Source organism: Tasmannia lanceolata, unplaced genomic scaffold (assembly GCF_043159265.1).
Source record: "Tasmannia lanceolata isolate RefF3 unplaced genomic scaffold, GAP_Taslan_0.1 ptg000016l, whole genome shotgun sequence".
In the NCBI taxonomy this organism is placed as follows: domain Eukaryota; kingdom Viridiplantae; phylum Streptophyta; class Magnoliopsida; order Canellales; family Winteraceae; genus Tasmannia; species Tasmannia lanceolata.
In genome coordinates, this window is record NW_027518693.1 from 19,134,898 (window position 1) to 19,206,986 (window position 72,089).

A 72,089-nucleotide genomic window follows, 5' to 3' on the forward strand; every position below is an offset into this window, starting at 1 on the left:
GATAACATGACATTGGATAGGAGTCAATGGAAGAAAACGATCCATGTAGACGCGCGAACCCAACTAAGTATAAGGATTAGACTTAGTCAATTCGAGCCGGATAGATTCTTTCACCTTCTTCATGAAAATGTTCTATAGGACTCATTTAGGGACAAAGGCTTAGTTGAGTTGTGTGGGGCTGGGGGTGGTGGGGCAAATGCCAGAATCAAGAGGAATCGAATAGGATGCTGATTCCAACACTTGATTCCAGCAATCCAATCAACGGGTGCTAGAATCTTTACTATTCCCGTGTATGAGAAAGGGTCCAAATACTATAACCCCAACCAAACAATGGATATGTAGGATGCTTGATTAATCTCCTCTATTCTCACTAGTCACTATATCCCAAAGGAATAAGGATAGCACCTTTCTAGATTGTAACGGAGTATACGTAAGTTTTGAGAGTTATCCACCATAAAATATTACAAAATATAAAATGAAGCGACAAACAAAAACGACATTCTCCCACTACTTAACCAATTTATTCACCACCTTGGAAATAGCCAACTCCCTGCTTTCACACGGAGCTGAACGATTTATTAATCTTCCACAAAACCCTTCTTCCCATTTTTCATGGAATTCTCTTAGTAAACTAACAAATACAGAGAGAAGAGCGGACGAAGATGTTTTTTAGATTCCTTTTATTGCTAATGTTCTTCCACCATTCATGCTCTCAAGGTAAATCTGTTGCCTCTTCAAACATCACTGTGTAATCTCTTTGAAAGATTGCAACTTTAGGTTTGAAATTTGGGTCGGGTCGGATTGAGTTTTTTTGAATTGGAATCAGTCCGAACCCGACCTGATTTTATGGAAAAAGGTCAACCCGAATTCCCAAAAATCGACCTTAGTTGCACCCCTAGTCGCGGCTAAATTTGTCGCCCTAAATCAGCCTTTCACTTTTTTTGTGAAGGGCTGAGATCAATCTTGCTAAAAATTATATTTTTTAATCTGTGCCCTTCACTCAATGTGACCACACCTAGTCGCGACAGAGGTGAAACAATCTCAGATCAAAAGATTTCATTGCATGTCTATGTCCTAGATCAATGTAGTCAGACCCATCGGACCATCCAAGATCATTGACAAACAAATGGGCCATCAAAAAAATTGAATTATTTAAAATATTTTTCATTTATATGGAGTATTTTGTACATATATGGTAGACTTTAGCTGGGTTGCCCACCTAGACATCATGTTATAAGAGCAAGCTTGAGACCTTTCTGATATTTGTTAGACTATGGTATATGCTACATAGGGGAGAGTGGAACACTGAAATTAGTTGAAGATGGGTGCTAGATTCTAAATACTCAAGATGTATTTGCTAGGCAATTTTACAGAAAGCCATTTAGTGGCTCACTTTTTTGGATAGACCAGCCAGAATTAAATGAATATGACAAAATTTACAATGAGGTGGCTGTTCTCTTCTGAAAGAATGAGCCGCGGATTTGCTTTCTGCGAAAAATCGATATTTTAATAACTGTTCTTTCATGACAAAAAATACCCTCCTTTATTATTACGGGAAAAATACAGTTACACCCCCTCAACTTCCTGACATTTCAACTTTAACTCTGACTTTTAAAAGTCACCAACTACACCCTCTCGGGTTTCAATTTGTATAAAGTAGAGCCCCTCTTTTGAAACACTACCAATGCTAATGAAGACCCCATACCCCCTCCAAACCCCATACCCGAATCTAAAACTACAAAAAACACAGTGATTCCACATTTTTTGGATGATCCAAAGCGTTCATTTGATGGGCCCTAATATAGATAGAGTGTGCCCGAAAATTCAGCTCCATAGGATCATCCTAACCCTTCGATCTGTGGACGAACCTGAAGGGGTCTACCTTACACAAATTAAAACCCTAGGGGTGTAGTTGGTGATTTTTAAAAGTCAGGGCTAGAGTTGAAAATGTCTGAAAGTTGACGGGTGTATCTGTATTATTCCTTTTTATTAAATGACAAACATACTCCTCCAATGGTACACATGGCAAAAGTATGTGGGATGTCTCGTACGACCTTGGCACACGAGTGCCTTGATATCATTTTCCTTTCTCAAAACTATATTAGTAGGAAAAACTTGTCAGAAAATCGGTTCTCAAAAACCGAAACAAACAGGCCTGGTCCTGTAAGGCTGCAAAAAATTTCTAGAAAAGTTTGGAAAAGAAAAATATTTTTAAAATTTCTTACCTTTTTTTGCATGCACATGAAAAAAATATAACTCGAACTAACCCTATCATTTCCCTCTAAATTGTGTGAAGAAAATTTTTTCGCAAGAAAAAAGTTCCATCATAAATGTTTTTCTAACAATCCAAATCGGGATGTAAATTTGACTCCAGTAATTAGTTTTGGACTTACTATTGGTTCTAAAAATCCAAAACAAATAAGCCCTTAATAATTGCCAATCAAGTCAGCTGTGCCAAATGGACCGAGTTACAACTAAGAAGCTCATCCAACTCGCGTGTTAAAATGCATGTTAATATTTTTAATCTTCCCTTCTTGGGTTCTAATTTCGTTGAGATTCTACAGATGACTCGTTGAACATCGACTGTGGATCAGAGAGTTCATACTTCGATTCGTCGACCCTTAGGGCCTGTTCAGTTGCGCGCAGGAAACGGAAAGGAAAAGGAAATGACGTGGCAGAAGGAAACGGAAAGGAAACGGAAAGGAAAAGAAACTGCTAAGAAAGCAGTAAGAGTGCGCGTTCAGTTGCCAGGAAACGGAAAAGAAACAGTAAAGAAACAACAGGAATGTGCATTCAGTTGGCAGGGAAACGGAAAAGAAACATCACAGAAGTGGTGAAAATATCATTTTCTATGAAAAATTATATGGAGTTAATTTGTATTTTTTCAGGTAAAAATATGGGCAAGCAAACATTAATAACTAAGAAATGAAGGTACTTATTGGGAACAAAAAGGCCATGTTTGGAAATGTTGAAAAAATATTTTACAAAAAAACACAAGAAATATCAGTATTTTAAAAAATATGCAGAAAATAAACTTGTTTTTTTTATTCTAGTGATTTAACCCTAATTCAACCCAAACCTTTTGTCCAAGTGACTTAACCCTAATTAAACCTGATTTATTCAACCCAACCCGATTTCCAAATCGGTCGGGTTGGAACACCCGATTTCCAATCCTATTCTTATTCCCACGGTGAAGGGAATGTTAATTCTGATTCTAGTGTATGGAAAAGCATTCGAATTAGGAATTGGATTTTCACACAGAAATCTCTTTTTCTGATTCTAGTGTTAATTCTAACTCTAATGTTGATTTGGTCCCACACCTCTATCCTTGGTGTTGGTTTTTCACACGGAAATCTCTTTTCTCTCCTCCCAAACCATCTCTCTCCCTCTCAAAAAAAAGAAAAAAGAAAAAGGAAACTTCAAGGTTTTCTTACACCCTTTCAAGAATATGCTTCACTGGTTCCTTTGAATTTTTTTTTTTTGGTATGAACACCAAAATCAGATTTTAGTGATTGAGCTTTGTAGATAGAAGGTTGGAAACCAAAATGTTCTAACCCAAGAAAATGCCAACCTGACCTGAGCCGAAATCAGGTTGAACCCTTGAGGTTAGGGTTGAGCCCAAGTTGCACCCCTAAAATTGTCAGTCTTCCCTACAGTAAAAGAGTGTTATGGGAAGAACTTCCCATGATGGGTGGAAACTTGACAGTGGAATAGTTTGTTATCAAGGATTTCATTTATTTGATTGAGGGTTATTATCAAGGAATAGTTTGCCAAATATTGCTTGATGAAAGCATTCATTTATTTGATACAAGTTCTGGTTCTCTCTATTAGCCTGAGATTGAAAAGAAGTGGCGAGAGTTCACTGCCAAGCACCTATCCAAAATACAAGAGTGCCTGCAAAACCCAGTTCCAAGTTTCATTTATTAGTGTTTGAATCAACAAGGAATAGTTAAACAGGCAATAATGATGGTAACCATTTAAAACAGTAACATATCAATATACTGAGGGCATAGTTCAATGTACACCAATATCCCTCTCTAACCTATGTAATCCGCCAAGGGCCAATCACTCTGGATTTTGAGAACTGATTGTGAGTCCAAAAATATTTGTTGGACTCAAAATTGAATGAGGCCCTGATTGTTTTGGATTTTGAGAGAAGTGATTGGGACTCCAAAAACTGTTTATTGGACTCAAAACTAAACATTAATTTGAGTCCAATAATCATATATATATGAAAAATGGAATTGTCATATATGAAACTGGTTGATGTACATATATATATACACATGCAACACGCCATCCGCGAAATGCGTTCTGTGGCACACTGGCAAATCCCTTTTTATTGGTTGATGTACTAATCTGATACATTACTAACACTGAATTTTTTACAGGCTTTCATTCATACCACAGATATGGTTCTCGGATAGGCCACAGATCAGTTCCTACCTTTAGGATAGGCCACAGATCAGTTCCTACCACAGATCAGAATATCAAACATTGATTAATCAAACAAAGATTCAAGACAGATTCGATTCTTTAGGATCCTCCCTTTCTTCAAATGGAACAAACAGAGATAGAAATCAGATCGTATTCAGAAATGTCTTTCTTGATATTCGTCAATGTCCCGGATAATCACAGAACGGAATGAATGTAATCACAGACAGTAAGATACCACCCTCCCCTTAAGAAGCAGACTATTGCACAATGATAATCTTCTGTCATAACTTGCAAAAGCTATCTGTGTGGAATCAGACATGAAAAATAGATTATCCAAGCACATCAATTCCTTGTTCCATTTAATAAGCCAGGTGTGGTGTTGGGCATCCAATGCATAAGAAATCTGCATGAAGAAAATCTAGAACTTTCTGGTATTCTTGAAGGTCGAGAGAAGAATGTAAAACAAATTTTCCAGTAGAGGAAATACAGTCCAAAGCTACTCCTTGTTCCTTTGCCTGAGATAGAAAGGACCACTTTGGCTTTTAAAAATGTAGCAGCATAAGTTGGCCTCACTTGAAAGGAAATATGCAATGGCAATATTGAAGCATGTAAAAGGAACAGCTTATATATGCAATCTTTCTCATCATGGCATGTGAAGTATAGTTTATTAAATAACACCAACTCTAGAATTACATAAATGGTTAAATAACACCAACTCTAACAGCTTAGGCTTTTGGAGTAATTGGTTGTTTCACATGATATCAAAGCTATTTAATCATTAATTTTTTGTGAAAAGAAACAGAGCCTTAGGACTGGGTTGCGAACCTCGAAAAAAAAAAAGGAAATTTGGGAAAGTCTAATTGAAAGAAAGGAATTTGGTGTGAATTGTTACAACGGACACAATCCTCCCTTATTTAACAAATTCTGATATGGCATTGCTATGTAACTACTTGTGTGGACTCTTTGTTTTCTTACTAGAAAATGCTGACATGGAAATATAATGTCCTACTTGGTTGCTGAGTCAGCACTCTACTGACTAATTCTCATCAGCTTCTTATTCTCCTTAGCCTTTTCCCTTGCAAGGTGGCAGAGGTTTGCCACATAAACACTGGTTGTGGGCATAAGCTGCTGCAGGAAAGATGTTGAAAGGTCTTCCTTGTGGAATTTGCCCACACAGTCTGTTGGCTCTGAAGTTTACATGGTTGATGTTTTTTAAACCCAAAAAGATATCTGGGATCTTGCCACTGAGTTGGGATTTGCCCTGTGATCTGATTGTTTGACAAATTAAACAGTTTCAAGCCCAAACCTTCCTGAAATTCAGGAAACCCACCTGTAATTTTGTTGTTTGACAGATCTACAACCTCTAAAAAGCTGTTGGTATTATGTAAGAGAGTTGAAATTGACCCATATAGTTGGTTTGAATGTAGGTCAAGGAGGGAATACCATAGGTTTGGCTTTTAAAAATGTAGCAGCAAACTTAAGAAGCAGATTTTAAAAGCAATATAATGGACCCAACAAGAAGGAGGGAAACCCATGGTAACATCCTCTGTGGCACCACCTCTGCCCTTTCATTTCGCAACTCCTCTACCTCCTCAACCCTTTCGCTGCTCCGATACCTGGCTCTCTCCAAATATGCGTCTAGCTGTGACTGAGCTTCCGCCAACGTCCCAAATGAGCGGTAGCATGCTCCGCTAAATTTGTCAACTTGGTCATGGCACTCTGGCCAAGTGTAGTAAATCCCAGGCCTCCTGCCATTAAAGACAGCATAGTACTTCTGCTTCCCCATACTCACCTAACAAAAAGACAAAATATTTTCGATGAAAAGATATCAAAGCATCATCCAAATGTCAAAATAGAAAATATGCACCGTCTACCATTAACCGCCATCCAAATGTCAAAGATCCCAAACAAATAAAAATAACTACCGCCATAACTACTAACATCTAAAATAAAAGCTACCACCATAGCTACGAACATCCAAAATAAATAACCACCAACCAAAATAAAACAAAGATTGTTCATATAACAGTAACTACCACCATAACCACCCTCAATCATCCATCTGTTGCCTAATGAAACGAGCCATCTTCCTTCGGATGTACGACCTCCTCTCATCCTCCTCGTACATGATGAAAAGATGCGCCTGAGATGGATTTATTGTGAGGTACTCCGTGGTCCTCAACAAGATATCCTGCGAAAAACCCCCAACCCCTCTAACAGCTTCGCGAAGCTGTGCAAGGTAAGCAGGGGGACGATCACCTGTGAGAGCATCGGCAACCTTGTCCATGCTTGTTGAGATACGCGACATACTATCCAAATGTGCCCCACCCTGACGAGCCCTCTGTCTTCTGGTACCATCCCGTCTTAAGGGAGATGTCTCACTACCACCATTAGTAGGATCTGCTTCTGGAGATGGTTGGTGGTGAGACATGGGGGTATGGTCTGCAAAGTCATCCCCAATGTCATCAAGACTGACTGGCTGCGAACTTGCTATGCTTGGATTCTCACGCGTCCTAGCCCCGGCCCCTTTTGCGAACTCGTCTCCAAAGATTTTGCACATATCGTCATGCAAAACATGATGAGTAGTGAAGTGTTTCTTATGTTTTGGATGAGCCTGTGAGAAGGAGCATAAAAAATAAGAAGATATTGGATATGATATTACTATAAGAAGATTGTATCTTGAGAGGAAGTGTTTCTTACAGCGACGTAGTCGTCGTAGACCTCTCTCTCGCAGGTCACCATTTTGGTCTCATTGTCCCAACCAAAACCGCTTCTACTCAGGATGATGCAAACACTCTTGTATGTTTCTTTCATAGTCTTGATGCGGTTTTTTATGTGCTCCTTATTGAGTTGGAGGTTGAAAAAGGCATTCATTGCAGTGGCCGCAGCTACATAAGCATGATCCTTAAAACCATTTGGGATTTTGTACCCCTCTGCGATTTGAACTAGAAGGGTATCTACGAGCACCTTGTCCATTTGGTCATTCCAAATGACATTCTTCCCCCTCTTCTGCGAGGTTTGTGGCGCACTTGACATTCTGATTCAATATACACATATATGTTCGTTATGAGTCATACATCCATATAACAACCTGAGATGTATAACAACTTCAATAAATACACATACAACCATCAAAAGACACAGCATACATCATCCAAAACAACTAGCTACTATATTCCTTCAAAATTTTAATCCATCACACTAATAACAACAGAGTTACTTGAATAACACACATACAACCATCATAACATAATAAAGTTACTCGAAACAGTAAAAGAGTCATATAACCAGTAAAAGAGTCATATAACGTCAATGATGTCTACTGAAATCATTCCACATCTGTGTGGTAAGCGTGTTTCTAATTTCCTCTCCTGCTCTTTTGTCATCATCCCTTGATTCAGGAGGATCTCGTGGTATGTCCTCATCTTCCACAGTTTGTAGTAAGAGTTGTCTAGCTAGAAAGTTGTCCACATCTTCTAGTATTGAATCATTAGGCATTAAACGTCGAATATGATTATGGATGCAACAACATGCTAAGAAGATGTCAATCTGCTTCTCGATACTGTACATTGGTTCTTCACTAAGAATATTGAAACGCTTCTTCAAGACGCCAAATGTGCGCTCAATGACATTTCGACAGGACGAGTGTCTATGATTGAACAACTCATTACTAGTCCGTGGACGCCGCCCACTCCACTCACTTAGGTGGTATGCGGTCTTACGATGCGGGGTAATGAAATGTCGTAAGAGAGGGTACCCGCCATCGGCGAGGTAAAACTTTCCTACAAATAAAAAAATTCTATATCAGCAACTAGTAATAAGTGGGAACTTGTTTACTAGAATGCAACTATTTCATATACAATGTACCTGGAATAAGTGGAATCTTGTCAGCCCTTGTTAATGCATCCGCTAACACTCTCGAGTCAGAAGCCGAACCCTCCCATCCGGCTAGGATATACGTGAATTTTAAGTCAAAGTCACAGGCCGCCAAAACATTTTGAGCTATAAAATGCTTACGACAAAAGTAGGCAGGTTTGTCTTCAATACGTACTTTAGCACGTATGTATGTCCCGTCTATTGCACCGATGCAATCCTTGAAATATGGCATCCACCTAGGATTCCCCTCAATCTGCGATGGTGTCTCACCTGTCGGTGGTTTGATGAAGAAATCTTGCATACCCAAAATTGCCTTTAGAACTTTGTTGAAATACGTCGAAACAGTTGCCCCTGAACGTCTAGCACATGCTCTAATAGTCCTAACCCTCTGATTATGTGCCACAATATGCAAGAAGATGGCAACTTGCTCCTCCACCTTACAATGGATTGTATCTTCTAGGGTTCCCGCCCGTTTAAATATTTCAACAAATTGACGAAAGCAGCTGACGTTCATCCGTAGCAAGTTATGACAATGTTCATCTGAATCGATGACAAAAGATATGAACGTACGACGCGTTAAGTAATTGCTTTCATAGGGAGCTCTGAGAAGATACTTTTCATAGTACTCTTTCCAAAGTACTAAGATGGCAGCAGCACCAGCCACTAGTAGTGCGACTGCTTGCCGAACTAACTCATTCCTACGCTTCAACTCAGCTCTTCGCAACACTGTTTTCTTCCTCCTTGTAGGACGACGAGGCATCTTACTCTAAATAAGAAGTCAATGACTCAATAGAAAATACAACACAATAAAAAATAAGGCATCTTAAACACATAAACCATTCATCCAAAAACCATCAATCCAACCATGCATATACCATCCCTCCATAAACCATCCATCCATATACAACCACTCCATAAACCTACCAACCATGAATATACAAATCCCTCCACAAACCATCCATCCATACACAACCACTCCATAAACCTACCAACCATGAATATCCAAATCCCTCCAGAAACCATATATCCATACACAACCACTCCATAAACCATCCATCCATAACATTATTATTTAGGAACCATCCATCCATCCATATCACTTGAATTTGCTTGAACTTCAGTTGATCTTCAGTCTTGATACCGGCTGTTGCCTTCTTATACTGATTCTCTTACCGTGACCAAGTCACCTCTTCAGGGTTTTTAACTTGGCGGACCGCGCTAGCCTTAACTTTTGCCTGAACCACCTTTCTAGGTTTTCGATCCAGCAGGCTATCCCCTTAGCTTTTGCCTAAGCCGCCCTTTCGGGTTTTCAACTTAGCAAGGGAATGATCTTAAATTTTGCCTAGACCGCCCTTTCAGGTTTTCAGTCTAGCAGATCTTCAAACTCCGTTATTTTTCTTATTCATCATCATTTCATTTTTTTATTGTATCTCAGGACCTAGCTCATTAGTTCTGAACACCAGAAGGACTTTTATAGGTAGGATAGGGCTTTTCAAAGAATGGCTTAAGGCTCAACAAAGATTTCGACCGAACCTGTGAACAGGTCGCCTACATATCCCAAGGTAGGAATCAGGTCGTGTGTAGTTCAGGGCGAATGCCCCTAGTTTGAAGATAAATTGTTTGATTTTTTTTTTCCTTTTTTCTTTTCTTTCTGGAACAATTAACTTCTCTTCTTTTGGAACTTGTCCCTCTCTTTTTTTTTTTTGAAAGGATTGAATTTCTTTTCCTTTTTGAATCGACCGAACTCGGTTCAACCGAGTTGCCTACGTACCCCAGTATAGGGATCAGGTCTCGCGTAGTTCGGGGAAATGCCCCTGGTTTGATGGGTTTTCAAGAAAAATTTATTCAGGCTCGAAGGGTTTGCAAACCGGTATTCTTTTGACATTGGTTCTGATTTTGGGATTTATTCGGCCAAAGGGGGCCTTCCGATGTTCAGATTGGCTAGAGTCCGTCTGGTACTGATTATTTTTTTCTTTTTTGTTTTGTTTTGTTTTTTTTTTTTTACGGAGTTTGACGGCATTTCCAGGTAAGAGATAATGGATCTTCTTCTTCCAAGATTCTAAAGTGTGCTTTCGACTTTCATAGAGCGAAACTTGTTCTTTGACATCCTCCATCTATGGATTCGTACTCTCGATATCTGATGATCATTTTTCATTGTTTGCTCTTGAACTTTTCATCTTGAATTTGTTGGCTTTTTGCTATGAATTTGAGAACCAAGGTCATTGATTGGAAATATGAAAGTTGTTTCCACTCTATGCCCCTTGTATAGCATATATCTTCTCACTTTCTTCATTTTCTTTGAGCTTTCCATCTATGTCTTGCCCCTGGTATCGGTTGTAGCTTTTCTAGACAATCTTCTTATTCTTGAAATAATTTTATCAATTCTTCACACTCTTTAGAGGGTAATGTATTTTCAATCGGCATTCACTGAATCAAAGTTTCAGTGCCAGTGTTTATCATTTCAATTTCATCTTTGAAAGGTTGGGATTGGCGCTCCTCCTCTCGTTCAAGTAATTGCTGTGACTCAAGTGGAGTTTCGTCAATTTTGTCCTCATTTGAAGAGGGAGTCTTATTTTAAGATCAGAAGCACACTTAAGAACAGACACAAGTGAACTTTTTGGAACTGACTGAAATTTTATTTAAAGAAAAGCTATTACATCAGACGACCTATCCTGAACATGCTCAGGATTCACAACTCTAAATAAGAAAGGGAAACAGAAGATAACTTGCCTGGACTAGGCATTGACCTTTAACTGTAAGACCGGACTCAACAATTATACTGACCATGATGACTGACTCAACATAAAATAGTAAGTGACTAAAACTTTAACTGCTGCAACTGTTTGGCGTTGAAGGCTCGGCGAAGGCTGGTTCGTTCTGAACATCATCATGGCTGATACTTTCAATTTTGGACAATGATGACTGATTCGCATAGGGAAATGCCCCTAGCTCAAGGATTCTGAGAGTGAACTCTGAAGGACTTAGCAAAATAATCTTGAAAAAGGTAGCCCCTAGAGGAGGAAGAGATCAAGGGTACAGGCAAGATTGGATCATCAAGATTGCACGATCAAATGATTGAGACACAATTTCCGCCAATGAAGACACAATCGAATCCCACAAGAGACGAATGATAGACACATGATCAAAATGTGAGATTGCATAGGATTACTTTCAACGGGTAGATCAAAAATAACTAATCCTATGAGATCTTTGGAAATGATGGGATTTATATCCTAACCCCAAAGGAAAAGTTTTTAGTCTTCGCACATTTTAAACAGTGTTACCTGAAGGCATCAACCTTACTCCTAATCTAGCGGAGTGGAGAGAGGATCTCGACTCATGACTTTGTTCGTGTATCTAAGGACCGGTCGTAGCCATTGGAAAATGGACTACGGCCTAATCTAGACACAAATGGGTAAGATATCCTAAACTAGGCTCACACACGTGATGCACATGTGTTCGTATACTACATGCATGTGTGGGTTAATCTAGGGGTAAGGCCAAGAGTTCCCTTAGCGCGAATCCCTGCTCGATATACTGTACCAGTGTCCGGCGTATCAGTACGTGAACAAGAGATCCGTTTACGTACCATAAAGGTACCAGGCTAAGGGTGGAATGCTTCTCTAGCACAGAGGCACCAGGTGATGAAATCCCAGTCAACCATGCTAGATAACACTCCGGGTTCCTAAAATAGGACGTGTGTGCACGTGAGATGCAAGGGTTTAGATGCAAGTGATGTAATTGTGTGCAATAAGTTCGCGCGATCTATGATGCCTTCAGGTTTTGTTAGATTAAGTTTGAGTAAAATGTGATGAGAAAATAAAACAAGACAAACTAATCTGACAAGTATACAAGAGATAGAGTTCTTATGAGCCGGTTAAATTAAATTCAAATGAATTATCTTTTGGAATTTTAATGAAGTTAGGTGATCCCCAGCAGAGTCGCCAGACTGTGGTACCCGATTCCCGCGAGAGGAATGTGGGGCGCGAGCCGCCGCTCTCTCTCTCTTGGTCTCTCGTATCCACGCGATTGGCGTGTGCATTTTATTATTGATTTGAATTAATCTTTCCTGTGAACTTGGGATCACTAAGGCAATCCGAATTCCACACGAAAGAGACTGACAGAGTCGCCACCTAGATGTGGGATCTAGGACCCGTAATTAACCAGAAATCTAGACTCGCTACCTGGTTACGAGAATGGAAGGTATGGGGAGTTATCCACCACATGCACCATTCTTGCCCGATAATCGGTCTTCGATTCCAAAAGCTAACTCTTTTAAATTTATTTTAAATGGCTCATTCAACTCTATGTTAATGTGCGAACTAAGTGACATGCATCCTATGATCTAATTTCAATGTGAATCCTAAATGTGTATCTTGATTTATTAATTTGTCTGGATTCAATCTAAGTGAAAGTTCTCCTAAAATTCTAATTTCATGGAAAGTCCTAAGTGATTTGATTAAGCATTTACAAGAAAATTAATATACAAAACACCACAATTTGTTTGTGGTGCCGACTCGCGGGTGGTATGCCATCAGACATCCAAGCTGCCTACGTACCCAAGCCTCACTGGGATCAGAGTCGACGTAGTTCGGTGCACCTAAGCTAAGTTACATATGCCTAACTCAACTAAGACACCGACCTAGACGGGATTGACTGTTTCAACAGTTTTAGGAGAAGTTATTTAATTCAAGTTGAAGATTTTATTATCTTAGGATTTCATCTAAGATGCTATATGATTCTCATCTAAATGCAAATGGTCCCTTAGACTAATGCAGGTTTGCCTTACATCCTAGTTTACTAGGCTTGTCCTAGGGAAAGATTGGGTGACTAGTGTAACTAGACCTATGGCACGGTTGCTATACATAGCAAGCGTCCGTGATGAGGCCGGACTCCTAACTCTAGGACTCCCTAAAACCTAAGACTCCCTAAAACTTAGGACACGACACGACACGACACCAGTGTTCCTAAATTGGGCTCTAAGGGTTCCTAAAGGAATTTTGAATCCACCGGCTCTTGGGAATCTCGAATTCTTTTGGGTTTGTGGAAACTTTTAGAGTTTTCTTGAAGCTTTTATTATCTGAAGGTATTTAGTGTGTTTGGTAGCTTTTAAAGTTGTTTATTTAGAAGGTTTTAGTTTCATTTGAAATTTTTAGTGGTCTTTTGGTTAATGGCTTTTAACGGATTTTTATCAGTGGATTTTAAATGGGTGAATTTTAGTTTTGTTAATTTTAGGTTGGATGTACTTTAGATTAATGTCTTTCGATTTTGGTTTGGAAAATGACGTTAACACAACCAAGTTTTGACAATTGCACAAATTCGACAAACCATTGACCATTAAAAGATCTAACAAATGCAGCCCACTAAAATTGTCGTAACTCTTTAACCGCTTGGCCAAATTCAACGTACGAACATGCGTTGGAAAGATCTTTTATAGGGCTACAACTTTGTAGTTCTCCATTGTTTGTAAATCTGTGATTTAGAGGTTCGAATTTGTGTTGCAAACAAAAGGACAGCAACATTAAACTGGAAATGCCTAAAGGTGTGCCGCAACCATTTTGGACTTAACTTTTTAACCGCTCGCTGTCTGATCTAGCACGAATACTCGTTGGAAACGGCACGAAAATATCTACGACTTTGTAGTTAACCATTTCCCACGATTCTGTTGTTTAGAGGTCGAAAAATCTGTTTAAAGTCTAACAGCTAGCACTATGACGGGAATGATATTGGCACCCCCATGTTTTCTTTTGATAGTTCTTATTTTTTTTAGTGATTAAAAGACGGTGAATATGAAAAATGGCTTGAATGGGCCTGAGATTAGATTCAAATGGGATGTTTGAAAAAGGGGTTGTTTTTATCTACTTGGCAAGGTGGGGTATGGATATTGGGTTCTTGAGATTGAGTGGGGGCTGTTGTTATCAAATTGGAGTGGGGGCTGTTGTTATCAATTGAAAGATGGAGGTTTTGTAAGCCAAATTAAATGGGTTTTGATAATTCATGTAAAATTCAAGTTTTCTTTCTTGTAAATGTTCAAAATTTTTAATGAATTATTTTCCCAAAAGAAATCTAAATTCCCTAACAAGCCAATGATTTCAACATCCCATCGCAAATAGGTTCTAATGACCCTAACACATTAATTATATTTAGCATAAGTGAGAACATGACCAAGGCCAAACTAGTACAAAATTAAACATGACATCAACCAAAATATACGCAAAACAACACTCAATCCTACAAATATAGAAAAGAAAATAAAATTCCAAAAGACATACCTTTTTGTAGACGATATTCCATGCAAACTTATGGAGAAGAGGGATTTGGTCTAGAGAGAGGGCTTGAATTTTCTAAGAGAGGGGTTCTCTCCTCTTTTCTTTTTTTCTTTTTTTCCTTTCTTTGGTGAGATGAGAGGGTATTTATAGGAGAATGGGATAGGAGGTTAGGTGAGGTTAGGTGAGGTTAGGTAAGGTTAGGTGAGGTTAGGTGATGTTAGGTGAGGTTAGGTGAGGTTAGGTGAGGTTTGGATGGTTATGATGGGAGGAGAGGTTAGGTGAGGTTAGGTGAGGTTTGAATGGTTAGGATGAGAGGAGAGGTTAGGTGGTTTTGGATGGTTAGACCCAGGTCATGATCTGCCATTGATCTAACGATTTACGGAAATCGGGTCTCGGAATGGAATCAGGGTCCGGGCTATGAAGTGACCCTAGCTTATTTTGTCCCGATTGATGATCCGTAAAGTCAGATCAAGATATTAATGACCTAAAACATATAAATCAATGATAGAGGGGGTTCTCACATGGATTTAACACACTAATTTATTTGTTGATTAAAACAAAACAAAATGGGGTGTCTACAGATGCCCCTCTTTGGTAGAGATGACGTAGTCATTGAATACCAAAGTTAAAAATGACAGAACCATTTTGCGTAGTTTTAATCGACAAAGGACTCTCTAGATACAACGCACCTTAACATAATGCAAAACCTTAGATGAAACCCTAGAACTTGAATAATAATAAAAACTCGATGCGGCGCCGTTCACAAACGGGCAATTAGAGAATGAGATATCATTTTCGAATGGATTCTGAAGGGAAAGGACAAAGATCGCTCTCAAACAGTTTTTAGAAGGAGATGAGACGCCGCTCACAAGCGGGTTCAACGAGGATAAGAAGCATTCCCAAATGGACTTGGATAATGAGGCACCGTTCACAAACGGCCTCAAGGAGGATAGAAAACCATTCACAAATGGACTCGAGAAAAGAGGCACCGTTCACAAACGGGCTCAAGGAGAAGACAAGACCATTCACAAATGGACTCGAGAAATGAGGCACCGTTCACAAACGGGCTCAAGGAGGAAGATACCATTCACAAATGGATTCGAGAAAAGAGGCACCGTTCACAAACAGGCTCAAGGAGAAGACAAGACCATTCACAAATGGACTCGAGAAATGAGGCACCGTTCACAAACGGGCTCAAGGAGGACGATACCATTCACAAATGGATTCGAGAAAAGAGGCACCATTCACAAACGGGCTCAAGGATAAGACAAGACCATTCACAAATGGACTCGAGAAATGAGGCACCATTCACAAACAGGCTCAAGGAGAAGACGAGACCATTCACAAATGGATTCGAGAAATGAGGCACCGTTCACAAACGGGCTCAAGGAGAAGACAAGACCATTCACAAATGGACTCGAGAAATGAGGCACCGTTCACAAACGGGCTCAAAGAGGACACGAGACCATTCACAAATGGACTCAGAAAATGAGGCACCGTTCACAAACGGGCTCAAGGAGAAGATGAGACCATTCACAAATGGACTCAGAGAATGAGACACCTGTTCACAAACGGGTTCGAAGAGAAGACGAGACCATTCACAAATGGACTCGAGAAATGAGGCACCGTTCACAAACGGGCTCGAAGAATTTAGGGATTTTTTTATGAACTTGAATTTGACGTAGGAATGGATTTTTATTTTTATTTTTTAATTAAGGATTTTGGATTTGATAAATTTTTTTATTTTTGGAAAATGAGGTACCGTCCGCAAACGGGCTCAAGGAGAAGATGAGACCATTCACAAATGGCCTCGAGAAAAGAGGCACCGTTCACAAACGGGCTCAAAGAGGACATGAGACCATTCACAAATGGACTCAGAGAATGAGAAACATGTTCACAAACGGGTTCAAGGAGAAGACGAGACCATCCCCAAATGGCCTCGAGAAAAGAGGCACCGTTCACAAACGGGCTCAAAGAGGGCATGAGATTTTTCATGAACTTGAATTTGACGTAAGATTGGATTTGTTTGAATCGGGGATTGGTTTTGATGAATTTTTTATTTTTGGGAAATGAGGTACCGTCCGCAAACGGGCTCAAGGAGAAGACGAGACCATTCACAAATGGGCTCGAGAAATGAGGCACCGTTCACAAACGGGCTCGACGACACAAGATAGCTTTGATTGATGAATTCAACAATGAAAAATTTAGAGATTTTTATGAATTTGAATTTGACGTAGGATTGGATTTTTTGAATTGGGGATTGGATTTGATGAATTTTTGATTTTTGAGAAATGAGGCACCGTCCACAAACGGGCTCAAGGAGGACATGAGACCATTCATAAATGAACTCAGAAAATGAGGCACCGTTCACAAATGGGCTCAAGGAGAAGACGAAACCATTCACAAATGGACTCGAGAGATGAGGCACCGTTCACAAACGGGCTCAAGGAGAAGACGAGGCCATTTGCAAATGGGCTTGAGAAAAGAGGTACCGTTCACAAACGGGCTCGAAGAATTTAGAGATTTTCCATGAACTTGAATTTGACGTAAGATTGGATTTGATGAATTTTTTATTTTTTTGAACTCAATGAAATCGGGGATATTATGGATCGTGCCCGACAAAGATGTTGGAAACTAGGACTTTGACGAATGATGAAACGGCAAACCTTTGGAACGAAGAACCATTACTAGCAAGAATGGATTAGGAACATTTTTATGAAACTTCAACAAGATTTTTCTCAAAGAGACTGCTGGTCTTGTCTTCTGGGGATTTTGATAACTGAAACCTTGAACAAGACATTTGAGATTGGTAATTTAGAACAACGACTCTCTTGGATATTAACATGGAAAAGCGGGATCTGCTTCTTGACAGGTGTTTAGATAAACATTTCTTGACCAGGATAACTAACCGGAAGGGAATTATGAATTTGAATGGTTCATCTTTCTGAGAAATTGGCTCAACCACCATTGCATCTGAGGTTCTTCCAAGCTTAAGGTGCCTTCCTGGGGTATGATCTTTTTACGGAAGCTGGGCTTTCTGATGTTTCTACTTCTGAATTTTTCTGAGCTGATCTTCTTTGAAATGAAGTTGTTTGACTAAATTCTCGAGCTCTTTCAGGTATAATTGCAGGGAGCTGCCTAGGCCTGGCCTCCTTCACCAAGACAGTTACATCATTTGGACATAGGAACGACAATTGACTCTTTCTAAAGAGAAAACTTAGATGAAAGGCACTACTCAAAGGATTGAGCAGCCCTGAAGGAGTGAACTTAGAATAATAAAGATTGACTGACTATACTGACAAACATAGTGATGCTTCTGACTTAGTTAATGTTTTGTTTGGTAAGTCTATCCTTTCAAGGAATAGTTTTTCAATTGGTAAACACCGGACTTCTTCCTCGAAACAGTAATGCCTCAAGAATTTAATTACGACCCCTAAGATTGCTTAGCTTCAATGCCCCCAGTTTTGAGGATATCACTTGAATTTGCTTGAACTTCAGTTGATCTTCAGTCTTGATACCGGCTGTTGCCTTCTTATACTGATTCTCTTACCGTGACCAAGTCACCTCTTCAGGGTTTTTAACTTGGCGGACCGCGCTAGCCTTAACTTTTGCCTGAACCACCTTTCTAGGTTTTCGATCCAGCAGGCTATCCCCTTAGCTTTTGCCTAAGCCGCCCTTTCGGGTTTTCAACTTAGCAAGGGAATGATCTTAAATTTTGCCTAGACCGCCCTTTCAGGTTTTCAGTCTAGCAGATCTTCAAACTCCGTTATTTTTCTTATTCATCATCATTTCATTTTTTTATTGTATCTCAGGACCTAGCTCATTAGTTCTGAACACCAGAAGGACTTTTATAGGTAGGATAGGGCTTTTCAAAGAATGGCTTAAGGCTCAACAAAGATTTCGACCGAACCTGTGAACAGGTCGCCTACATATCCCAAGGTAGGAATCAGGTCGTGTGTAGTTCAGGGCGAATGCCCCTAGTTTGAAGATAAATTGTTTGATTTTTTTTTTCCTTTTTTCTTTTCTTTCTGGAACAATTAACTTCTCTTCTTTTGGAACTTGTCCCTCTCTTTTTTTTTTTTGAAAGGATTGAATTTCTTTTCCTTTTTGAATCGACCGAACTCGGTTCAACCGAGTTGCCTACGTACCCCAGTATAGGGATCAGGTCTCGCGTAGTTCGGGGAAATGCCCCTGGTTTGATGGGTTTTCAAGAAAAATTTATTCAGGCTCGAAGGGTTTGCAAACCGGTATTCTTTTGACATTGGTTCTGATTTTGGGATTTATTCGGCCAAAGGGGGCCTTCCGATGTTCAGATTGGCTAGAGTCCGTCTGGTACTGATTATTTTTTTCTTTTTTGTTTTGTTTTGTTTTTTTTTTTTTACGGAGTTTGACGGCATTTCCAGGTAAGAGATAATGGATCTTCTTCTTCCAAGATTCTAAAGTGTGCTTTCGACTTTCATAGAGCGAAACTTGTTCTTTGACATCCTCCATCTATGGATTCGTACTCTCGATATCTGATGATCATTTTTCATTGTTTGCTCTTGAACTTTTCATCTTGAATTTGTTGGCTTTTTGCTATGAATTTGAGAACCAAGGTCATTGATTGGAAATATGAAAGTTGTTTCCACTCTATGCCCCTTGTATAGCATATATCTTCTCACTTTCTTCATTTTCTTTGAGCTTTCCATCTATGTCTTGCCCCTGGTATCGGTTGTAGCTTTTCTAGACAATCTTCTTATTCTTGAAATAATTTTATCAATTCTTCACACTCTTTAGAGGGTAATGTATTTTCAATCGGCATTCACTGAATCAAAGTTTCAGTGCCAGTGTTTATCATTTCAATTTCATCTTTGAAAGGTTGGGATTGGCGCTCCTCCTCTCGTTCAAGTAATTGCTGTGACTCAAGTGGAGTTTCGTCAATTTTGTCCTCATTTGAAGAGGGAGTCTTATTTTAAGATCAGAAGCACACTTAAGAACAGACACAAGTGAACTTTTTGGAACTGACTGAAATTTTATTTAAAGAAAAGCTATTACATCAGACGACCTATCCTGAACATGCTCAGGATTCACAACTCTAAATAAGAAAGGGAAACAGAAGATAACTTGCCTGGACTAGGCATTGACCTTTAACTGTAAGACCGGACTCAACAATTATACTGACCATGATGACTGACTCAACATAAAATAGTAAGTGACTAAAACTTTAACTGCTGCAACTGTTTGGCGTTGAAGGCTCGGCGAAGGCTGGTTCGTTCTGAACATCATCATGGCTGATACTTTCAATTTTGGACAATGATGACTGATTCGCATAGGGAAATGCCCCTAGCTCAAGGATTCTGAGAGTGAACTCTGAAGGACTTAGCAAAATAATCTTGAAAAAGGTAGCCCCTAGAGGAGGAAGAGATCAAGGGTACAGGCAAGATTGGATCATCAAGATTGCACGATCAAATGATTGAGACACAATTTCCGCCAATGAAGACACAATCGAATCCCACAAGAGACGAATGATAGACACATGATCAAAATGTGAGATTGCATAGGATTACTTTCAACGGGTAGATCAAAAATAACTAATCCTATGAGATCTTTGGAAATGATGGGATTTATATCCTAACCCCAAAGGAAAAGTTTTTAGTCTTCGCACATTTTAAACAGTGTTACCTGAAGGCATCAACCTTACTCCTAATCTAGCGGAGTGGAGAGAGGATCTCGACTCATGACTTTGTTCGTGTATCTAAGGACCGGTCGTAGCCATTGGAAAATGGACTACGGCCTAATCTAGACACAAATGGGTAAGATATCCTAAACTAGGCTCACACACGTGATGCACATGTGTTCGTATACTACATGCATGTGTGGGTTAATCTAGGGGTAAGGCCAAGAGTTCCCTTAGCGCGAATCCCTGCTCGATATACTGTACCAGTGTCCGGCGTATCAGTACGTGAACAAGAGATCCGTTTACGTACCATAAAGGTACCAGGCTAAGGGTGGAATGCTTCTCTAGCACAGAGGCACCAGGTGATGAAATCCCAGTCAACCATGCTAGATAACACTCCGGGTTCCTAAAATAGGACGTGTGTGCACGTGAGATGCAAGGGTTTAGATGCAAGTGATGTAATTGTGTGCAATAAGTTCGCGCGATCTATGATGCCTTCAGGTTTTGTTAGATTAAGTTTGAGTAAAATGTGATGAGAAAATAAAACAAGACAAACTAATCTGACAAGTATACAAGAGATAGAGTTCTTATGAGCCGGTTAAATTAAATTCAAATGAATTATCTTTTGGAATTTTAATGAAGTTAGGTGATCCCCAGCAGAGTCGCCAAACTGTGGTACCCGATTCCCGCGAGAGGAATGTGGGGCGCGAGCCGCCGCTCTCTCTCTCTTGGTCTCTCGTATCCACGCGATTGGCGTGTGCATTTTATTATTGATTTGAATTAATCTTTCCTGTGAACTTGGGATCACTAAGGCAATCCGAATTCCACACGAAAGAGACTGACAGAGTCGCCACCTAGATGTGGGATCTAGGACCCGTAATTAACCAGAAATCTAGACTCGCTACCTGGTTACGAGAATGGAAGGTATGGGGAGTTATCCACCACATGCACCATTCTTGCCCGATAATCGGTCTTCGATTCCAAAAGCTAACTCTTTTAAATTTATTTTAAATGGCTCATTCAACTCTATGTTAATGTGCGAACTAAGTGACATGCATCCTATGATCTAATTTCAATGTGAATCCTAAATGTGTATCTTGATTTATTAATTTGTCTGGATTCAATCTAAGTGAAAGTTCTCCTAAAATTCTAATTTCATGGAAAGTCCTAAGTGATTTGATTAAGCATTTACAAGAAAATTAATATACAAAACACCACAATTTGTTTGTGGTGCCGACTCGCGGGTGGTATGCCATCAGACATCCAAGCTGCCTACGTACCCAAGCCTCACTGGGATCAGAGTCGACGTAGTTCGGTGCACCTAAGCTAAGTTACATATGCCTAACTCAACTAAGACACCGACCTAGACGGGATTGACTGTTTCAACAGTTTTAGGAGAAGTTATTTAATTCAAGTTGAAGATTTTATTATCTTAGGATTTCATCTAAGATGCTATATGATTCTCATCTAAATGCAAATGGTCCCTTAGACTAATGCAGGTTTGCCTTACATCCTAGTTTACTAGGCTTGTCCTAGGGAAAGATTGGGTGACTAGTGTAACTAGACCTATGGCACGGTTGCTATACATAGCAAGCGTCCGTGATGAGGCCGGACTCCTAACTCTAGGACTCCCTAAAACCTAAGACTCCCTAAAACTTAGGACACGACACGACACGACACCAGTGTTCCTAAATTGGGCTCTAAGGGTTCCTAAAGGAATTTTGAATCCACCGGCTCTTGGGAATCTCGAATTCTTTTGGGTTTGTGGAAACTTTTAGAGTTTTCTTGAAGCTTTTATTATCTGAAGGTATTTAGTGTGTTTGGTAGCTTTTAAAGTTGTTTATTTAGAAGGTTTTAGTTTCATTTGAAATTTTTAGTGGTCTTTTGGTTAATGGCTTTTAACGGATTTTTATCAGTGGATTTTAAATGGGTGAATTTTAGTTTTGTTAATTTTAGGTTGGATGTACTTTAGATTAATGTCTTTCGATTTTGGTTTGGAAAATGACGTTAACACAACCAAGTTTTGACAATTGCACAAATTCGACAAACCATTGACCATTAAAAGATCTAACAAATGCAGCCCACTAAAATTGTCGTAACTCTTTAACCGCTTGGCCAAATTCAACGTACGAACATGCGTTGGAAAGATCTTTTATAGGGCTACAACTTTGTAGTTCTCCATTGTTTGTAAATCTGTGATTTAGAGGTTCGAATTTGTGTTGCAAACAAAAGGACAGCAACATTAAACTGGAAATGCCTAAAGGTGTGCCGCAACCATTTTGGACTTAACTTTTTAACCGCTCGCTGTCTGATCTAGCACGAATACTCGTTGGAAACGGCACGAAAATATCTACGACTTTGTAGTTAACCATTTCCCACGATTCTGTTGTTTAGAGGTCGAAAAATCTGTTTAAAGTCTAACAGCTAGCACTATGACGGGAATGATATTGGCACCCCCATGTTTTCTTTTGATAGTTCTTATTTTTTTTAGTGATTAAAAGACGGTGAATATGAAAAATGGCTTGAATGGGCCTGAGATTAGATTCAAATGGGATGTTTGAAAAAGGGGTTGTTTTTATCTACTTGGCAAGGTGGGGTATGGATATTGGGTTCTTGAGATTGAGTGGGGGCTGTTGTTATCAAATTGGAGTGGGGGCTGTTGTTATCAATTGAAAGATGGAGGTTTTGTAAGCCAAATTAAATGGGTTTTGATAATTCATGTAAAATTCAAGTTTTCTTTCTTGTAAATGTTCAAAATTTTTAATGAATTATTTTCCCAAAAGAAATCTAAATTCCCTAACAAGCCAATGATTTCAACATCCCATCGCAAATAGGTTCTAATGACCCTAACACATTAATTATATTTAGCATAAGTGAGAACATGACCAAGGCCAAACTAGTACAAAATTAAACATGACATCAACCAAAATATACGCAAAACAACACTCAATCCTACAAATATAGAAAAGAAAATAAAATTCCAAAAGACATACCTTTTTGTAGACGATATTCCATGCAAACTTATGGAGAAGAGGGATTTGGTCTAGAGAGAGGGCTTGAATTTTCTAAGAGAGGGGTTCTCTCCTCTTTTCTTTTTTTCTTTTTTTCCTTTCTTTGGTGAGATGAGAGGGTATTTATAGGAGAATGGGATAGGAGGTTAGGTGAGGTTAGGTGAGGTTAGGTAAGGTTAGGTGAGGTTAGGTGATGTTAGGTGAGGTTAGGTGAGGTTAGGTGAGGTTTGGATGGTTATGATGGGAGGAGAGGTTAGGTGAGGTTAGGTGAGGTTTGAATGGTTAGGATGAGAGGAGAGGTTAGGTGGTTTTGGATGGTTAGACCCAGGTCATGATCTGCCATTGATCTAACGATTTACGGAAATCGGGTCTCGGAATGGAATCAGGGTCCGGGCTATGAAGTGACCCTAGCTTATTTTGTCCCGATTGATGATCCGTAAAGTCAGATCAAGATATTAATGACCTAAAACATATAAATCAATGATAGAGGGGGTTCTCACATGGATTTAACACACTAATTTATTTGTTGATTAAAACAAAACAAAATGGGGTGTCTACACATACACAACCACTCCATAAACCTACCAACCATGAATATCCAAATCCCTCCAGAAACCATATATCCATACACAACCACTCCATAAACCATCCATCCATAACATTATTACCCCCATAAACACCACCAAATACCACCATTAATACCACAAATACCACCATCCATCCATAACCCACAAATACCACCATTAATACCCCCATCTCAACATTCAAGTAGAATGTCATCCTACAATGCTACTATCACATACAAACAAGATTAAAATCATGAAGCAAACTAATAATGGATCAACAACAAGATAAAGAAAGAGGAACATCATAAATGATTAGAACAACAAGATAAATGTAAAGAAACATTAGATTTATTACCTCGCAAGTTAGGATCTCTTCACAGAATTGAGAATCAGAAATTGGTGTCCCCTGCAAAAAATCAGATCTGATTAACACCACCACCAATATCACAGTTCCAAATCAGGAAAATAATTTTTAGTCCAGAACCCAAAATGGATAAACACAGATAAGCCCAAATAAGTGAAAAAAACAGACATCAGGCCAAAAATGAGGGCTCCAAAGCATAGATTACAGCTAAAAAACGATGGTTTTCAGAAAAAATGCCACAAAAAAGGAAAATACAACAAAGAAAAATTATCCATGAAAAGTTCTAGGGTTTAGAAAGCTTAGACAAAGATGAGAAGAGCAAAAAAATGGGAGAAAAAAACTAAAAAAGGGTTTAGACACGAAAGATCAAAAAAAAATTGCAAGGGTTTATGGCAAACCACAGATTTCGTACTGGGGTTTATAGGCGAAGGAAAAAATTAAAGGGTTTGCAGCAAACCAAAGGGTTTATAAGCCAACGAAAAAATGGAAGGGTTTATAGGAAACCAAAGATCCCATTGCTCCATAGCAAACCAGAGATTTCATACCCAATATCCTAAAAAATGAAAAAAATGGAAGAAAGGGAGGAGGAGGATGCGTACCTGTTCGAGGATTGGAGGCAAGCTTCGGTTGGAGAAGAAAGAGCTCAGCTTCTCCTTTCGATGGTTGGGGTTTTGCTTCTTCCTCTGTTTGGAAAGATAAACTAGGGCAGAGATTTCCTTCAAACCCTTGTTCTGTATTTCTGAGTAAGAAAAATCGTTTTGTCAAGGTGGAAGAGGACACATAGCTTCGGATCTTCAACAGATGGGTAAGAGCTTCGGATCTTCGTGCTTTTCTTGATGGGTTTTCTTCAAACCCTTGTTCTGTAAAAAAGAAAAATCGTTTCTCAAGGTTGAAGACAACAACACAGAGCTTCGAATCTATGGGTAAAAGCTTCGGATCTTCGTGCTTTTCTTGGATTTGAGGTTTGGGTTTTTTTTTTCTCTTTTTACTTCTCTTCTGTTTTTTGGAGAGGAGCAGAGGCGGTGATCGAGGAAAATCCGTGCGAATCCGAGGCTACCGCACGGATTTCATTTCACGGAAACACCCTCTCCACGTCGTTCTATTCGGATTCCACGTCTTCCTTCGGATTTCCCAGCGCTTTCTATTCGTGGCCAACAAAACGACCATACTACTCCCTTTCCACGGAAACGAGGTCTATTTTCCTTTCCGTTTCCGTTTCTTAGGCGCAACTGAACAGGCCCTTATAGAATGGTATCCTGATCACGACTTCATTGACACGGGCTACAATGGGCAAGTTCTTCAAGACGCCCCCTACTGGAGTAAGCAGATGAATTCTCTCCGATTTTTTTCCGATCAAAACAAGAATTGCTATACATTGCCGGCCTCTAGCCAAGAAAAATATCTTGTTCGAGCCGGATTTTACTACGGTAACTATGACGGACGATCAAAGCCGCCCATCTTTGATCTCCAGTTTGATGGTAATTTGTGGGCCACGGTTAATTCTTCGCTTCATAGACCCCTTTTATATGAAGCAATCGTAGTATCAAAACACGATAATATTAGTGTTTGTGTTGCTAGAACGCGGGATGATGAGCTTCCCTTCATCTCTACTCTTGTATTGATCTCGCTTCCGTCCGAAATGTACGGTGAGATGGAGAGTAATCATGCCTTGTTCAATAAATACAGGGTAGATTTTGGAGGATCGGAGGCTAGTGGGTAAGTTTAATCTTGAAACCATTGCTCAAAAACTCAAAACATGACTCGACTGGAAATTTTGTTGACTCAACTCAACTCGATGAAAACTCCAGTATATTTTCCTACAAATATATATATATATATATATATATATATAGAGAGAGAGAGAGAGAGAGAGAGAGAGAGAGAGAGAAATTCACCTGTTTACAACTAGCATGTTATATGTGAGAACTTTGTTTTTCTAGCAAGTCGAGTTTGCTTAAGCGCGTTTTAAAGTTTACTCAACTAGTTTTAGTGCTATGCTTGAAAGAGTAATAGCAAAATTGAATTAAATGAAAACCACCAAAAGCCCTTATTATAGTTCTCAACTAAATATCCCTTTCAAAATTGAGTTTAGGGAAAATTACCAAAAGCCCTTTGATTATCCTTCTCAACTAAGTCTCCCTTTAAAAATTGAGTTGAAGGGAAAATTACCAGAAGCCCTTTGATTATAGTTTCTCAATCAAACATCGCTTTCCTTCTCTATAGTAACCAAAATAACCTCCAAACAATCATGACCGTATAAACTAAATTTGATAAGAAGATGATATTTTCAACCCCCCCTGCATTACTTGCACGCTCTCCTTAAAACGTGATTTGACATAAAGTTGCCCACTTTTCACGTCAAATTAAGTTAAAAGGGGAGCGTGGATGTAATGCCGGGCGGGGTTGACAATATCATCACCCAATTTGATATATTATTTCTTCCAAAAAATTAAAAAAATTTAACCGATCATTTAGATATTTAAAAATTGATTAATATTACATTTTAGTTAGAATATTTATTTTTGCAATGGTGAATGATGTGAACCCTGATACGACTATCGTACGTGTAGCCTGTAAGGATCAACACATAAAATTGGATAAATTATATGGTGGTCGCACATGTATGGTGCGAGTTTATAGATCGAGAACACCTAGTTAGTAATTAATAATTTCTAATATCTTATATAAAATGCAGCCAAGAGCAATATTAATTATTAGAGACCTAACTATATATATGCACATACACCAATGTTTTTTTAGTACATCTTTTGTGGCTTGCAATTGATGGGCCATAGAAAAAATTTCTTGCATTGAACAATTTTGAGTTTAATTTGACACTATAATTTGTGGATATCTTTCTCTTATATTTTGTTTAATTATTTCTTATTTTACGTCATTCATCTCAAAGCCTATATATTATGCTTCTCAATTAAAATATGGCTAATCACGTCCAAAAAATGTAAATTTGTAGGTACCTAATTGATACCTATCGCCGGATTTGGTACCCCATAAACTTGACAAGGTACCCCACAGTTATTGCTGACTATATATCCCCATCAAACTCCTTGGATGATGACCCTCCTTTCACAGTGGTCCAAACAGCTATAGAAGCACCATCACCGTCCGATTCCATTATCCTTACGTTTAATCTTGATCAACCCCAGATCAAACAGTCCAAGTACATCACTCTCTATTTCACTGAAGTGAAAGACCTTGGCTTCGACGAGAACAGAACTTTCTATGTATACATGGATGGAGAAAATTACAATCTCACTGTTTCTCCTCGATACGAGATGTATGATGAGATCTCTGGGAATACAAATCCAAACGTTGGATCTTTCAATCTAACCCTTGCGCCAACTCAGAATTCAACTCTACCTCCAATCATAAGTGCAATGGAGCTATTTACTGTGAGCGAGGATCTGGTTGAAGGAACTATGGATGATGATGGTGAGCTTTCTCTTAAATATGTATCTCATTTATCTTTAATTTCCCTAAGGTTTCTGATATTCTTTAGGCAAGAGGACTAGAATCCATTGATCATATGCATCAATCTAGGAATTATTCAGCTTGTGGAAATTGGAGGTTCTCTCCCTTGACCGCGTAGAGCTCTTCAATATTTATATAGGTGAAACTTGGGTTGGGTCAGGTTGAGCTTTAGCTAAAAAATGAATAGGAATCAACCCAAATCAGACCCAATTTTAAGGTAAAAGATCAACCCGAATTCCAAGAAATAGACTCTAATTGCGCTCTTAGCTAGGAGTGCATCTTGGGCGGGTTGAGGCCAACACTAGCCCATAGAACTATCTTGACCCTAACCCAATCCAACCTGAGCCTCGTGTCGAGGTGAGTCAATCCTAACCCTACTCGTCTAACCAAATTTTCGAAATTGGGAAAGGTTGGGTTAGGTTAGGGATTATTCCAAGGCCCCAATCTTAACCTAACCTGATATTAAATTGGGTTGATTATTCCAAACAGTAAATTGTGTCTAGGAAAAGACCCCTAGATCTGGCCGCAACGGAAACTCAAGCTCGAATTTATAACATATGGATGTTGGGCATTGTCTATGTGGATCTCGTCGATCTCTTCCAAATAAATATTGGTCAGTTAGGATCCTCCCTATTAGTTCTCGTACCAAATCCCATTGAGGTAGGGTCCTCTATTGTTGTATCTCCATTGTTTCCCTTTTTTTCTCTGCTTAATGGAATGAAAAATGCCAGTGAGAGGATTAGCAGAGCTCGCCTACAACTCGAAGCGCATAAGGAGATGGACAGGAGATCCATGTATACCAGCAAATACAGTCTGGGAATGGTTGAGATGCAATAACGAGGACCCGCCCAGAGTGACTGCTCTGTAAGCTTTCGATGCCATTCTTGTTAGATATTTTCAAAATATAAATGAGGAATACTAAACTCAAGGGCGCCCTTGCAAAAATTGGGTAAAAGGGCGGCCCTATTAGGTGCACTGTTACCAAAGCTCATTAATAATAATATGTAAAAGTCAAAAGAACATTCATTGCACTCCTGGGACGTTCAGCCAATGGGGGTGCCCTTTCATTGGATTTTTGAAAGGACACCCTTGAGTTTAGCATTCCTGAATATAAAAACATATGCCCGATGGTGAGATGCCACATATCAGATCAATTCGTCGAGCATTTTTGGGCTATGAACAATCCAAGTGAAATTTACAAAAAAATCAAGGAAATTAAAAGAGCAATTAATAAGAAAAATGCCTCCAATACAAACTCTGGAACAGCCAATCATTTTCCACCACGTGTTCAGTTGATGATCAACCGGGAAATAGTCATCGGTCCACCACGTGGCAAAAAATAACTAGCCGTTTCTAGGTTGCATGCAGTCTGAAAAAATAATTAAAGACAGAAGTGGATATTAGTTTCCAATTAAAATTGGCCTCTCGGGGAATTCTGACTGTCATTTCTCTCTCTTTTCCATCTTGTAAAATAAAATCATTTCAGATATCTGTCAGGTTATGATCTCGAAGGTTCTCTTCGTGATTTCAGTCAAATGCAAGCTCTTGAATTTATGTAAGTTCATGTTGATTTTTGCCTTGTGTGTCTGTATGAGAGAGAGAGAGAGAGAGAGAGAGAGAGAGAGAGAGCTGAAGTTTCATAGATTTTTGTAGTGACTTGCAGAATAACAGTCTCAGTGGAACCATTCCTAGCTTCCTTGGAAAACTTCCCAACTTGAAAGAATTGTAAGTAAAGAAACATAGTTACTTAAACTAGTACTTCAAAAAATTTCTGCGAAACAACCAGTTACTGCAAAATCTTAAGCTATATACTTTAAAATTCCACATCACGTTTGGCCCTTATTTCTAGGGTTGCCCTACACGTTGCACATGTGGCTCATCTTTTTGGTTTGGCTATGGATTTTTGCTATCAAGGAGGTTAATTTGAACTCAAGACCTTTGGCTCTGATACCATGTGAGCTTTTGGAGTAACTGGCCTGGTTGTTTTACATGGTATCAGAGCCAAAGATCATGAGTTCAAACATCCTTGATAGCAAAAGTCGACATGAAATTGCCAAACCCAAAGAGGGGCCACATATGTGCTACGTGTAGGCCAACCCTAAAAAAAGAGGAGACACGTGAGGGGGAGTGTTAAAGTATAAAGATTAAATAACACTATTTCTACCAGCTTAAACTTCTGGAGTAACTAGTAGTTTCACATTTTCTTCTTGTAATCTTCTCATTTTCATGACAGGAACTTAGCCTACAACAGCTTCAGTGGAAGCTTGCCGGAATCTCTTACAAATAACAACAAAATATCCTTGAAGTAAGAAGATCAAACTGGTTCATACTTGCCTCTTCTGCTTTTTTCTTATGATAGCTTTTTAATACTTAACCTCAATCCCTGACACCCTCATCAATTTGCAGTGTTACAGGAAACCCGGGCTTAGAGCTTCCTGAAAAGAGCAAGACTGCGCTTATCGTGGGTTTATCGGTGGGTGGAGCTCTGCTTTTCGTAATATTTTGTCTCTTGCTAGTAATACTACTTCATTGTTCAAGGAAAAGAAGAGAACAAGAAAAGACAACAGTAGAACTTAGTACCCTTCAAGGGGATTCTCATGTTGATAATGCAGTAAATGTGGCTCTTTATCAAAATGGGAGGGGCCAAAATGAGGAAATGAAAGAAGCGACAACAGTAGAACCTTTTGGCCTTCCTATGGATGCTCAAGTTGGAAATCCTGAAGGGGATAATGGAGTAAGTGATGGGCTTGAGCAGAATGAGGACATGCTTGAAGAGCTGAGAATGCAGATGGAATTAGAGCTTGGAGCATTAGTTGAACTACATGACCAATTGGGCAATGAAATGCCCCGGTAAGAATAGTTTTAGCTCAATGAAAATAAGGGCAATTCAAAGAAGTTTCTAAGGATAATGCTTATGTAGTTTAAGATGTGTAGGGTTTTTGGATTACATTAATAAAATGACTTATTAGTTGAGTCGAGGCATGAATATGATTAGCCTGTCCTTTAAGGAAAATATCGCCCTCCACATATGATGAGTCTTCTCTAGTGTATGCATCTGGGATACAACGACTTCACTTTAGGACTGTGCACTCATGCGACCTGGATGTCTTGCAAACACGACTATATTGCCTTGATATGAGAGATAACGGGTAAAAAATCTTTAAAATAGAGGAGAGTTATAAATGAATATTGGTTAACACATGCTTAAAGGATTGAGGAGATGCATTTTGTAAAAAAAGATGTAATAAATCACGTTTAAACATTAAGCGGCATAATTAAACCACGATTTAGAAGAAAATGATATGATTATGACATATTTAGAGAGATGCCATCATAAATTTAAGGTCTCACCAATTGAAACTTGAATCTGGGTGATTCAAGTTACTTTTGTCCCCGTGTAATCAAACAATGTATAAACCAAAATCCAATATGCCTTGGAATAAATGAAGTATTGTTGTGGTGTTTTCGGGTAATTATTTTGTATTGAGAAGTGAAGAATCTTTACATGTTTCCTATGTCTTTTATACTAGGTTAGATTCTCCAAGAGTCCATTGGGGATATCTATGACCTAAGGCCCTGTTTGGATTGCAGGAATGTCGTAAAAAGTTTGGAAATGAATTTTTTTCTAAAACTTCGTACCTTTTTTATACATGAAAGATGACATGAACCAACCCTATTCAATTTTTACTTAGAGAGGCCTTTAATTTTTTATAATATCCCTTTAAGTTAACTATAATCGTACCATTTTCCTCTAAATTGAGGAAAGAAAAAAATTCCCAAGAAATTTTTTTCTTCCACCATAAATGTTTCTTCTTGCAATTGCCTAAGGGACTCATGGGAACTACGACTATGTGTTTAATGTGGCTAGTTATATTAGGAGTGGTTTGCGTCTATAAATATAGGGAAATGTTATCAGCACTACTGTATTTTGATGAGGGCACTCCTCACTTTATTAAAAGTACTGTATGACCCTCACCATAGGATGATCCAAACCATCCATTAGATGGGCCACGGCCTAAATAGGTTGTGCCCCAAAAATCATTTCCATAGGTTGATCCTAACCCTCAGATCTGAATGTTAGAGGGTTGATCCTAGGCCTCTATAGATCGGAGGGTTAGGTTCAACCTCTGGAAATGATTTTGGGGGCATAACCTATTTATGCTGTGGCCCATCTAATGAACGGTTTGGATCATCCTATGGTTCGGGCCATACCGTACTTTTAATAAAGTGAGGAGTTCCCTCATCAAAATACAGTAGTGCTGATAACATTTCCCTAAATATATAGCATCGGTGTAGAGAAAGTAAATAGGTGAAACAAGAGACAAGAAGAAGTGTAGAGATTTAGAAGGAAGGAGAATAACACCAAGTTTCTTGTAGTGTTTTATATATATATATATATATAAGTTTTCATCTTGGTGTTCATTTGTACTTTTAGTGGAGCCCACATGCCCCTTTGGCCTTGTATCTCCCTAATCCTTTATCAACATCTATTCATTACATTGCCCCATAATCTAACCATTCAATTTGGGGCCAACAAAAAAAGGGGTTAGAGTTTCTTATATTAGAAGTCCCTAACACATACGAAATCATTCATTGCTCTTCTCTCTATCATTACTTCGTCCTCCACTTTTCATCAATTGGATTATTAGGATCATCCAATTGTGAATATTTTGACAAGGCCCCACCAAATCAATGGTCAAGATCACAAGAATCCACCTCTAGGGTTTGGTGGGACAAGCAAGATAAGCTCTTCTTCTGTGATTGTGACCTTAGAGCCTTGCCAAACAAGAAAAACCATTTTCCTCTATTTTATCCATTTATTGCCGACTGCCCATTTAAATATTTGCTTGCTTTCCACATCAACTCGAAGTATAATTCTTCATCAACATTTCATGGAAATTAGTTGCACTCTCTGTAAGTGTGAGGAGAATAGCAGTGTTCGTTTGGATGGGAAGATGGTTTCACTCCTCTTATTACTTGTATTGTTCGCTTATCCTGGTAATTTTTTTCATCCTTCCTTTCTTCTTTGGGGCTATTCGTCTTACAATCATATTATGCCGCAAAAATAATAAAAATCCCAATAAAATCTTAAAGTCAAATCTAGAAGGAAAACATAAACAATAACAAAAACCAAAAACAATAAAGTGTGAAAGAATATGAAGAAGAAGTACATAATAAAGAGGATGAGAAAGATGAGTAGAAGACAATGAGCATAAATAGGACCAATAATCAGTTTTGGACTCACAATCGGTTCTCAAATCCAAAACAAGGCCTAAACGTAAATTTGAGTCTAGTAATCAGTTTTGGACTTACAATTTGTTCTCAAAATCCAAAACAAGAAGAGCCTTAATAATTGGCAATTGACTCAACTGTTCCAACTCAACCTTGTCACAACTAAGAATGTCATCAGACTTAGCATGTTAATTAAAAAATCCATGTTAATTTTTTTAGGGATGCTATACTCACAGGAGCACTTGTACAAACCAAGGGCTCCTCCATTGGATCCATGCCATCCTGAGTGCGGTTATCAGCGGCCCCTTGTAGCCGGTTTCTACAAGGGCTACTGTGAGTTTAGCATCCCTCTAATTTTTTTTAATCTTCTCTTCTGGGCTGCTAATTTCTTTGAGATTCTACAGATTTTTACGACTCAGTGAACATTGACTGTGGAGCGGAGAGTTCATACCTTGATTTCTCGACTATTATAGAATGGTCTACCGATCACGACTTCATTGACACAGGCCACAACGGGCAAGTTCTCCGAGGCACTCCCTTTTGGACTAAGCAGATGAGTTCTCTCCGATTCTTTTCCGATCAAAACAAGAACTGCTACACACTGCCAGCCACAATTCAAGAGAAATATCTCATTCGAGCCGGATTTTACTATGGTAACTATGACAGGCGATCAAAGCCGCCCATCTTTGATCTCCAGCTTGATGGTAATTTTTGGGCCACTGTTAATTCTTCACTTGATAGACCCCTTTTATATGAAGCAATCATAGTATCAAGACGCGATAATATAAGTGTCTGTGTTGCTCGAACGAGGGATGGTGAGCTTCCCTTCATTTCTACTCTTGAAATGATCCCAATTCCGTCTGAAATGTATGGTGAGATGGACAGTAATCGTGCCTTGTTCAATAAATACAGGGTGGATTTCGGAGGATCAGAGGCTACCGGGTGAGTTTAATTAATCTTGAATCCATTGCTAAAAAAACTCAAAAACATGACTCCACTCGAAATTTAGTTGAGTCGACTCAACTCGATAAAAGTTCTAGCATATTTTCTATTCATATTCATATTCATATTCGAGTTGAGTCAATGAGTTTTAGAGATATGCTTGAAACTAGGGCTGCAACTCGAGCCGGGTAAAACCCGACCCGCATCGACCCGACCCGAAAATAGCCTGGGTCGGGTTCAGGTTTCATGGGTTTCGGGTCGAGCCGGGTTTGAAGGGGCCCGACCCGACCCGACCCGAGTTACATAAGTTATAGTATGTACATTTTTTTCTATTGTTAGTTAAAAGTTAAAGAGATAATTACATTTACACCCCCTCTAGTTTCTGACACATCCACTTCCACCCCTATAGTTTAAAACGTGACAAATACACCCTTGTAGTTTCAATTTGTTTAAGGTAGGCCCCCTCAGCTGAAGGTTCGTCCATAGATTGAAGGGTTAGGATGATCCGATGGAGCTGATTTTTTGGGCACACCCTAACTATGTCAGGACCCATCAAATGAACGATTTGGATCATCCAAACAATGTGGGCCCACATTATTTGGATGATTTTTTGGTAGTGTTTGGATTCGGGTAGGGTCCACATTATTTGGATGATCCAAAGCGTTCATTTGATGGGTCCTGACATAGATATGGTGTGCCCAAAAAATCAGCTCCATCGGATCATCCTAACCCTTCAATCTATGGACGAACCTTCAGCTGAGGGGGCAAACCTTAAACAAATTGAAACTACAGGGGTGTATTTGTCACGTTTTAAACTATAGGGGTGGAAGTGGATGTGTCAGAAACTAGAGGGGGTGTAAATGTAATTATCCCAAAGTTAAAGTGAAAACCCATGCACCCACTGTTACTGTATGTGAGTGTAATTTCTGCTTCTATGAGTCGAGTTGATTCAAGTATTTGATTCAGCATTGTTTGATTGTAATTACAACATTGTTTGATTACAGCATTGTTTGATTCAAGTGTGATGTGAGTGTAATTACATCATTGTTTGATTCAAGTGTAATGTGAGTGTAATTTCTGCTTCTATGAGTTGAGTTGCCTTGCCAAACAAGAATTTTCCTTAAAAATTTGCGTCAACGTGAAAAAACCCGACCCGACCCGAACCGACCCGAGATTTATCATGGGTAGGGCCGGGTTTGGGAATCGTGGGTTTTCCGAAAAAAAACCCGACCCGACCCGACCCGAGATATTTCTCGGGTAGGGTTGGGTTCTCCAAAACCCGACCCGCCCGACCCGAGTTGCAGCCCTACTTGAAACAAAGAGCTGAACAAAGAAGTGCCACGTGACTAGTAGAATGAGGTGGGGTTCATAGTAGTGGAGAAGATCCTATGGAGAGATATTCGAGTTATTTATTATTTTACTTCATTCATTTTAAAGCCACTACTATGTGAACGGTTAGGATAATCCAATGGAGAAGATCCTTGGGGTATATCCTATCCATAGTAGTGGCCATCAAATGAATAATTTTGATCATTTAAAAGTGGCCCCCACCTATACAATTACCCTGCTCATATTTGTTTGGAATAATAGTAAAAAAAAACCCATCTAGCCACATACACTAACATATAAGGAAATGATATATTCAGCTCATTTTTTACTTGGGACTTTACCCTTCAGGGTAAAAGAGTATTCATAAATACACTGGAGGGGACTTTACCAAGTGGAAAAAGGGAAAAAATATATCATTTCCCTATGTATGTATGTGCATATTATATGCTTCTCAGTTAGAATATGACTAATCACGCCCGAAAAATGCAAAATTGTAGGTACCTAACTGATACCCACCGCCGGATCTGGTACCCTGTATACTCGACAAGGTACCCCACAGTTATTGCTGACTATATATTCCCAACAAACTCCTTGGATGATGACCCTCCTTTTACCGTGGTAAAAACAGCTATAGAAGCTCCTGCACCGTCGGATTCCATTATTCTTATGTTTAATCTTGATCAACCCCAGATCAAACAGTCCAAGTATGTCAATCTCTATTTCACCGAAGTGAAAGAGCTTGACTTAAACCAGACCAGAACATTTGATGTTTACATGGATGGAGAAAATTACAATCTTACCGTTTCTCCTCGATACGAGATGTATGATGAGATCTCTGGGAATACAAATACAACCGTTGGATCTTTCGTTCTAACCCTTGCCCCAACACAGAATTCAACTCTACCTCCAATCATAAGTGCGATGGAGCTATTTATTGTGAGCGACGATCTGGTTGAAGGAACTATGGATGATGATGGTGAGCTTTCCTTTAAAAAATCTCATTTATCTTTCATTTGTCTAAGGTTTCTGATATTATTTAGGCAAGAGGAATATAATCTATTGATCATATACGTCAATCTAGCAATTATCCACTTGTGGAACTTAGAGGTTCTCTTCCGAGACTGCATAGAGCTCCTCAATATTTATATAGCAAGGGGTGCAACTTGGGTCGGGTCAGGTTGAGCTTTCTCTGAAAAATGAATAGGACTCAACCCAAACTTGACCAAATTTTAAGGTAAAAGCTCAACCCGAATTTCTAAAAAACGACCCGAGTTGCACTCCTAGCTAGGAGTGCAACTTGGACTGGGTTGAGGCCAACCCTAGCCCATATAGCATTATCTTGATCCTTACCAGATCCAGCCTGAGCTTCATGTCGAGGTGGGTCAACCCTATCCCAACTCGTCTAACCAGATTTTCCCAATTGGGAAAGGTTGGGTTAGGTTAGGGCGAGTTGGGTTAGGGTTGATTATTCCAAGGCCTCAAGATTAACTTAACCCGAAATTAAATTGGGTTGATTATTCCAAATTCTAAATTGGGTCTAGGAAAAGACCCCTAGATATGGCCGTAATGGAAACTCAAGCTCGAAGTTACACCCTGTGGATGTTGGGCATTGTATATTTAGATCTTACTGATCGCTTCAAAATAAAGATTGGACGGTTAGGATCCTCCTTTTAGTTCTTGTACCAAATCCCATCAAGGTAGGGTCCACTGTTGTGGTATCTCCATTGTTTTCCTTTTTTCTCTGCTTAATGGAATGAAAAAATATGTCAGTGAGAGGATTAGAAGAGCTTGGGTACAATTCGGAGCGCATAAGCAGATGGACAGGAGATCCATGCCTACCAGCAAACACAGTTTGGGAATGGTTGAGATGCAATAGCGACGACCCGCCAAGAGTGACTGCTCTGTAAGTGTAAGCTTTCAATGTCATTCTTGTTAGATGTTTTTAAAATATATTTATTTTTAGGGATTTGCTAGGGACCATCGCACAAGGAATTTCACGTAATGGCTGTTGCATGACAGAGCAGCCACATATGCTCCGAGTTTGTCTTGTACATTTAGTTCATCCGAGGTGCCTGCTCTCGTGCAACAGCCCTTCCGCAAAATGCCTTTATGTGATGATCCCTAGCAAATCCCTTATTTTTAAAGGGAGGTGATTTTTTCTATTCCTGTTGGATTAAGGGTGCAACTTGGGTTGATTTTTGGGAATTCGGGTTGAGCTTTTACCTTAAAATCAGATCGGGTTCGGGTTGATTCCTATTCATTGTTTAGCAAAATCTCAACCGACCTGACCCGACCCGAGTTTTGTTTTAATGTGAATTGACGTCAAAAAGCGTTAAAGTCTGCCCACAATTCACATTACCGGGGAGGGGCATGGGGGCGAAAAAATCATCCCCCTTTTTAAAGGGAAACGATACCCCCGCGCTCTGATGGATAAACCCCCCCTTTAACATTATCCGTTAAGTTTTAAAGGCAAAGGAAAACGTTAAAGGGGGTGAATTTATCCTCAAGGGTGAACCATTCTCAAGAAACCATTAGAGAGGGGGGGGGGGGAGATTTTATCTGTTTAAGGGGTGAAAATAACATGATGTTCAAAAAAAAAAAAAAAAGGGGTGAAAATAACATTTCCCTTTTTTAAAATATAAATACGGGAAAAGTGGTTTTGATTCAAAAGACATTTATGAAAGGATTTTTTCTTCAAAAAATATATATTTTCTTAAATAAAGAGGCATATAGTTTCATGTGAAAGGGTGCCTTCTCAAGAAGGCTTAGAGCCTCATTTCATAACTATCTGTAAGTTATAAAAAAATAGTTATGAAATGCGGGCGTGCGGGCATACTTTGGTTCTTTCTATCGAAGTGCGGGCGTGCGGGCATACTTTGGTTCGCTATTGAACTTGGGGTGCAGCCCGAGATCGATTGATATAGGCATTGTATTCTCAGGACTCTATTTTCTTGTATCCACCTACATGACGGGGGGAATAAGTCTAAGATAAAGTCTTAATTAGCTTGTATGCTTAATTCCTATTTTTATACTATGTTAATTATTTCTCCTTGTGTTTCCTTCTTTGATCCACAATTTATTAGGCATGGTACTATGTATGAAATGGACCCGGGTCCGTATCAGGTCCACTTATGGATGGGCTTCACCATGGAAGATTCCTGGCCAAAAATATGCCTGATGGTGAGATGTCACATATCGGATCAATGCCGGCCGTTGATTTTGTAGAAAAGGTCACATCGATCATTCATCTAGCATGTCAGGGATATGAACAATCCAGGTGAAGGCCCATCTAATGGTGAGACCCAGAAGAAAAAGGATCTGGGATTGTACTAATTTCTGAAAAATTACGGAAATTAAAAGAGAAATTTGTATGAAAAATGATATGACTTGCCTCCAATACAAAATTCTGGTACAACCAAACATTTCCTGCCATGTGTTCAGTTGCATGCAAGGTTTTAAATTTCGACCGAAATCCGAAATTTATTTCGATCAACACCGAAACCGGAACGTTCCAAATTTTGGTCGAAATTTTGGAAATTTCGGTGAAATTTAAGATTAAATATTATTATTATTTTTCATTTACAGAATTTCAGACCCGAAATTTCGGCCCAAAAACGACATTTCGAGCACCTGTTACCAAATTTCGCTTGGCATTTCGGCTAAAATTTCGGTTTCGGTTAGGACCGAAATTACCTCCGAAACCGAAATTTAAAACCTTCGTTGCATGATCTCACATGGCAAAAAATGATTAACAGTGTCCTAAGAGAAGTGCCCCTATCAAAACATGAGTGGATACTACTTTCCAATTAGAACTAGCCTTTCCGGATTTTCTGACTGAGATTTCTCTCTCTTTTCCATTCTGTAAAATAAAATCATTTCAGATATCTCTCAGGTTATGAACTCCAAGGTTCTCTTCGTGATTTCAGTCAAATGCAAGCTCTTGAATTTGTGTAAGTTCATGTTAATTTGTGTCTTGACAGAGAGAAAGAGAACAGAAGTTTCATAGATTTTTTTTGTAGTGACTTGCAGAATAACAGTCTAACTGGACCTATTCCTGACTTCCTTGGAAAACTACCCAACTTGAAGGACTTGTAAGTAAAGAAAGAATTACTTAAACCAGTAGTAGTTCAAAAAATTTCTTCTTGTAATCTTTTCTCATGTTCATGACAGGAATTTAGCCTACAATAGATTCACCGGAAGCTTGCCAGAATCTCTTATAAATAACAACAAAATATCCATTAAGTAAGAATGTCAAACTGGTTTTCATACTTGCTTCTTCTGCTTTTCTTTATGGTAGGTTTTAATACTTAGCCTTAATCCTTGAATGCCTCTTCTAATTTGCAGTGTTACAGGAAACCCAGGCTTAGAACATGGCTTAGAACATCCTGAAAAGAACAAGATTCCACTTATTGTGGGTTTATCTGTGACAGGAGTGTTGCTTTTCGTAATATTTTGCCTCTTGCTAGTAATACTTCTTCATTATTCAAGGAAAAGAAGAGAAAAAGAAGAGACAACATTAGACTTTGGTTGTGTTCAAGAGGATTCTCATGTTGATGATGTAGTAAACGTGGGTCTTGATCAAAACGGGCTAGGCCAAAATGAAGAAATTCAAGAAGAGACAACAGCAGAATTTGGTGGCCTTCCTATGGATGCTCAAGATGGAAATCCAAAAAGTGATAATGGAGTAAATGTTGGGGTAGAGCAGAATGAGGACATGCTTGAAGAGCTGAGAAAGCAGATGGAATCAGAGCTTGGAGAATTAGTTGAACTACATGGCCAATTGGGCAATGAAATGCCCCACTGAGAATAGTTTTAGCTCCTTGGAAACAAGTGTGAAAGATATTTCTCATGATAATGATTGTGTAGTTTAAGATGTATAGGGTTTTGGGATTTTATTAATAGAATGATGAAATTGCAGGATATTTAAACCCAAACCAATAGCAATAATCAAAGGTAAAGGAATGACTTATTGGTTGAGTCGAGGCACGGATATGATTCTCTTGTCCTTAAGGAAAATACCGCCCCCACATATGATGAGTCAAGTCGATGGATCAAATGGGTTTTCTAGTGTATGCCTCTAGGATACAACAACTCCACTTTAGGAGTGTGCAATAATGCCATGTCTCGCAAACACGACTATATTGCCTTGATAAGAGAGATAACGGAAAAGGTAATCTTTAAAAAATAGGAGAGTAAAAGAATATTAGTTAACATAAAGGGATTCAGGAGATGCATTTTGTCAAAAAGATGTAGTAAATCATGTTTAAACATTAAGTGGCATAATTAAACAGCGACAACGTATGTTTAAAAGGAATTGAGGAGATTCCTTTTGTCAAAAGATGTAATACATCGTGTTTAAATATTAAGCGACATAATTAAACCGTTCTGTAACGGTAATTAACATTATTTAATAAATCGTGTTTAAACTTTAATTCAAAATTGTGTTTAAGAATGGTAAATGATAAACCGTGGTAAACATAAATAAATAATTGGTAAACATAAGTATTAATAAATAAAAATTACATCACAAGCACACCACGTCCATGTCATTACTCGGCCCGGCCCGGCCCAGCCCAGCCCCGCCACGTGATAAAGGTTTTTCTCTAAATAAATCTCTATAATTTTTTCTCTAGGAATCTCAACCCCTTAGAAATCCAACCTCCTTTAATAAACCCAAGCCTTCCCATCCCATTTTCCATCGCGGGGCTAAAGTTTCCTTACAAAAGACAAAACATAGAGAGAAGTTCAAATATTGTGGACGAAATAGGTAATTTTGAATTATATAATGACTTTTTCGTTAGAAAATGAAGAAATATTGTATTTTTCCATTTAGGCCCTGTTTGGATTGACAGAAAATTCTTTCCTAGGAATTTTTTTGGTTCCCATGATTTAGAAGGAAATGATAAAGTTATGACATATTTAGAAGGATGCCATTATAAATTTAAGGTCTCTTCAGTGAAACTTGAAGGTGGGTGATTCAAGTTACTTTTTTTTCCTGCGTGATCAAACAATGTATAAACCAAAATCCAATATGCCTTGGTATAAATGAAGTGTTTTTTTTTGTTGAAATGGCAATAATTATATATCATAGCAAATTAAGGAGGCCGAGAGGTATAAATGAAGTGTTTTAGGGTAAATATTATGTATTGAAAAGTGAAGAATCTTTATATGTTTCCTACGTCCTTTATATTAGGATAGATTCTCCAAGAGTCCAACGGGGATTTCTACGAATTAACTTGTTTAGACTACCTGTTTGGATTGCAGGAATTTAATGAAAAGTTTGGAAAGGAAGAATTTTCTAAAACTTCCTATTTTTTACACATGAAAGATGACTTGAACCTATCCTATTCAATTTTTACTTTTTTTGGGCCTTTAATTTTTTATAATATCTCTTTAAGTTAACTGTAATCATACAATTTTCCAATAAATTGAGGAAAGAAAAAAAATTTCCATCAGAAATGTTTTTGAAATGTTTTTCTTGCAATCCATACAAGGCCTAAGGGAGTCATGGGAACTACATGTTTAATGTGGTTAGCTATTTTAGGAGTGGTTTTTCTCTATAAATATATAGTGTTGGTGTAGAGAAAGTAAACAGGTGAAACAAGAGAAAAGTACAAGTGTAGAGATTTAGGAGGAAAGAGAAGAACACCGATTTTCTTGTAAGTGTTTTTTATATATGAAAGTTTTCATTTTGGTGTTCTTTGTATTTTTAGTGGAACCCACATGTGCCTTTGGCCTTGTATCTCCCTAATCCTTTATCTACCTCAAATCATTACAATGCTACATAATCGATCCAATCAATTTGGGGCCGACAAAAAAATGGGTTAGAGGTTCTTACATTAGAAAGATTGGTCACCTCGCTAACCCATACGAAATGATTCATTGCTCTCCTCTCTATCACTACTTTATTCTCCATGTTTCATCAATTAGATGATTAGGATCATCCGATTGTGAAGATTTTGACAAGGCCCCAGCAAATCAATGATCAAGATGACAAAAACCCATCTCTAGGTTTTGGTGGGACAAGCAAGATAACTCTTCTTCAGTGGTTGTGACGTTGACCGATTAAAGCCAAGCCCAGTTGTTATTACAAATAGTATACAAAGATTATGACCTTGGTTCCTTCCGCCAAACAAGAAAAACCATCTCTACCTCTATTACATCCATTTATTGCCTACTACCCATATGAAAATTTCCTTGTTTTCCACACCAACGCGAAGAATTCTGAATCAACATTTCATGGAAATTCGTTGCAGTCTCTGTAAGCATGAGGAGAATAGCTTTGTTTGTTTGGATGGGGAGATGGTTTCACTCCTATTATTACTTGTATTGTTTGCTTATGCAGGTAATTTTTTTCATCTTTTATTTCTCCTATAGCTCAATGGTTCAGAGGTTGTATCTCAATCTTGAGGTCGTAGGTTGAGTCCCAGCTTACCTATCGGGAAAAAAAAACATTCATAGATGCTTTCAATGTGATTGTGCATTGAAAATAGGGAGGGGATCCTTACTTTTTTCCCTTCCGTTTGAACTAGGAAACTTATGTTTGCAATCAACAATCATGAATTTTTTTTCCTTAAACTTTTTTTTTCGTTGGAAAACTATGTCTACAAGGTTTGCTAATACCTTTTCTCGGCAAAAACTATTTCATGTAAAACTTTTAACTGAAACCTCTAGAAAATTGGTTCTATGGAATTTTTTTTCGAGGAAGAAGGGTAGTAATTGTCTTTTTCCTAATACAGTGTGGAAACAACCAGTTATCTTTTTTTTAGGGTTGGCGTACACGTGGCACATGTGACCTCTTTTTTTAGTTTGGCCATTGCATGTGGATTTTGCTATCAACGAGGTTTGAACCCAGGCATTTGCTTTGATACCATGTGAAAACAACTAGTTACTCCAAACAACGAACTTCTGTTGTCATTAAAAACAAACCTGATTGGTATTTTTAGAATCTTTTTGACTGCAAGTGGTAAACTTTTCGTAAAAAAAAAATCACTAAATATTTCTTTATGAAATGTGGCAGTGAAACAACCAATTGCTCTAAAAGCTTACGTCCAGTTCGTTTGAGATTATAATAACCGATGGTGAGTCCGAAAACCGATTATTGGACACAAAATTAATGCAATTCAAGTCCAATAATCTTTTTGTTGGCTGGCCATCAGTTGTCATAATCTCAAACGAACAGGGCCTTAAGCTGCTAGAGATGGTGTTATTTAATCATTTGTACTTGAACACACCATCACTCTCACCCTCACGTATGACCCCACCTTTTCTTTTTCTTGTTTTGGTTGGCCTTACGTGTGGATTGTTAATATCAAAGGGTTGTTAGGTTTAGAACGCAGGACAGTGAGGCAACAGAGTCAGATACTATGTGAAACAACCAATTACTCCAAAAGCCTAAGCATGTGTTATTTAATAATTTATACTTCAACAGTGAGTGTGTGTGTCTGTTCATTGAAATCCATTCTTTTGCCTCACTGTAAGCCCAATGGTTCCCACCTTGGTAATTCCCATCTTATTTTGATGATTCCAATACACAAGTGATTTATGATCACTAATGTGTTTGATTGTCTAAGTTGTAGATCATAATTGCTTAAAGAAATCATTGCTTGGATTAAGGCCAAAGAAGCTTGCATTGGACCGTTTATGAAGGCCAAAGACATCGGAGATCAAAGACAAATGAAGACTTGAAGAATCGCATTGAAGATCGAAGTCAATTTAGATTATATAAAATCCAATCTTAGTTTTAGATTTTAAGAGGCATAACTAAGGAAATAAACACACACCCAAAATTTATATGTGATTGTCTTTGTGGTGTTCCAACACCTTGGAACCCTCATAGCAATCCCAACTTGGTGTTAAGTTGGAAGCCCAAAAACATGAAGTGAAAATCTGCTCTTCATAGGCTTCTCGGAACTCCGAGAGAAATTCTCGGAACTCCGAGAAATATTCTCGGAACTCCGAGAAATGGTCCAGTAGACTTTTTTTCATCTTCTGTTTGTATTCCCGGAACTCCGAGATTTTTTCTCGGAACTCCGAGAAATATTCTCGGAACTCCGAGAACACTGTAATGGTCATATTTTGAGCCGTTGGGAATTTTGCTGGAATTACCACAATGCCATTGAACGGTCATATTTTGGTTTTCCTATATATATGGGCATTCTAAACTTCCAAACCATTAATCCTAACACTCTAAAAACCTACTTGAACATCTTTAGAGTGAATCAAACTTGTTTATGCCTCTCATCATCTAAGATTAGGATTTGGATCTTTAGGCTATATTTGTACATCTTCTACAAAGTTGTAAACCCTTGTGAGGGATTTTTGTTCTTTCTTTCTTATTCAAGAAATTGTATTCGGGCGAGTGTTCGGAGAAGCGTAGCCCTGTGGACCCCGATCCGAGAGAGGCGGCGGGGAACGTGCCCCACGCGCTAACAGTCTCAGGATCATCCACGTGAATGGAGAGCTCTACCAAGGAACTCTCGAAAGAATGTGCCTCTCACAGCATGAGTGGCGATATAAGGTGAGATACCTCTCGATTCGGGGACTAGCCCAGATTCGAGGCGTACCTTAAACAAAGAAGAGTCGCCATCCAAGGAAGTGGGCCAAGGATCCCATACTATACTCTGTTGCAACGGATAACCAGAGATTATAAAAAGAGGGTTCGTGCCTGGTTACGAATTCGGAAGGTCGAAAGAGCACCTCATCCGCCCAAGTGCAAACACCTGGTCTCTTATGCCATTTATTTAATAATTTTGAAGAGTTTTGGGCGAAAGTCATATGAAATGGGAACAGATATCTCCAAGAAGACGTCTATCTAATCATGCATGTCTCGGAGATGAATAATAAACACATACACAAAATAAATGAAAGATGTGTCACCTAAGCAAAACTAGGTTATAAGTGACATGCCTAATGGGTGTCTAAGTTCTGGTGTGCAAACACATGCATGCTACAGCTAAAGGTATAGGATCTGTACATGAAAGTAAGAAAACACAGCAAAACACACAACACAATTCAATTCTATACATGACTGGACAAAATGAGTCCTAACTCTAATGTGACCTGACTCGGACCAAGATGGCCATCCATCCCAGCTGCTCTACGTATCCCGGCCTCGGGAAGAATCGGAGTCAACGTAGTTCGATGCCCTATTCCAAACTACTATGCCTAACCATCTAGAACCGCTATTCTAGACTCGATCCACTAGACTTAACTGATTTTTAAAGCTTTTTTGTACAATTGCTTAAATTCATGTGAGCTGTTGTTTTTAGGACTCTCTATATGCCCTAACTAATGCAAGTTGATTAGCCTTAAGCTAATGCAGGTGGGCCCTATATCCTATGTGTAACTAGGCTATGCATCCTTAAAAAAAAACCATGGGCTGACTATATGCTTCCTAGTCTAGCCATCGGTTCGACTAAATGTCTAACCGATCAACTTGAGGCCTCCTAATTCTAGGGACACTCACACGATAGGACACACCATATCAATACAAATCAGGACAGCCTCCTAACTCTAGGGACACTCACACGATAGGACACACCATATCAATACAAATCAGGACAGCCTCCTAACTCTAAAACACCCCAAAAAGCTAGGACAGACTCCTAACTCTAGGGAAGATCTTTTTGAAAAGGTTTTGAAGAGCTTTTTGTATTTTTTTGAAAGTTTAAAATGTTTATTTTTAAAGGTTTGGCTGGACCTGGGATGTGGATCCCAAGCTGCACTACGTACCCTGTTGAAAGGGATCAAGCCAACGTAGTTCGGAACAGACTTTCCTAACTACTCTGAATGACTCAGGATTTTTAAGATTTTTGGTTTTTGAAATGTTTTTTTGAATTTTCAAGTATTTTTTACTCAAGAGGACAAATCCTATCATCATAAGAGTATGACAGACTCCCGAATGTCCCGCAAAGGTTGGACAACATCCTATGCTTTGCGGGGGAAAAAGACAGAATCACGACTCTGCAAGGGTTGGACAGCATCCTATACCTTGCGAGAGTGGATAAAAATCACATGATTTGATAAGAGGCTGGAAAGAATCCTAACCCCTATGATGATAGGACTGACTCCTGAAAGACTGAAGGACTGACTCCTATGCTAAAGACTGACTCTCTAACTAAGGACAAAAACTTTTATGCTAAGGACAGACTCATATACGAAAGGACTGACTCCTAGTGCACAACCCTAAGAGGGGAGTGTTAATGAGACTAGGTTAGTCTCCTAAAAGAAAACTGACAGCTGATGCTTATGAAACATGGCCTGTCTCATAAACTAAGAGAGGACACATAAAGGTGTCAACGAGACAAGCAAGTCTCCTAAACTTTGAGAGACATTATGACCAATGAGACAAAGCCTGTCTCCAAAAATGTTCGACTTTTCTGCTGAGACATAGCTTGTCTCCCTAAAGATGGGCTCAAGATATCCCTTTCATTGCCCTTGCAATGAATGGGTTTCTAATGTTCAAGGGTATACACACCTAAAAGACTGAGCAAGTCTTTTAAGAGGGGAATGCTACTTGGACTGAGCAAGTCCCCTAATGATGGGCTTGGGCTAGCGCCTTCATCGCCCTGGCGATGAATGGAACGATCTAATGACTTGAGGCTATCTTTATACAAGACAAAAAGGAAGAGGGATACTATATGGACCAAGTAGGTCTCCCTAAAAGATGGGCTTGGGATAACTCCTTCATCGCCCTTAAGCTAGAATAAGAAAATGATCAAACATTCTTCTTGACCAAACCTTAATGATTGTACTAAATTATCTTTCATCCAGAAACTCTCATTTTAGTTAGTTAATGTCACAGTTTGTATTCTTAATTCCTGCAATAGCCAAAAAAAAAAAAAAAAACTAGTTATGACTTAAAATGAATGAACACTAGCACTACCTTGTCAACCAACTACTTCCTACAGCCTGCAAACAGCTCTCCTGTAAGGTATATTCTATGACATCAGCACATTATAGTATGGTCAACTTTTACTGTCAAACTAAAAGTGGAAAAGAAAGAAAAAACAAATCCTTAGAACTACACAACTGTTTCAACATGGACATATCTTCTGTTTAGGAATATAAAGATAAAAGTGACATGATACAAATGTTATAATAGAAATGGCACTCACAGCAACAAACAGTGAAAACTCCAAAAACTATACAACTAGGATCAAAGAAAATGGGGCCTTAAATGACAAATCAAAATTTTAAGATAGCAGCCTAATGAGGTACTTACCTAAAGGCACAACAATTCTTCTTCAAAATCTCTCATGTACAAAAATGAAGCCAAACGAGGACTCTGAGTTCATTTTTTTTATTTGCCACAAGAAATCACTTATAATCAAAAATAACAATTGTGTTAATGATAGTGTAAATAGAATTACCATAATCCTGTTCAGTCCATAACACATGCTCCTAATCAAAATTATACTAGTATCATTTCCACCTCTCAAATCAGCACAATATAAATGAGCAACCATAACTTTCACAACTCTTCATGATCACAATCAACTTTATTAAGCTATGCATACATCAGGACTAAAGGAAAAACTACACCATTCAAGTTCACTATCACACTATACTAAACACTTCCTATCATTCATGAATGTGAAATTGCATGCCCTACCTTATCGACATGCCCCATGAATAAACAGTTCAAGGGACACTCTTATAATTATAAATGTTCATTTAGAACAATGAAACAGGTTGAGTTTTTACGATATCAAAGTAAGAAAGTATCAACTGTGGTTATGAAAACATAATGATATATGGAAATAAGCTATTCAAAAGTATATGAGCAAGTTGATCTTTCCTTACACATTACCAGATGATAAATTAGTAATCTAAACAATTTTTGAAGTAAAATGTACAAATCTAAAGTAACTATCTCAATATAACAATTAGTCCTTATTTATATTCGACCATATACTGGTAAGCAATATCAAATATTAATCTCAAACTATTCCAAGAATTTCAGAAAATAGTTCAGCACAATAGAGGATTTAATGTCCAATACATAGCTGAACCAATACCACTTCCTACTAAATGTAATGATAAGCTAGGTTTGGGTAGGTAGCAAGACATGGTTAGGTTAGTTAGGGAAGTGATAACAACATCACCATGCTTTTAAAATTTCCAATAAGACATTTCTTTTTATAGTAATCAAGGAAACTTTCAAATGCATTTACTAGATAAGACAGACACAGTCCACTAAAACAGCTATAACTTTTTAACCACTGCTCCAAAATTCGACCACGAGTACTTGTTGGAAAGATCTAAAACAAACCTAAAACTTTGTAGTTTACCATGTTTCCTAATTATGTCATTTACTAACCCAAAAACGCGATTTAAAACGGTCCAGAAACTTATAGCGGGAATTACACCTGCATCATTGTGAGAAAAATCTACCTGGCCATCAACACTTCAATAATCCTCTTCATTTAATTTCACCTCCTTAATTAACCATTGATAGCTCCTAAAGCAGAATTAAGCAAGAGATGCCAATACCATAAAACATAAAGTAGATAAACTCAACAGTAAACATGGTGAAGCACATGTCAAACATTGACACTACTGTGTGTGAGCAATCCAATTCAGTTCACTTTATTCCTCCTAATGAATTTATACAATTTAGTTTATGTTTTGTTCCTCATTAGCACAACAACACTTATTATAAATATACACCAATTATCCTATGGAAGACATCTGTAATTAATAGCAACATACAGAAGGTGTTGATGAAAACCTTGCCAAGACAATCACAATTAACCTTTAACATTGGAATCACATCAAAAGGGGGTATCTAACAGTCACAGTAGCACGATGGAAACTTGCACTCAAGTTACCACAATTGTTAAACAATCAGACCATGAATCATAGTATTAAGTGAGAATTTAAGGAGATAGAAGATTACCTGAATCCTTTCAAAGAATTGAATGAGCTTTAGATCTCAAATTCTCTTACTGAAGTTCTCAAACTCGAGCGAAAGGGTCGGATTCGACGGCGAGTCACCGGATTCCTGCGGGATTTTCGCCTGGGAAAATGAAAGCTCTCATTTGCTCGGACATTTTTCTCCTCTTCTCTAATGTTCTCCTCCACAAACTCTAAAAGAGAATAACTTCTTCTTCTTCTTTTTTTACAGATCAAAGAGTGAAAATAAACTAGAATTCCGGTTAGCTTTGCCGGAGAAAATGTCCGGATAATGGCCGGAGCTAACAAGTCTTGTTGGAGCTAAGGGGATAATGGAGGAAAAGTTTCGATCCAAAGGTTTAAGCTAGGAAAATCAGTAGATCTAAGGGTTTCAAAGAAGAAATAGCAGATTTCCTAAAGCAACAACAAAGCAAAGTGACAAACCAGGACATACATGTAAAAAGGAAAGGACGATGCCGGCCGAAAAATGTGACCGGAATTCATGAAGATCCGCCGGATTCCGGCGAGATCTCGCCGGAGAAGATGAACATGAGGTTAGGGTTTCAAAAGGATTTCTAGATCTCTCTCTACATTTCTCACTCTCTTAATTTTTCTAAAAAAAAAAATGAAAGGATCTTGCAATGAATGAATCAGATCTTGATTATAGAGGAGAAAATGAAGCGGCTATGGTTATAAATCTAAGGGTTTTGCTTGAACCTAGGGTTTAAGATCATGAAAGGGAGAAATAGAGGGAGCACAAGGTAATAATAGACGAAGAAGAGACCATGGCCGGAGGTTTGGCGGAATCCGGTAGATCGTACCGGAGAAGAAGGTTAGAGGTTTGAGATTTTTATCTTGTTCTCTCTCTCTCCCTCTCTGAAAAAAATCTAAGAAAAACTCTAATCCTCTTGATAAATGAGGATTAAGCTGATATATATAGAAAATTTTTGGTGCTGATATTGGCACTACTGGAATTGATGGGCGCGCGGTTGTGCGGATTTGATAAGCGCACAATAATATCGTGTCCCGCTCTGCCACATGCCGTGACCCTTCCAGGATAATTCACCCCCCTCTTCTGGTTTACACTATGGTTCTCTCCCGGCTCGTTCGCTAGGCAAACGGGCTCGGATTCTGGCAAAATTTTGCAGGGAACTTGGTGAGACTCCAAGCTAGCTTAGGGTGGAGTTTGGGGCCTTAACTCATTGATTTGATCGGGTCTTGCACAAAATTGGAAGGTTTAGGGCACGGTCAAAATGGGGTGTCTACAAGCCCACTCTCCGTGGTGAAGATTGCCACCAAGGTTAAAGGTGATCGGAATTTGTAATCGGCACCGATCTTCGCCGAAGTTAAGAAGATCACATAGTGAAGCCATCAACGAGTCTTTGTTGGTGGAGTGGAGTAGGCCTCGCGTTTTGAGGACCGAACCACTTTAAATCTCGGGTGCACTCTCTTTTGAACTCTAGCTCTTTATTTTGCATTGCACCTCTAGATTTAACTTGTGTGCTCGAATTTCATTTTGATCTCTTAATCTCCAATTTAGGTTTGAGTTTTCAAAAGATTAAAACTTGATAGAAACCTAATTAATTTTCACTCCTCATAGTCCTTTTCAAAAAAAAATTTTCACTCCTCATAGTTGCCGTACTCGGGACCACCCTTGGAATTTCAGCCATCGGTTGTCATAATCTCAAACGAACAGGGCCTTAAGCTGCTAGAGATGGTGTTATTTAATCATTTGTACTTGAACACACCATCACTCTCACCCTCACGTATGACCCCACCTTTTCTTTTTCTTGTTTTGGTTGGCCTTACGTGTGGATTGTTAATATCAAAGGGTTGTTAGGTTTAGAACGCAGGACAGTGAGGCAACAGAGTCAGATACTATGTGAAACAACCAATTACTCCAAAAGCCTAAGCAGGTGTTATTTAATAATTTATACTTCAACAGTGAGTGTGTGTGTCTGTTCATTGAAATCCATTCTTTTGCCTCACTCTTTAGATCTCAGTCCCTCCAACCATATTTCTTACACTCATTAGAAGTAAGTATGGATGTGATATGGGGAGATGAGAATCCTTGGACTTGTTTGCAAAAAAGGGGTTGTCGGTTTGGAGAGACATTCTAAAAATGTCTTTTCTTTTCAAGTTAAAGGTTAGATTTAGAGTGTATAGGGGTGATAGAATATCATTCTGGCAGGATGTGTGGTGTGGGGATGCGTCCTTTAAGTGTCGATTTCCGAGATTATTCAATATGGCTTCAAATAGGGAGGCTTTTGTTAGCGATTGCTTTGAGTGGAATGCGGGTGTTCTTGTGTGGAACCCTGGGTTTAGAAGATCATTTTTTGAGTGGGAGGTGGAATTGGTCTCTAGCCTGTGGGCCCTTCTTGAGGGTTGTTACATTAAAAAGAATGGGGAGGATAAAAGGCTTTGGATTGAGGAACCTTCTGGGACTTTCTTGGTTAAATCTTTCTATAAAAGTATTATGCCCATTTCTAACCCTTCATGTTCGGCAAAGGTATGAAAATTTTATTGCCCACCTAGAGTTTGTATCTTTGGTTGGGCGGTTTGTTGTGATAGAATACAAACTATTAATTTTCTGAGAAACCGTGGTATGTGGCTTATTGATTATTGCCCACTATGTCTGCATGATGGGGAATCTGTGGATAATTTGTTTATGCATTGTTCGTTCACTAGGATCATATGGCAATTCATCTTCATGAGATTTGGGATTTGTTGGGTTTTTCCAAAATCTATTCCGTCGCTATTGCACCAATGGCGAGGGGTTCCTTGGAAAGAAAAAGGAAAAATCTTGTGGAATTTTTGTTTACTAGCTACGTGGTGGTCTATATGGAAGGAGAGGAACTCTACAGTCTTTGAGGGGAAAGCTATGAATCCTCATTGGATTTACTTGAAGATCATTACCTTGGTTATATCTTGGGTGAGATGCCTCCCATCCTTCCGGTTTGTATCGGCTTTTGATCTTTGGGAAGGTTGGCGGGAGGTGTGCTTTAGTGTTGAGCACAGAGATCTTATTTTGCAAAGGTGGAAGCCTCCTGCTCAAAACATGTATAAGGTTAATTTCGATGGTGCGAGTTCCAGCAATCCGAGTCCGGCAGGAGTGGGAGGGGTTTGTCACAATGATAAGGGGGATGTTGTGTGGGCATACTACGGCTCTATTGGTGTGTCTGATTCCTCAGATGCGGAAGTGAGGGCGGCACATTTTGGCATTTTGAATATTGATAGAAGGTTGATGGATCAGACAATTGTTGAGGGAGATTCGTTAAATGTGAATCGTTGGCTAAAAGGTGGGGTGGTTCTTCCGTGGAGATTTCTTTCCATTTTTTATGAGATTGAGAACTTAACTACGGGGCCCGCTATTGGCTTTCAACATGTTAGAAGGTCGGCAAATGATAAGGCGGATGCGCTAGCTAAGCGTGGTGTCTCCGGTGGTTCTATTATGTGGTTCGACCACCTTCCTCCCTGAGAAGGGGTTTTCTCTGTATTTTGTTTTTTCTTCGTTCCTGTTTCTTTCTTGCTTCCTATTGTAGATATGGGTGGTCCATCTCGGCCTCCTAAATTTGCTATATATAATTATTGCCATTTCAAAAAAAAACAAAAAAACAAAAACGACATTCTTCCACCACTTAATCAATTTATTCCCCACCTTGGAAATAGCGAACTCCCTGCTTTCACCCGGAGCTGAACGATTTATTAATCTTCCACAAAACCTATCTTCCCATTTTTCATGGAAATCTCCAGTAATCTTACAAACACATAGAAGAGCGGAAGAAAATGTTTTTTCTATTCTTTTTATTGCTACTGCTCTTCCACCATTCATGCTCTCAAGGTAATTAAAGCTGTTTCCTCTTCAAACATCCCTGTGTATTCTCTTTCAAAGCTTGTTGAAGAGCTTTAGCTGTTAATATCTGTTTATTCAAAAGAGGTTGTTAGTGGCGACTAGGTTAGAGAGGAGGGCTGATTTCAAGGTGACCGCACGTGTGACTGAGGTGAAAAATTCCCAGATCAAAAGATTTCATTGCATGTCTATGTCCTAGATCAATGTAGTCAGATTCGGACCGTCCAACTTCATTGACAAACCTAAAAATGGGGCATTAAAAAACTGTATCATTTTAAAAACTTTTTCATTTATAGTGAGTATTTTGTACCTATATGGTAGAGTCCAGCGAGGTTGCCCACCTAGGCCTTATGTTGTAAGAGTTTCTGATATTTGTTAGGCTATGGTATATACTTATAAGTCCCGTCTTAATGGCCCTTCATACTGTGCAGTTCTTTCATGACAAAATACCCTTCTCTTTTTATTAAATGACAAACACACTCCTCCAATGGTAAAAGTCTGGGATGTCTCGGTCGACCTTGACACACGGGTTCCTTGATATAACTTGTCAGCATAATCGGTTCTCAAAATCCAAAACAAACGGGCCTGGTCCGGTTTGGATTGCAAAAAAAATTCTCGAAAAGTTTGGAAAAGAAAAATATTTTTATAGTTTCTCAATTTTTATTTAGAAATTTTTTGATTATATCTCTCAAAATTAAGCATAATCATATCATTTCCCTCTAAAATGTTTTACTTGCAATCCAAACAGGGAATGTAAATTTGAGTCCAGTAATCAGTTTTGGACTTACAATTGGTTCTCAAAATCCAAAACAAATAGGGCCTTAATAATCGGCAATCAAGTCAACTGTGCTAGCTGGACCGAGTCACAACTAAGAAGGTCATCCAACTCGCGTGTTAAAGTACATGTAATTTTTTTAATCTTCTCTTCTTGGGTGCTAATTTGTTTGAGATTCTACAGATTTTTATGACTCATTGAACATCGACTGTGGATCGGAGAGTTCATACTTCGATTCGTCGACCCTTATAGAATGGTATCCCGATCATGACTTCATTGACACGGGCGACAATGGGCAAGTTCTTCGAGACACTCCCTACTGGAGTAAGCAGATGAATTCTCTCCGATTCTTCTCCGATCAAAACAGGAACTGCTACACATTGCCACCCTCAAGTCAAGAAAAATATCTCGAGCCGGATTTTACTATGGTAACTATGATGGGAGATCAAAGCCACCCATCTTTGATCTCCAGTTTGATGGTAATTTGTGGGCCAGGGTTAATTCGTCGCTTGATAGACCCCTTTTATATGAAGCAATAATAGTATCAAAACGTGATAATATTAGTGTCTGTATTGCTCGAACGCGGAATGATGAGCTTCCCTTCGTCTCTACTCTTGAAATGATTTCGCTTCCGTCCCGAATGTATGGTGAGATGGAGAGCAATCATGCCTTGTTCAATAAATACAGAGTGGGTTTTGGAGGATCGGAGGCTACTGGGTGAGTTTTATCTTGAAACCATTGCTCAAAAACTCGAAAACATGACTCGACTGGAAATTTAGTTGACTCAACTCAACTCATTGAAAACTATAGTATATTTTCCTACTAATATATAGAGAAATTCACCTGTTTACAACTAGCATGTTATATGTGAAAACTGGTTTTGCTAGCTAGTCGAGTTTGCTTAGGCTGGTTTTAAAGTTTACTCAACAAGTTTTAGTAGGGCTGCAACTCGAGCTGGGTAAAACCCGACCCGCATCGACCCGACCCGAAAATAGCTTGGGTCGGGTTCAGGTTTCATGGGTTTAGGGTCGAGCCGGGTTCAGCATTCAAAAGCCCGCATGAATCTCGGGTCGAGCCGGGTTTGAAGGGGCCCGACCCGACCCGACCCCTCTAGTTTCTGACACATCCACTTCCACCCCTATAGTTTAAAACGTGACAAATACACCCTTGTAGTTTCAATTTGTTTAAGGTAGGCCCCCTCAGCTGAAGGTTCGTCCATAGATTGAAGGGTTAGGATGATCCGATGGAGCTGATTTTTTTGGCACACCCTAACTATGTCAGGACCCATCAAATGAACGCTTTGGATCATCCAAACAATGTGGGCCCACATTATTTGGATGATTTTTTGGTAGTGTTTGGATTCGGGTAGGGGCCCACATTATTTGGATGATCCAAAGCGTTCATTTGATGGGTCCTGACATAGATATGGTGTGCCCAAAAAATCAACTCCATCGGATCATCCTAACCCTTCAATCTATGGACGAACCTTCAGCTGAGGGGGCAAACCTTAAACAAATTGAAACTACAGGGGTGTATTTGTCACGTTTTAAACTATAGGGGTGGAAGTGGATGTGTCAGAAACTAGAGGAGGTGTAAATGTAATTATCCCAAAGTTAAAAGTGAAAACCCACGCACCCACTGTTACTGTATGTGAGTGTAATTTCTGCTTCTATGAGTTGAGTTGATTCAAGTGTTTGATTCAACATTGTTTGATTGTAATTACAACATTGTTTGATTACAACATTGTTTGATTCAAGTGTGATGTGAGTGTAATTACATCATTGTTTGATTCAAGTGTAATGTGAGTGTAATTTATGCTTCTATGAGTTGAGTTGCCTTGCCAAACAAGAATTTTCCTTAAAAATTTGCGTCAACGTGAAAAAACCCGACCCGACCCGAACCGACCCGAGATTTATCATGGGTAGGGCCGGGTTTGGGAATCGTGGGTTTTCCGAAAAAAAAACCGACCCGACCCGACCCGAGATATTTCTCGGGTAGGGTTGGGTTCTCCAAAACCCGACCCGCCCGACCCGAGTTGCAGCCCTAAGTTTTAGTGCTATGCTTGAAAGAGTAATAGCAAAATTTAATTAAAGGAAAACTACCAAAAGCCCTTTGAGTATACTTCTCAACTGAATATCCCTTTCAAAATTGAGTTAAGGGAAAATTACCAAAAGCCCTTTCATTATAGTTCTTAACTATACATCCCTTTAAAAATTGAGTTAAGGGAAAATTATCAAAAGCCCTTTGATTATAGTTTCTCAACCAAACATCCCTTTCCTTCTTTATAGTCACCAAAATATCCTCCAAACTAGGGCTGCAACTCGGGTCGGGCAGGTCGGGTTTTGGAGAACCCAACCCTACCCGAGAAATATCTCGGGTCGGGTCGGGTTTTTTTTCGGAAAACCCATGATTCCCAAACCCGGCCCTACCCATGATAAATCTCGGGTCGGGTCGGGTCGGGTTTTCTCACGTTGACGCAAATTTTTAAGGAAAATTCTTGTTTGGTAAGGCAACTCAACTCATAGAAGCAGAAATTACACTCACATTACACTTGAATCAAACAATGATGTAATTACACTCACATCACACTTGAATCAAACAATGCTGTAATCAAACAATGTTGTAATTACAATCAAACAATGCTGAATCAAACACTTGAATCAACTCAACTCATAGAAGCAGAAATTACACTCACATACAGTAACAGTGGGTGCGTGGGTTTTCACTTTTAACTTTGGGATAATTACATTTACACCCCCTCTAGTTTCTGACACATCCACTTCCACCCCTATAGTTTAAAACGTGACAAATACACCCCTGTAGTTTCAATTTGTTTAAGGTTTGCCCCCTCAGCTGAAGGTTCGTCCATAGATTGAAGGGTTAGGATGATCCGATGGAGCTGATTTTTTGGGCACACCATATCTATGTCAGGACCCATCAAATGAACGCTTTGGATCATCCAAATAATGTGGGCCCCTACCCGAATCCAAACACTATCAAAAAATCATCCAAATAATGTGGGCCCACATTGTTTGGATGATCCAAAGCGTTCATTTGATGGGTCCTGACATAGATAGGGTGTGCCCAAAAAATCAGCTCCATCAGATCATCCTAACCCTTCAATCTATGGACGAACCTTCAGCTGAGGGGGCCTACCTTAAACAAATTGAAACTACAAGGGTGTATTTGTCATGTTTTAAACTATAGGGGTGGAAGTGGATGTGTCAGAAACTATAGGGGGTGTAAATGTAATTCTCCCTTTAACTTTTAACTAACAATAGAAAAAAAATGTACATACTATAACTTATGTAACTCGGGTCGGGTCGGGCCCCTTCAAACCCGGCTCGACCTGAGATTCATGCGGGTTTTTGAATGCTGAACCCGGCTCGACCCGAAACCCATGAAGCCTGAACCCGACCCAGGCTATTTTCGGGTCGGGTCGATGCGGGTCGGGTAAAACCCGGCTCGAGTTGCAGCCCTACTCCAAACAACCATGACCATATAAACTAATTTTGATGTATTATTTCTTCCAACAATTTAAAAAAATTTAACCAATCATTTAGATATTTAAAAATTGATTAGTATTACATTTTAGTTAGAATATTTATTTTCGCAATAATTTAAAAAGACGAAAAAGAAAATATAGATTTTAGTACCGCTCATGTTGAGTTTGAGGGTGTGTAGTGAAGGAAATTCAATATTTCTAAATCCATAGGATTCTTATGTCATGTTTTAGCTATCGTGTGGGTTATGTTTAGACTGACTCCGCCCTAAATAAAGTAGGTTGATCTTTGTCTTAATATCTTGAAGTTTAGTATCTATTGCATGTAGAGCTAAGTTATCAAGTCTGTTCCGTTCCAGCCGGAACGCACCGGAATTCCTGTTCCGATCCGGATTCCGGAACGGAATGCCTATATTTTCCGTTCCGGTCCGGATTCCGGTGGAGGAATTCCTGGCGGAATGGGGGAAACCCCATATTCTGGCCGGAAAGTGCTAGAAAATTGGAAAAAATAAAAAAATTCCAAAAATTACAGAAATGCCCTTATGGCTGTTGGGGAGTGTATTTTATATATTTACCCTCGTTTTATGACCATGGGGGTGCTGTTGGGAGGGCTATTTTCGTCTTTTTGCAAAAAATCGAAAAAAATTCAAAAAATTCCCCTCGCCGGAGCGGAACAAAAAATTCCAAAAAATTCACTATACCCACTGGATTGTTTTCATATTTTTAACTACTTTTTTTTAAAAAAAATAATTCCCCTCGCTGGAGCGGAACGAAAAGTTTCGAATGAAACGCCGAAAGAAATGGCCGAAACACCGAAACGTTCCGTTCCAGTAGCCAAAATGGAACGGCGACTGGAACGAAATTTATAACTTAGATGTAGAGGGTCCAAGTTCATCTCTGGATTTTTAGCAGTTCTTTGCAAGGAGAAACTTTTCTTGTTTTCCTGAATGGCAACAAAGAGGTTTATTAAACAAGAAAAAAAAAACATGCAACTGCAAGATAAGCTCGAAGACCGAGGTGGGCTCAAGCAAGAGGGCGCAAGTATAGGGTACCATGACCCCTGTGAGCCCAAAACCAATTAATTTTGTTTCTTTTTTATTGTAGGTAAGCTTGGATTGAACCTATGTAGGATTTTCTAAACCAATTATTTGACTTTTTTTTGGTAGCTAAGTTGGGATTGAATCTCCGACCTCATGAACCAATAATTGGTTTTGGACTCACAATCCGTTGTCATAATCTTAAACGAACAGGATGTAAGCGTAATTTTGAGTGATCATCATCAACCAAATTAGATCAATGTTCTTTTTTGTTGTTTTTTTTTGGTTTTGTGTAATGTCAGATCTCTTGGTTGTATTTCTATAATCTCAGAGGTAATAAACCTCTTATTATCGAATTTTATCTATCACTACAACCTTCTACAAGATATCTAGCTTTTTAATGGTTACTTTGTAAGAATGTTGGCACAAAGTCGTCATTTAACAAAAATATATCGGTATGGACATTTAGCAAGTGCAACAGTGAGGGAAGTTACTAAGAGATTAGAGCATTTTTGGGAGTATGTTAAAAACGTCGACTGGTTTTAAATTTTAAAGTCCCAAGAGGATGTTGTTACTATGAGAGGGTTGACGAGGTGCTCTTTATAAAAGCCCTTAAAGTATAGTGCGACCTCATAGTCACTAATTTTTCTCTCTAAAATGTCCCCGGAAAGGTGTATCTCAGGATATTTTAATTTATTTTTGTGTATAACTGTATATGTTATTTTCACGGTAAAATAAAATAAAATATGAAGATATATTGATAATTTTTCACAATCTAAAAAAAATAAAAAAAAAATAAATTAGAGTTTTATGGTTTTATCAAGAAATCACAAAACATCGCAATAATTTAAAAAGATGAATGCTAAACTCAGGATGGGCCATTTTTGCAAGGGTGTCCTTGAGTTTAGCATATCTCTTTTGAAAAAATATCAGAGATATATTTATGATTATAACCACCCACAATGTCTAGTATTAATTAGATTTAAATGCCCTCATGCGCAACTACTTTGCTAAACTGAGGGGCGCCCTTGCAAAAAGGGGATGAAAGGGCGCCCCCATTGGTTGCCCACCACCAAGTGCAATTCATGTTCCCTCACTATAAATGAACTTTGGTGATGGTCAACCAATGGGGGCTCCCTTTCTTCCCTTTTTGCAAAGTCGACCTTCAGTTTAGCATTCCTCACTGTACTTATATATATATATATATATATATATATATATATATATATATATATATATATATATATATATATATATATATATATATATTAATGGAGGAATGCTAAGCTCAAAGGTGCCCTGCAAAAAAATGGGTCAAGGGTGCTACCATTAGTCAATATCCACTTAGGATGGCACAGAAAATTACAATGATAACTGTCATAAGTGGATACTGACCAATGGGGGAGTCCTTTACTCTTCATCTGTGAGTCTAGCATTCCTCAAATTAATGATATGGGAAATGATATCCTCATCTCTTCGTTTGTTTTATTAAATTACTTGCTTTTATGTAATTAATCTTGCATCACACTGTTTAAAATATTATTTTCATCTAAGGCCATGCTTTACAGCCATGAAAGATTTTCCCATGAAATATTTGTTTATGAAGTGGGTAGGAGAGGGGGAGAATTGAGAGGGCATGAATGAGGATAGTGCGAAAAGTGGCTGAAAAACCATGAAAAAGCTGAAAATTTCGAAAATAGTGTTCGGCAAACACCGACCCAGAGATTCTCATCTATATAATATACTTGGAATGATTCTTCCCTCGACCTTCCCTGAGAGTGTTAAAGAAAGGGAGCCATGAAATGATATGGACACCTCTCAATCTATTGTCAAAACCAACGACAGAAGCTTGTCTGATCAGCTAAAAAACTTTTATTTTTGTTGTTGTAATTATCGAAGCGTGTGGGTCCATAGAATTTACAGGCTTCACAAACCCAAAACCAATCTCGTTTTCTATGACCAATCTAAACTTTCAATACATGATTTTTGCAGCGTCAGGAATACCTCCATCCTAAATGGGGAAATGGGTAGTGTTGTTTCTGGTTTTTTCAATCCCTTACCAAGGTATGTTTTGGGCCTGAAAAAAAAAAATTTCTTATTTTTTCCCTATTTTTTCTGAAAATACTGCATATGTTAGGCTTGTAAGAGAGCAAATTGATAATTAAACTTTTGAGGATCCTTGAACTCTTGTGTTTGCGTGTGTGTGTGTGATTCCTACTTTTAACCGGTAAGCTTGAGAGAGATCCGTCCTCCCTAGAAGCACTACGAGGAATTAAGTAGGATTTTTGTAGTGAAGATACATGATTTCAGTACAAATAAGACTTACATTTGGCATAATTCTATATTTAACCAAGTTTGTTAACATCAAATAAACATACAATTTGACGGATCTATGCATGAAATCTTGGGTTGCCCTGTGGTTATTAAAAATTAATATGCATGACGGATCTATGCATGACGGATCTATGCAGATTTCAAGTCTTACATTTCAAGCTTGGTAAGGTTCTTAGCTTTGCATCAAATTAAATCACGCACTCCATGGCTTTTACGGGCCCTATAAATTCCTTTGAGTTTCATTCTTGGAAACATACTACCAAGACATATGATTTGATAGATTGCAAATCTATATGGGAAAACTTGGGTCACTTTGTGGTTATTTAAAACCTTATTAATACAAGTTTCTTTTGGTAAATAAATGCCTTATTATGTAAATTTTCTTGTATATAGTTATTCATGTAAACTCTCTATAGCTATTATCACATATATAATTTTTTCTATGTTATATACAACCGGAAAATTTGGGTGGCCTTCGAGTTTATTTTAAACTTTATGTATGTAAACTTTTTTTGGCAATTAAATAGCTTCTAATGTAACTTTATTTATAATATAAGATATTGTGGCTAATATATCGATTAAATACTTTTCATAACATAAAACCATATTAAGGGAATCTATATATTATTATATACAAAAATGTAAACAATTCCTGAGGTGGCGCTAGCGCTACCTTAGCGCTCATAAAACATAGGGGGCCCATTTTGTTTGGATGATCCAAAGCATTCATTTGATAGGCCCTCACATAGATAGGGTGCCCACAAAAAATTAGGTCCATAGGATCATCCTAACCCTTCCATTTGTGGAGGTTTAGATTTATGGAGGCTTATATCCATCCATTTTAACCTCCACAAATGGAAGGGTTAGGATGATCTATGAAGTTGATTTTTTGTTGGCACCCTATCTATGTGAGGGCCTATCAAATGAATGCTTTGGATCATCCAAACAAAGTGGGCCCGAACCCTTTTCTCTCTCTCTCTCTCTCTCTCTCTCACACACACACACACACACACACACACATATATAAGGAAAGTTTTTTTAGTCGGCCGACTAGAGAAGCTTCTCTAGTCCGCCGACCAAAAACACAGTGGGCCCATGTTGTTTGGATGATCCAAAGCATTCATTTGATGGGCCCTATCATAGATAGGGTGTGCCAAAAAAATCAGCTCCATAGGATCATCCTAGCCCTTCAATTTGTGGAGGTTAAAAATGGACAGTGGAGGTTAAAAACACAGTGACCCCATGTTGTTTTGATGATCCAAAGCATTCATTTGATGGGCTCTGACATAGATAGGATGTGCCTAAAAAATCATTTCCATAGGATCATCCTATCCCTTCGATTTATGGAGGTTAAAATGGACGCGTATAAACTCCACAAATCTGTCCATTTTTAACCTCCACAAATCAAAGGTTTAGGATGATCCTATGTAGCTGATTTTTGGGCACACCCAATCTATGCCAGGGCCTATCAAATGAATGTTTTGGATTATCCAAATAATGTGGGCACACTGTGTTTTATGTGAGAAATTATATGATGCCCGACTGTCAAAATAAAGGGCGGAGAGAGACAAACCCTCTCTCCCTTGATTTTTAATCCAAGGGAAAGCACCATTTTTTACTTTTCCTTGGTTAAAAAACCAAGGCAGCAGGTTTTGTCTCCTTCCGTCCTTTACATTTTGACGGTTGGGCATCATATAATTTCTCATATATATATATATATATATATGAGAAAACGGTTCCTACACATATGTGTAGAGAGTTCTCTACACACTAGCTTAAAATACAGTGGGGCCCACATTGTTTGGGTGATCCAAGCCATCCATTTTAAAGGCCTCACATAGATAGGGTGTTTACAAAAAATCAGATCCATAGGATCATCCCAACCCTACGATTTGTGGAGGTAAAATGGATGTCTTTAAACCTTCACAACTTAGTCCATTTTTTACCTCCACAGTTCGAATGGTTAGGGTGATCCTATGGATCTGATTTTTTGTGGACACCTTATCTATGTGAGGGCCTTAAAAATGAATGATTTGGATCACCCAAATAATGTGGCCCCCACTGTATTTTAAGCTAGTGTGTAGATAACTTAGCTACACATGTGTGCAGGAACCGTTCTCTCTCTCTCTCTCTCTCTCTCTCTATATATATATATATATATATATATATATATATATATATATGAGAAAAGTGTTTCTGCGCACGAGGGAGCACAAGTGGCTTAAAAAGCCACCGATTGGTTTGTATGGCAGGTCCACCTCTGCGGGGTCCACAAAAAGCGACCAATCAGGGGCTTTTTAAGCCACTTCTGCGCACGTGCGCAGGGAACTCCCTGCGTACAAGTGGCTTAAAAAGCCCCTGATTGGTCGCTTTTTGTGGACCCCGCAGAGGTGGACCTGCCATACAAACCAATCGGTGGCTTTTTAAGCCACTTGTGCTCCCTCGTGCGCAGAAACACTTTTCTCATATATATATATATATATATATATATATATATATATATATATATATATATATATATATATATAGAGAGAGAGAGAGAGAGAGAGAGAACATTTCCTACACACTTGTGTAGGTAAGTTACTTACACACTACCTTAAAATACAGTGGGGACCCACATTGTTTGGGTGATCCAAACCATTCATTTGAATGATCCTCACATAGATAGGGTATCCACAAAAAATCAGATCCATAGGATCACACCCTAACCATTCAAACTATGGAGGCAAAAAATGGACTAATTTGTGAAGGTTTATACACGTCCATTTTACCTCCACAAATCGTAGGGTTGGGATGATCCTATGGATGTGATTTTTTGTGGACACCCTATCTATGTGAGGACCATTCAAATGAATTGTTTGGATCACCCAAACAATGTGGGCCCCCACTGTATTTTAAGGTAGTGTGTAGGTAACTTACCTACACAAGTGTGTAGGAAATGTTCTCTCATATATATATATATATATATATATATATATATATATATATGTATGTGCAAATACCCAAATGTTCTATATATTATATACAACAATGTAAAAACCACTGTAATCCTTGGTTATTACCTTCTCAAAGTGAAAGATCATGTTCTTGCCCATAGATATACTCATTTTGAAGGACCACATAAAACTCTAACTGTGCATCTTAGGACTTGCTTATTTTTACTATTCTGTTAGTTGCGCGGATTCAAATTGGTTTTTGCCTGTTGGATTTCTCAACAATATTTATGAGATCTATTGCGTCCAAAGACCCTAACAAAAGTTTAAATAAAATTTTAATAGCATTAACATAGCTAAAATTCTTGTCCTATTCGAAATTTAACCAAATCTGTAACTGCCTAATCTAGATGAATATGTGATTTCATTCTCTTTGATTTTTTCTTATATACAACTATCCTAATATAAAAAGAGGTTGAAGGGATTAATTATTAATGCTACTTAGTTTATTACAAAGAACCTCAACGAGTGTTTATACAGAATACTCAAAAGGATAATCATAAAAATACGATAAATATGGCATAATTCTTTGTCTAAGCCTAGCTACCTCATGCATCCTAGTTACCTTATCTAGCTTAGTTGCCTAATCTACCACCTAGACGATCTAATGATGAGATCTCATACACTCTAATAAGTGGGGCAACATTTGTCCTAGATATCTCTCTTAAGTGGGGTCATATTTTTCTTCAGGATAGTGTAATTCATAATGTGCCTCCATGTTTCACTAGAAATTGTTTTTCTTGATAAGTTTCTCCCAACATATTTCTTTCTGTTTTTTATCATGTATTTCAGCAACCATAGGTGAGCAAGAAGTAAGTATCCATTGCGGAAGAGATAAAAAATACACAGACAATGGAATTGTTAGAGGAATTAGGTCAAGCAAGAGGTTGCTTGAAGCATTACACCCAAGGTATCTAATTTGGAATACCAAGTTTGTTGCCTCCAACCCCTATATATATTAGATATACTAGGGTTTTAATAGGTTAGTGGGTTCTAGCCCAAATAGGCCAACTACACCGGTTCATTATCTTATTAGGCTTATATTAGAACATACATGGGTTATATTATATACCCAACAATCTCCTCCTATGTTCTACATATAGCACAATCCAATAGATAGATAGTGTAATGTTCAAAACAAAATATTGAATCATCCACATCACCATATGGTTTATATCATAAAAGATCTGTAATCCAAATGAAAATATGAATCCTTTTATGACAAACCAAGAGTTTTAGATATACAACAAGCTAAACTCAACCAAAATGTAGTTTCACATATAAGTGAACCCCACTGATCTTAGATGAATTCATTCATGGGGTATGATTCTCATCGAGATCCAAAATAAAGTTTCACAAAAGAAAATGAACTCTATACATACTGAAATGAAAGCATAGTCTTTATGACTTTAGAAGATTTACTCATCAAGTAAGTCATCTTGTTCAAAGTCCAAATCAAGACAAGCTCCTCCTTTTTCGTCAATCCCTGTGAATTATCAAAATATGGATTTCATGAGAATGAATCCAATCAGTTGTGTAAAAGAAGAATCACACACATGAAAGTATCTAGTTCTACCTTAAGAAGAACTTAGTACAATCTCATAATTCACGAAAGTATCTAGTTCTACCATAAGAACATAGTACAATTTCTTAAATGGCTAAAAATGTATCAGTATCACTCTCACCATAGGCATCATTGTCAAGTTTCAATAATGAACAAGACAAACAGCTTCTTTTGCAAATAACCATTTATTATTGTCAAGTTTCAATAAAGAACAAGACCAAACTAGTTTCTTTTGCAAAGAACCATTTCATGTTTTCATTTGGAATGCTACAGTCATCTTATCCATATTTGAGTTAAGCTGAATCATCTATGTATGGAATGTCCAACCTTTCCCAAAAAGGATAACCAAATTTGAGGTGAGTTGTATCATCTATGTATGGAATGTACAACCTTTCCCCAAAAAAAGGGCATGTCATCAAATGTGGAACGACACACAACAACTGTAAACATCAAGGAAAACATATCAAGTGCCTATCTTTGGGCCAAAAGGGAGATTCGAAAATTCAAAATAACCTGGATGACGTAGAGATTAAGACATGTCTACACAGTCTTTAACCCCAACTCCCCCACAGTTTTGAATATTCGATCTTTGTTCAATCCCTTTGTGAGAGCTTCGGCCGAATTATCCTTCGATTTCGTATCAATCAAAGTGATAATCCCGTGTTCTTGAGATAATTCATCATGTCATTTTTCAGCCCAAGATATCTCCTCTTACCATTAAAGAGTGAGTTCTTCACAACCATAGTTGTAACGTGATTATCACAGAACACACTGAAAGAACTTAATCCTTAACCGAGTCAATGGAATGTCCATAACCATAATTAGATTCTTTATCTCTTCTACTTCATTTGCAACTGAAGTTAGAGCATAAAGTTCCAATTCGACTTCCACACAACAACAGTAGATTTGATGTTCCCTAATTCTGATCCCCATGATGCATTAGAATATTCTTCCACGATAAGTGGATGGCCACCATAGTTTTGAGCATACTCTTGAGTACATGAAAAGTATCTCATCAGCCTCATAAGGGCATCTCTATGCTCATGGCCAGGATTGCTAGTAAAATGACTCAGCATGCCAACTATAAAGGCTATGTCTGGCCTAGTGCAACACAAAACATACATGAGACTACCAATCAGTTTAGAATAATCTAACTGGCTCACACTGTCTCTTCCTTAGAGATCAGCTTCTTGGTATAATCAAAATGGTGTCTCAATCGATTTGCACTCACTGCATCCTCAAAAGGGAAGTAGGTTTTCATATAATGGGCTAGGCCAAGGATGATTCCTTGCCTTTCAAAAACTTACTTTCATACCAACAATGGTGTTAACAACACACAGGTCTTTCATGTCGAATTATTTACCCAAGGTTAGATTCACATTACTCATCACAGAGAGATTGAAAACAAGAATCAACAATGACATTCAAGCAAATAATCATGTCCTTATTCGACACAAAAACGATAGTAAAGGCAGTTATCTGAGTAATTTGTCAGAAACCCAAAGCTCTTTACTACTTTGTCAAATTTCTGATGTCACAATTTAGGTGCTTGATTAAGACCAAAACAAATTTTGTATAATTACATACAAATATCTACTTACAGCCCATAGTCTTAGCCCCTTTTAGCAAATCGACTAGCTGCCAAGTTAGATTTTCTAACAGAGAGCTCATTTCATCATGAATGGCTTCTGCCCACAACATAGAGTCCCTAGATCTCATCACTTCCTGATACCTAGATCTCATCACTTCCTGATAGGATGATGGATCATTCTCCAATTGGTAGGTTACAAAGTCCTCACCAAATTCTTGGGTACTTTATCACATGGAGGAGCATATAGAGATTTAGAATGTGATGTGCAGTCAAAGTTGCCTCTCCCCAAATGCAACTAGGCATGCCAGCTGTCATTAACATGGAGTTTAACACTTAAGTTAACGTCATGTTCTTACACTCAGCTATGCCATTTGATTGAGGCGAGTGAGGACTAGTAGTTTCAAGGATTACGTCCTGAGAGGCAGAGAATTTCTTGAACCCTGTCAATGTGTATCTTCTCCTTCTCTATCACTCCTACCTCTCACACTTGTCAAATTTAATTGACATATATAATGGTATCGTATGAGTGATAGTAAGGTGGACCATTTTCTGATAGTGCACATGTCCCAATCGGTTATGTAACAACTTAGGATCAATGAGCGGTGAACTATCATAACTAACAGTCTCATTTCTTAAACTCAAACCATACATACCATCTATCAAATATGCACAATCAAAATAGTATGAGTTAACAATAAAAAATTACTCTACCACACATAAATGAAGTGCATATGCCAGCATAATCAAACAGACTAATGGAAAACACTTTAACATCTTATAAACTAAGCAGTTTACCTGAAAAAGGGCCAAGTTCGCAGTACCAGTGTGAGTAACTTCCATGTCTGCTCCACTAGCCACTGTATCAGTCTCCTTTACTTCGATAACACTTAGTGAAAAACATTCTTTGAGTTGCAAGCATGACAAATGGCATCTGTTTCTAACCACCAGCCTGAGGAAGTACTGTCCATACTATTGCCTAACATGGCAACAAAACTCTTAGGCTCAGCACTGCCCACCATCAGATGAGCTTTCTTTTATGGTGTGTCAGATTTACCGTCTTAGGTTGTGTACACTCTGCAGCAAAGTGATCCTATTGCCCACAATTGTGGCACTTGCCCTTCTTTTTTCTGAAAGATAGTATTTTTGGCCTCCAACTTAGGATGTTCACTTTTAGGTGACTTGGATTTTCGAGGAAATTTCTTGGGATATATTACCGCGTTAGTAGCAGACTGTTGCTGTCTAACCATCTCCAAGTTATTCCTAGCTCGATTCTCATCTTCGATTCGAATGAATCGTTTGAGATCATCCAGTCCCACTTGCACATTTTTCGATACATCTCGGTTTTGAAAGAGTGCCATGCAGATGGTAACTTATATATAATTGCACCAACAAGAAACGAATCACAGACAACTATTTTTTTTTTCATTATACAACTTAGATCTCAAATTCTCTAGATGAGTAACTTGATGAGTGATTTTCATGTCCTCCTGGAACTTGAAATCCATGAATTTGTCCACAAGATGAGTCTTGGACAAATCCTCATCCTTCTTGAATTGAGCATCTAAGTTGTCCCATAGTGCTTTAGCAGTGTTATATTTACTATAGGTTTCTGCAAGACGATCTGAAAGATAACTCAACAAATAGTCTTTGCAGAAATCCTCAGCTCTAAGCCATTGAGATTCATCAACTTCTTCATCTGTCTCAGCAAAGGTACTCAAAACGGTGTAAAAATAATTCATATATTTTAGACCGAATTGAGTCTTTCGCTTCCATGAATTAAATTCAGACCCACCAAAGGACTGAAGTTTGACCATCTCAAACGGAAGAGAACTCTTTTCCATTGTACTATTTAAATGAAATTAAATTAGAAAGAGTGCACCTGGATGGAGAGAAGTCGACCAAGGAGAATTCGTCCCCAAATTTCGACCACAAGAATTTCGCCACAATATATATCACCACCAAAATTCGGCCACATGATTCGGCCACCATCGTTCGGATCTAAGAGAAATTATGATTCAACTATTCCTCCACGATATTATTCCTTTGAATAATCAGCCTCGAGGGATTCGACCACCAAAGAAGACCACGACCCAAAAGGGTTTCAACCATCTTCTTTACAGTTATAAGAGAGAGAGTAAGAGTGTTGCCCCCAAAAGATCCCCAAATGGGATATCCAACTGTTTATTCCTTCTTGATTCAAAGATGAATAAACCCATAAGCAAGAGAGGACAGACGTCTCCTTGTCCAACGATTGAATACGAGAATAATCCCACGTCAAAGAAACCCACTGTCCAAAGAGAATTCTGTGGGTGTATAAACCCACGCCCAAGAAACGAACTTTTGTGGGAGTCAATCCCACATCCGAGAAGTCGTGTATTGGTTCCTGATAACCCTCCTTGATGTCAACGATGGGTGTAATTCAAACAAACAGACGACCTTATAACCCTCTTTTATTCTGTTGAAACCACATCAACAGAAAAGGTTGCCCAAAAAATTGAAAAGATAGCAGGTTTTTCCACAAGATGAGCGAGAAAGAGGTTGCCCAAAAAATTGCAACGGTGGCTGATTCAAAACAGGAGAGAGAGAGAGAGAGAGAGAGAGAGAGAGAGAGAGAGAGAGAGAGAGAGAGAGTTATGAAACCACAAAAGACAACCTCAAACCAGGTGGGCGTCAAGATCTGCATGTTTGAAGAGAACCAGAGCAAGATCTAGGGTTGCAAAAATCCCCAAACCATAGTGAGAAAACTTCCAAATCTGTTTTCCAATTCGCCACAAGCAGAGAGAGGAAAACCCACCCAAAAAATGTAAATTGATTGTGAAGATTTTTGCCCAATAAACAGAGGATTGATTCTACTCTAGAATTTCAAATGCTTATTGACTTGCTTGAGGCAGACGACTCTTTTGTTGAGAGGTTCATACGATCCCAAGAGATAATTTCAGTGAACTACGCCCAAAACGATCCAAAACAAGATGGGTTTCTCAGAAAATCCCTCTAGATGAGTAAACGAAATAGAGTGGTTACTGCAAGATGGGTGAAAAAAAAAAAGGAGACCCAAACGATTTTGAGGAAGCAATACCCACGCCCAATTCGTTTTCAAAATTAGGGTTTTCTTGAAGCATTACACCCAAAGTATCTAATTTGGAATACCAAGTTTGTTGCCTACAGCCCCTATATATATTAGATATACTAGGGTTTTAATAGGTTAGTGGGCTCTAGCCCAAATAGGCCCACTACACCGGTCCATTATCTTATTGGGCTTATATTAGAACATACATGGGTTATTAATGCTACTTAGTTTATTACAAAGAACCTCAACGAGTGTTTATATAGAATACTCAAAAGGATAATCATAAAAATACGATAAATATAGCATGATTATTTGTCTAAGCCTAGCTACCTCATGCAGCCTAGTTACCTTATCTAGCTTAGTTGTCTAATCTACCACCTAGACGATCCAATGATGAGATCTCATACACTCTAAAAAGTGGGGCAACATTTGTCCTAGATATCTCTCTTAAATGGGGTCATATTTTTCTTAAGGATAGTGTAATTCATAATGTGCCTCCATGTTTCACTAGAAATTGTTTTTCTTGATAAGTTTCTCCCAACATATTTCTTTCTCTTTTTTATCATGTATTTCAGCAACCATAGGTGAGCAAGAAGTAAGTATCGATTGCGGAAGAGATAAAGAATACACAGACAATGGAATTACGTGGAAAACAGATGGTGACTTCATTAAAACAGGACAAAACAAAGAAGTTTCAGGGATTTCTCCATCTGAGCAGATGAATTCCCTCCGCTTCTTTACGAATCAAAACAAGAACTGCTACTCATTACCTACTCCGCAATCTTCGTATGATAGTTCCAGCAAGGTACTTATTCAAGCAGGTTTTTACTACGGCAACTATGACGGACTTTCGAAACCTCCTACCTTTGATCTTCATTTAAACGGAAACCAATGGGCGACTGTCGCTACTATCCTCGGGGGAGAACCCATTCTTTATGAAGTCATCTTCCTATCAAAAAGCGATAATATCAATGTATGTTTGTTTCGAACAAACGATGGTGAATTCCCCTTCATTTCTTCGCTACAAGCTTGGGCGCTAGGCCAAGATATGTACAAGGACATGAACACAAACTGCTCCATGTTCAAAAGCTACAGGCTCTATTTTGGAAGTCTGGGGATGTCTTCTATTAGGTAAGATGAGACTTTACTTTTACTTAGGGCGATGATATTTCCACCCCCTTTTGTTCGCTAAAAAACGGTGGTAGTTCTAGAAAATGAGGGTATCGTTGAAAAAAGGAAAATGATACGGTAACAGAGATTAAGACCTATGGGAAAGCATTGTGTGTTAAAAAAAATCAAATTTTTGGTGAGTTTCCTAAAACGAAGGAACAATTGTATCACATGTGATGTGGTGGCAACAACTGATTTGTTCGGTCTCCTCTTCTGTTGCAACTGGTCCACCTTTACTCTTCAAAAACTGCTGAAAGAGGAGGGGGGGGGGGGGGGGGGGGGAAGATTTTCAAATTTCTTTTGCTAAATCTAATCTGATATTTAGGCCCTTCTTTGTTTTGGATTTTGAGAACTGATTGTGAGTCCTTATTGAACTTGAAATTAAGGCCATATTTGTTTTTGGGATTTAAGAACTGATTGTGAGTCCAAAATCAGGTTTGGACGCACAATTGGTTCTCAAAATCCAAAAAAAGGGGGCTTAAACCTAAATTTGAGTGCAATAATCGATTTTGGTCTCACAATTGGTTCTCAAAAGCCAAAACAAACAGGGCCTTAATGACCTCTTTATAGAGGACTAAATTAGTAGAGGGCGAACTCGTTGTAATACAATGAGGTGCACCCTCTATGGCATAGTGGGTCTTTAGATATGGTGACATTTGAGATCGACCCAATATGCTCGTGGATTAGCATTTGCTTCCGTCGGCTCTATGATCATGCATTCAAAATGCCTTTATTTTAAGGGGTTTCTACATAAGACAACCTTTGGTTTATCATATTCTTAAAAAACCCACCACTTTTTAAAATTTTTAAAAACCACCTACTATTTGCAAGTATATATCAAAGCACCACCTGCCAATAGGGAACTGACAAAAATCTTGACTGTACCTGATTTTGACTCAGAAAAAGACCAAATTATCATTAGTTTTGTGAAAAGACCAATACTTCTATTTTTAAGGTAAGCAAGTTTGCATATCTTATTTATGAGAAATTATATGATGCCCGACCATCAAAATGTAAAAGGCGGAAAGGAGACAAAACCTGCTGCCTTAGTTTTTGAACCAAGGAAAAGTAAAAAACGGTGCTTTGCTTTCCCTTGGATTAAAAATCAAGGGAGAGAGGGTTTGTCTCTCTTCGCC

At 38.5% G+C, this 72,089-nt stretch overlaps 3 protein-coding genes and 1 long non-coding RNA gene across 4 annotated transcripts; 3 read left to right on the top strand and 1 right to left on the bottom strand.

Moving 5' to 3' along the window:
• Positions 1-6,715: 6,715 nt before the first annotated feature.
• Positions 6,716-25,415, bottom strand: LOC143848651 (uncharacterized). The gene is made up of 5 exons (XM_077357645.1): positions 24,779-25,415; positions 24,171-24,221; positions 8,305-9,079; positions 7,138-8,219; positions 6,716-7,051 (listed from the first exon to the last, which is right to left on the bottom strand). The coding sequence occupies exons 3-4, from the start codon at positions 9,071-9,073 to the stop codon at positions 7,747-7,749; spliced, it is 1,242 nt and encodes a 413-aa protein (XP_077213760.1). The 5' UTR covers positions 9,074-9,079; positions 24,171-24,221; positions 24,779-25,415; the 3' UTR covers positions 6,716-7,051; positions 7,138-7,746.
• Positions 24,749-28,536, top strand: LOC143847978 (putative LRR receptor-like serine/threonine-protein kinase At1g05700). The gene is made up of 4 exons (XM_077356750.1): positions 24,749-24,864; positions 25,197-25,895; positions 27,151-27,629; positions 28,400-28,536. Exons 1-4 carry the CDS (start codon positions 24,749-24,751, stop codon positions 28,534-28,536), a joined length of 1,431 nt encoding a protein of 476 aa, XP_077212865.1.
• Positions 28,537-29,318: 782 nt separating this feature from the next.
• Positions 29,319-30,149, top strand: LOC143848209 (uncharacterized). The gene is made up of 3 exons (XR_013235342.1): positions 29,319-29,393; positions 29,902-29,973; positions 30,075-30,149. It is a non-coding gene; the product is annotated as an uncharacterized LOC143848209 (long non-coding RNA).
• Positions 30,150-32,537: 2,388 nt separating this feature from the next.
• On the top strand, positions 32,538-40,429 carry LOC143848588 (putative LRR receptor-like serine/threonine-protein kinase At1g51880). The gene is made up of 8 exons (XM_077357552.1): positions 32,538-32,666; positions 33,305-33,842; positions 35,669-36,147; positions 36,942-37,074; positions 39,053-39,121; positions 39,191-39,262; positions 39,342-39,413; positions 39,516-40,429. The coding sequence occupies exons 1-8, from the start codon at positions 32,561-32,563 to the stop codon at positions 39,973-39,975; spliced, it is 1,929 nt and encodes a 642-aa protein (XP_077213667.1). The 5' UTR covers positions 32,538-32,560; the 3' UTR covers positions 39,976-40,429.
• Positions 40,430-72,089: the final 31,660 nt, after the last annotated feature.

What these genes read in the sequence shown, in the direction of transcription:
- LOC143848651 (XM_077357645.1), bottom strand. Translation starts at nt 9,073, where the DNA reads ATGCCTCGTCGTCCTACAAGGAGGAAGAAAACAGTGTTGCGAAGAGCT. An exon ending in CAAGATTCCACTTATTCCAG is followed by an intron (nt 8,220 to 8,304) that starts GTACATTGTATA and finishes TTTTATTTGTAG; the next exon opens with GAAAGTTTTACCTCGCCGAT.
- LOC143847978 (XM_077356750.1), top strand. Translation starts at nt 24,749, where the DNA reads ATGGAAGAAAGGGAGGAGGAGGATGCGTACCTGTTCGAGGATTGGAGG. An exon ending in GGGGTTTTGCTTCTTCCTCT is followed by an intron (nt 24,865 to 25,196) that starts GTTTGGAAAGAT and finishes GGAGAGGAGCAG; the next exon opens with AGGCGGTGATCGAGGAAAAT. An exon ending in GGAGGATCGGAGGCTAGTGG is followed by an intron (nt 25,896 to 27,150) that starts GTAAGTTTAATC and finishes GTAAATTTGTAG; the next exon opens with GTACCTAATTGATACCTATC.
- LOC143848588 (XM_077357552.1), top strand. Translation starts at nt 32,561, where the DNA reads ATGGAAATTAGTTGCACTCTCTGTAAGTGTGAGGAGAATAGCAGTGTT. An exon ending in AGGAACTATGGATGATGATG is followed by an intron (nt 36,148 to 36,941) that starts GTGAGCTTTCCT and finishes AAAATATGTCAG; the next exon opens with TGAGAGGATTAGAAGAGCTT. An exon ending in CCGCCAAGAGTGACTGCTCT is followed by an intron (nt 37,075 to 39,052) that starts GTAAGTGTAAGC and finishes AAATCATTTCAG; the next exon opens with ATATCTCTCAGGTTATGAAC.